We start from the raw sequence: 57,369 nt of genomic DNA on the forward strand, positions 1-57,369 counted from the left end.
TTGCTTCCACTTGTGTGTCGTGCCGAATGGTTTTAGGTTGATGAAATGGATATGTTCACTATGAGATTGCATGGCTTGGGAAATTGTTTTCAGGTTGACATTGACTGTTCTCAAAATGAATTGGAATTTCAGGTCGATTTTTGAGCAAAAGGTCTCATGCTAAGATTTTGTCTAAGTAAAATGACCAGTGAGCTTCATGGTGCTGCTCGACTTTCAGGTACAAAAAAGAGAATGGCAGAATATTCTGTTCTTGATTAGAAGAGTTCTTCCTGCTGTTAAAACTGTAAAAGTAATTTTTTTGAACTAATAGATCAAAAGATCATACAGTTGAATTCAAACATTGCTAAAAAAAAAATAAGGCTGCATTCATGCAAGATATATTTGCTCAAAATAATGCATTCGAGAATCTAGATACATTCCAGAAAACAAAAACAAAAACAAAAACTCTCCAAACCGAAATTTCAGACTTCGGTTACATCCATAAATTGCAATAGACTGCTACCGATCTAAGTAGAGAAGCACAATTAACCTGCACAAAAGACAGAGTCAATTGTCACAAAGTTTGCATATTTGAGTGTCCTTGACTTGCTGAAAGGTTTCACATAACGCCGAATTTGCCAAACCATCAAAAACTTATTGTGCAAGGGAACATACATCGAAATGGATGCTGGACACAGAAATTTGGTTTTTGTAAGGTAGGTAGACCCCAGAAGGGCCTGGACCTTCAGATTCCATTGATAATGCAAGAGTTTAGTACATTAAGTCCCAACTCTTACAATTGAACCCCCAGAAAGATACGAAGTACATCAAGGTTCTTCTAACAATTAAATTGCCATGGCAGAGCACTTGATGGAGAGGGGGACTCAACTCGCAGCGGCAACCTTATTATTCATATTGAGGACTTTGGATCTTCAGATAGCGACTCTAGCTCCGGTGATCAACAGCAGAAGGTAGAGAGGGGAGCTCAGCTCGCAAAAAGGCAACCTACGCCTTCCACATTGCGTACTTCAGATCTTGAGGTGGCGAAGTGGATTTGAACCTCATTGTCTCCACACTGAATAAGAACAAGTCCTGTTGGTTGTTGGGCATTTGAACGCTACTAATATCTATTATTTGACCATAAGAGAATACAATACAGTCTGGTCATTACACACAAGCTAATTGTTGGACATGATCTCGGCTCTAGCATATCTTAACTAAACTCCAAGAGAGAAGGGGAGCTCGTTCCCACGTACGTGTTTTAATCGGGAGCACAACCAACTCATACAGTCTCATCTTGTGTAGCGCCATATATAAATAGAGAGGGGGGAGTTAGATGCCTGTGAGATTCTATTCATGCCCGGCCTAATCTCCTTCCACACCTCCTAACCCTAATCAACCCTAAGAGGGCGCTGACACTATCTCAGAATGGGTTATTTCATATAGGTTTTAAACTATATCATAGACAGGTACATGTTCCGTATCTACAAAAGTGTATGTGATATCGATCTTGTTTCAAACGGTTTCAGAACCGTCTTCCATAGAGTTACGTTGATGGATTTTCCATAAAATTGTATGTGCGTAATAGGAATCACATACAAGTTTCAACAAAACTCGTATGTACGTAGTTAGAGTTACAAACGGGTTTTATTTTAAACCCGTTTCTGTTAATTGTCACAGATAAATTTTCTTAAAACCGTCTATGTGACCCTCCCCCTAAGGGTCACATAGGTACACACTTCACAATTCACAAATTAAACAACACTTTGACACATTGGTTATAACATTGATCACATATTGTTTAGAACACCAATAGCACATGCATTTACATAAGATAAAGGTTAAGAACATCAAATAGATGCACATCACACAATGTTCAGAACACATAAACTTAGCTAGCTAAGCACAATCACTAGCTATACATCATTGGTCGATGGACGTCGTCTTCCAAAAAGATGAAATTATTGACATCATTGCGACACCATCTTCCAGAAAGATGAAAAATAATCGATAAATTGGGTCGATCAACACCGTCTTTCAGAAAGATAAGATGATATACATCATCTCAGTCTCGTGCATTTTGGCACAAGGTCAACCTAAGTATCATCTTCAATGAGCAGCTCACAATCATTCGCAATCATCCAGATCTGGCTGCACCTTGACTATCTCACGCATGAACTAGAACTAGACTGCATTGCTGCCAAACCGTCAATTATGGTTCAGCAAGAAATGCACATTCAAGCATGTCTTGCAGTTAATGAAAATATCTCCATTATGACGAACTTCAATAGAGAAAATTCCATTCGAAAGAACAAAATGGAGAACATGGTTAGCATCATACACATGGTTGACGAAGGGGGCCTTCACAGCAACGAAAAAGACGAAGTCCACCTATCCTAAGTCGACGCCAAGCATACGCACCATCAAAACCGCCATAGGGACAACCCCATACTACCCCCTCCTGATTGTCGTGAACTGTGCCACTATAGATCTATAATGGATATAAGGCTCTACCATCAGTTACACAGATCGAAGCAAGGAAACCCCAACAAACCCAAACTAAACCGCGATGGGAACCACATAATACCCACCTCGGTGCAATGAAAGGGATTTGGCCCTCGCAAGATGTTGCTTCTCTGACGCTGATGGCGAGTGAGGATGACGCTTCTCAGTGCAGTGGAACATTAGGATATGGCAAGTAACACTCATCATCGCTTTATATTGAGGGAAGATGAGGGATTGTATGTGTGGGAAGCCAAAAGAGCCTAAGGAGACGAGTAGATTGTAAGAGTCAGGGGAAAGGAGCGATCAAATTTGAAATAGTTCAGGGGAAAGGAGCGATCAAATTTGAAATAGTTTCTAAATTTTTAAATACAGACGGTTTTCATAAAATCTATTTGTGTCTATCATACTGATATAGACAAATCTTATAAAAAACAATCTGTGACAATATCACAAATGATTTTTTAAATATCACATGTGTTTGTATGATATAAACAGACAAATTTATAAAAAATCGTATGTGAGTTCAGTCACACATAGATGCCTATCTTGTTACATATGCATTTGTCTTATTAACCGTTCGAGAATATTTTGTCAGTGACGGGACTAAAAAACCATATGTGACACATCATCTATTGTCAATGATTCTACGGGTAGTGTGACAACCAGGCGAAGGCCGCCACTGCCGCCACATCGCCAGCGTGTCTTCACCGGCATCACGTCGACCACGTCTACGCCAAGCAGTACATCATCAGCGATCACGCATGCATCGAACACATCAACAAATTGCCGACGATCACCATTGACAACAACCCGACGCCCGTGACCTCTTCGTCAACATTCTACTCCAACTCAACGACAAGCTACATGGCATCATCCGGTTCGGATTGGTGTACGCTTCTGCTCTTATGTGTGTTCAATGTGCGAATTTAGATCTAATGGAATTAGGATCAGTTAAGTCTAACACTATAAGCTTAGCAGCGTCCTAGTTAAATTTTGTGCCACTAGATTAGCACTGCCACTGTAAAAAATAATATTAACAAAGTAAACAAGCTAGGATGGTAAGCATACAATTATACCAAAAATCCTCGAACGGGTATGCTGGCGGCGGCATCCTTGGGCTCGTAATTTCTTGAGTCATTGAGATTCCCTGGTCCTCCATGTTGTATGACATGATCTTTCCAGGAATGCTGAAAATTAGCACACCATGCTGCCCAGTCTCCCTGGCTCCTCGAATGACACATATTGGTGAAAGAGCCAGGTAGTCAATTATCTTGTGCTGATGCCCCCGAGTACGCCATGTCGGTCTTTCAGTGCCCCGGGGTACAGTTCTTTCATTCAACTGAGGTCAACACGACACAGAACCAACCACTCGGACAGATCTTCCCGCGTCTCAAGGATATCGAAGCAACCAGTGAGCTTATCCTTCAACATCTTTTTCTATATAAAGGCTATTATCCGTGAATTTTACTTATTCAGCCTATTAATACTCTCTCCGTTTCTTAATATTTATCCATGATCTTGAGAATATATATCTCAAATTGTTTGTTTATTACAGTAACCAATGATACTTTATGATCTATTTTACTGTTATGCTCTTGAGTGTATGTATGTATTTACTCCAACACTGGTGAGTTATTTGTTCTCATCTTTGCATTGATTACGAGTAGTATAGTCATCTCACTGTATTTTTCACTCGGTTTTAATATTTCTTAGTTTGTATGTAATAGTAGGCGTGAACAAATATTGCGAAACGGATATAGTAATTTTTAGATATCCGAGTAGACGACTACACGTGAACAGAATGGTGGTTCCTAATTCCAATGCATGTCATTACTATTTATGCTTTTCGCTTACTTGGAATTAGGTATACATTTATTCGTAGCTAACACTTGCAGATTAGTTTTGTTTTCGAATTACTGAAATCGAGAGGACTCAAGCTTGCAATTCCTTGGTGTACTCACCTATGAGATAATTAGCAAGTACTATATTTGGGGCTGGGCAGTAGGCTATTTTACTTTTATCATATGGGCTGTAATGTGCGTCCCAGTTTGTGGTTAGTATCAGTGTGACTACAGGTGTTTTGCTCAAACATTGCTTGTTTAGGAGAATGTCCTCCGAACATGACCTATTTGGCTGTTTATATGCACTGTATCTATTTCTCTTTTCAAGTCCGAAACAAAACATTACCACTGTCTGCAGTTCCTTTTTATTTTCCCGAGGGAAAACATAACTGCCGTTTTGTCCTACAATTTAACTATTGTTGCATTGGCACTCTTTGCTTTGTTTTCCATTACACTGCCTCAGCTATACAAGATCTGACCTGTTACAAATACAAGCTATTCCAAAGCAAATGGTTTCATTTTTTTAATCTTCTTATAATGCCTGTGTTTAATGCGAGGTCTTAGATGAGGAAGAACTCACGTAGTACCATGAAGCCTCATTATGCAAGTTGATTAGCTTCAGTGCTATTGCTTGAAAGTGTTAGAAAATGCCCTATGTAACTAATAAAGAAAAATAATTTTTATACGAAAAGATCTTAGTGTCATGGTTGCTAGACTTAAAGAATGAGAATCATGGAATTAAAATACCCTCTCCTCTCTCTTCAAAAGAACTAACAGCATGTTGTGTTCTAAATATGTGAGTGAATGTTTCTTGAAGAAAATTTTATGCATTAAGCATTTGTAATGAGAATTGATCGCATGCACATAGTTACTAGTGGTCGGTTAATGAATTGATTTTTCGTTTCATAAATTAAGGCTGCTCAAGTCCATCGAGTGCTCTCATGAATTGCATGGTTGTTTCATAAATTAATGCGGGGCATAAAGTTGCATGGTTGTTTCATAAACTCATGCATTAAGCTCAAGTTCATTGGGTGCTCTCTGTGCTGCTACATATATTGCCCACCGTGAGAACTTTTGTAGCAAGCTAGAGAGAAAGGAAAGCAAGAACGCAGATGAGATTAGTTCTCTAATCAACAAGAGAACAAGAAAAGTAGAAGGAAGAGAGGAGACAAATATATTCAATATGCAAGGAGCTAATATGCAAGCGAGTAAGTTTGTGCAGTATAGCACATGAATGGTTGAGTTATGTGATGAACATATAAAGATTGTTTTATTTTATTCAGCTAAATCAAATTTTGCTAATACAATCTTGTATAGCTTTTGTGAATTTTGCTTACATTTGGTACCAAAAGCCAGGTTTTAGCACATTTCATTTAACATGATAATTATTCTCGAATATGTTGGCCGCCTCTTTCTTATTCCAATAAAAGATGCATGCAAAATAAAAGTTATTCCGTCGTATAATATTGCATGATTACAAGAGCAACTAGTAAATAAATGGATTATATCCATCCGCATGGTATTGAATGGAAATCAATGGACAAACGCTCATGAATTGTTCTTATGAGCATAATTGTTAATAACATGTCAACTAAATATTTTATTATTAAAGTATGTTAGTCACCAAAGTGACCTTGCATAAAAAAATGAATCATAAATATTTTAGTTGTGCATTTTAATTGTTCATATAAAATTGATGCTAATTATTATAAAATATAATGAATAATTGAGTTCACTAATTGTATGCTAGGAGGTCATTCAAAGATGTACCATTGCTTACAATTGGTACCTAAAAGGGATACATCAACATGCTTTATATATTTGTTAGTCTATCCAAAGATAGCATTCTTAATATTTGAGTGCGGTTGATTATCCAATAAAGACATTTATTTTGGCATCATTTTTTGTTCCAGCATGTATCTAAATTTCATCCAAAGATGTTTTTAGACACACACTTAAGGTTTTCTTGAATCCATTTTATTTACTCAAAGTATTAATATATGAGCTTTAAAAATATTTGCAGCATCAATTAATTTGATGAGTCAAAGTTATGGGCTTATCAAGTTCAATAGGCTAAACTATAATGATTGTGCCGAACAAATTCGGTTTAATTTAGATGCTATGGATTTGGATGTAGCACTAGTTCTTGAAAAGCCAGCAACCATTACTGAAGAAAGTAGTGAGGATGACCACGCCTTTTTTGGAATTGGGAACGGTCTAACAGGCTATGTTTGAACTTGATAAGGCTGGCAATTGCTGAAAATGTCAAGCCATTGATGCCCATGACTAAGAGTGCAAAAGAATTCATGAAGAAGGTGAAGGAATACTCTCACTCAGACATTACCGACAAGTCCGTTGTGGGGAGTCTCATGAGTGAGTTGATGACCAAGAAGTTTGATTGGCCGCTTCCCATTCATGATCATGTGACAAGTATGGTGAACATTGCCTTGAATCCATGAGCATGGATGTGAACGGATCTTTTTTGGTCCAGTTTATTATGAACTCACTTCATCCTGAGTTTGGCCCATTCTAGGTGAATTACAACACCATTAAAGAGAAGTGGAATATTCAAGAAGTCAAGGCCATGTTGATTCAGGAGGAAGGAAGGATAAAGAAAAACAGGGATCAGTCTATCCATCTCACGATGCATAACGGTGCTAGCAGCGGCAAAGGAAAACTAGGGAAGAGGGGGAAAAATGTGGTGAAAGATTCACTTCATGTTAACGAGGGGTAAATCCCTAAGAAATTGAGATGCCATTTCTGCAAGAAAATTGGTCATTTCAAGAAGGATTGTGAGAAGAGGAAGAAATGGTTTGAAAAGAAACGTATACATTATATTTTTGTATGCTTAGAATCAGATCTCATTGAAGTTTCTAACAATACCTGGTAGTTAGATTCTGATGCTACTACTCATATTTCACATGTTATGCAGGTATTCCTTTCAATCCATCTCATAAACGAACCTAAAAAGTTCTTATACATGGGGAATAGAATGAAGGCACGTATTGAAGGGATCGGGACTTACAGAATAATCCTCGAGACCGATCTGCACTTAGACTTGAAAGAGTCTCTTTATGTTCCTGAATGTACTAGAAACCTAGTATATATAAGCAAGTTGGATGTAATAGATTTTAAGTTTATGGTTGGAGACGGTATGTTCTCATTATATAAGAATAAATACTATTATGGTTCTGATATTTTAATTGATGGTTTATACCGCTTTAAACTTGATGATGATTTTTCTAAATCCCTATTTCATATCGAGCATGTTCTTGGAAATAAAAATAGTGCAAATAATGAGTGATCTACTTACCTGTGGCATCAAAGATTAGATCACATACCCAAAGAAAGAGTTTTGAGGCTAGTGAAATGTGAAATCTTAACTCAATTAGATTTTGTTGATTGGGATGTGTGCGTGGATTGTATTAAGGGTAAAGAACCTCACACATATCAAAGCATCCCACCACAAGGAGTAGTGAACTATTACAGTTGATATACTAACATTTGTGGTCCATTTGATGTTCCTTCTTGGTGTGGCGAAAAGTATTTCATTCTCTTTATCGATGACTTCTCACGTTTTTGTTATCTATACTTGCTGCATGAAAAATCTCAAGCTGCAAAGCATTCTTGAGGTGTTTGTCAATGAGGTGGAAAGGAAACTTGATAAAAAAAAGTGAAGGTGGTGATGTCTGATAGAGGAGGTGAGAACTTTGAAAAGTTTGATGAAAGTGGGCAATGTCCAGGCCCCTTTGCAAAGTTTCTTAAAAGTTGAGGCATCTGTGCACAATATAAAATGCCTAGAACACCTCAGCAAAATGGGGTGGCTGAAAGGTGGAATCAAACTCTCATGGAAATGGTTAGGAGCATGCTAAGTATTTGTGATGTACCCTTATCTTTGTGGATGCACGCATTAAGGACTGTTGTGTACTTGCTTAATAGGGTTCCTAGTAAGGCAGTTAATATGAACAAGGGTTCCCGATCTTCCGAAAGGTTCTGGTAACTCTCGATTTGGTGGAAACGAGACACAAGTCGATCCGGCTTCCGAACAACACGATCCGAAACCCCGCAATCGCAGCACCACGTCTCCTCTGGTTATCAACCGGCGTTGCACGGTTGACCTCGCCAAGAAGGCTAAAATCCTTGCCTGCGAATCGAAGAACACAAGCAAGAACAAGGAAGAATGCAACCAAATTGCAGATGAATGATTAATCTCACGAGTTGGGGTCTCACAAACCGACGAAACGGCGAAACTGTTCTTGACAGAATAATCTAAGCAAAACCCGCCCTAACGAGAGCGGCGGCGGCTGATAATAAGGGTCTAGGGTCGTCACACCCCCTGGTCACGCCCCCCTAATGGGCTCAACGACGATACACGGCCCAACGGACCAAAAACGGTGACGCAGCACCGGGACAGATTCTGAATGCTGATTTGTTTCGACGTTTCCCGTTGACTCAGAAGGAATTTGGACCTCAAACCAACGTCATTGGTTTCCTTATGAAATTATCTTTCCAACCATATGTGAATCGTCGAAAACGGAGTCCGGATGCGTCCTGGGCGTCCGTTTTACTGCTCGCTGGTCCTGGAGGTCGAGACTGATTCGGACTCGAGTTGGACTAGACCTCCTGCTGTTGTTGGACGTCCTAGCTGCTCCTCCACGCCTCCAAGCCTTCCTCTATGTGTCTTCTTGTCCTCTTTATGATTCCTAAGTAACACATAATCATTAGGTAGTAATCTATTCTCAAAATTATATAAAGAGTTGCTTAGGAACGAGCTCACCTCTAAATTTAATTGTCGTGCGCGAGCTCTTGTGATTGGACCTTGAAAGTTCAATGGAGGATCATTGTATGTATCCGAGGGAGTGATGTCCTCATCAGCAGTTCCTAAGACTCCTTATGAAATGTGGACAGGGAGGAAATCTAGTTTAAGGCACCTACATGTTTGGGGTTGCTCAGCAGAAGTGAGATTATATAATCCACATAAAAAAAAGCTCGATGCAAGGACTATTGGTGGTTACTTCATCGGCTATCCTGAAAGGTCAAAGGGGTACAGATTTTATTGTCCTAACCATAGTACGGGAATAGTTGAGACTGGAAATGCTCGATATTGAAAATGGTGAGATTAGTGGGAGTGGAAATCTACGAAAAGTGGATATCAACAAAATTCGATCTGATACTACTCCTAGCAGTGTTCTATCATAGTCTAATGACATTGTTGAAAGGACAATCTCTGAACTAGCTAATAATGTGCAAACAACAAGTGTAAGTGAGATGCCAAATGACAACATAGTGTGGTGTTCTATAAGACAGAAAAGATTGACAATTTCAGATGACTATGTGGTTTACTCACTTGAGCAAGAATGTGACTGAGTATCGAAAATGATCTAGTCTCATTTAATCAAGCCATGAAATGTGATAATTCTGAAAAGTGGTTCAATGCCATGAAAGAAGAGTTGAAATCAATGGATGACAATAAAGTCTAGGAATTGGTTGAATTGCCTAAGGGTTCAAACGAGTCGGGTGTAAATGGGTCTTTAAGACCAAACGTGACTCAAAAGGCAGTATTGAAAGATACAAAACCAGACTTGTCGCCAAATGTTTTACACAAAAGGAATGTGTTGACTATACAGAGACCTTCTCTCCAGTTTCAAAGGACTCCTTTGAGAATTATTTTGTCTTTGGTGGAGCATTATGACTTAGAGCTCCACCAGATGGACGTAAACACCGCCTTCTTGAATGGTGACTTGGACGAAGAAGTTTACATGAAGTAATCGGAAGGATTTTCTTCTTCAGGAAAACAAAATTTGGTGTGTAAATTAAAGAAATCAAAATATGGGCTGAAACAAGCATCTAGACAGTGGTATACTAAGTTCAATAATACCATCACGACGTATGGTTTCTTAGAAAATTCTGTTGATCGGTGTATCTACATGAAGGCCAGTGAGAGCAAGTTCATTATCTTAGTCTTATATGTCGATGACATTCTGATTGCTACTAATGATAAGTCTTTGTTGCATGATGTAAAGACGTTTCTCTCCAATAATTTTGAAATGAAAGATATAGGAGAGGCATCCTATGTTATTTTAATAGAAATATTCCGTGATAAAAAAAAACAAGGATTGTTGGGATTGTCTCAGAAAGGTTACATTAACAAATTATTGGAGAGGTTTAGAATGAAAAATTGCTCTGCGGGATTGGTTCCAATTTAGAAAGGGGATAAATTTAGCCAAATGCAATGTCCAAAAAATTATTTGGAATGTAAATAAATGGAGTCGATTCCACATGCATCACTTGTTCGGAGCTTAATGTATGCTTCAATATGTACTCGACCAGATATCAACTTTGTTGTTGGGATGTTCGGTCATTATCAAAGTAATCCTAGAAAGTTCATTGGATAGCTAGGAAGAAGACTCTTCGCTATTTACAAAGAACCAAGGATTATATACTCACGTATCGGAAGTCAAGCCATTTGGAGGTAGTAGGCTATACGGATTCAGACTATTCCGGATGTGTGGACTCAAGAAAATCCACATTTGGCTATATGTTCCTATTTGTAACACCCTGAATTTTAGCATATAAAAATATAGCAAAAATTGCTCCAAATTAAAACTTTTTCTAATTATTAAACTAGTATAAAATCAAGGAAATATATATTTGAATATGTATATATACTCGTATGTATATATTCTAATATATTATTTTGGGCTAAGTATTCCAGAAAGCATCAAGTTAATTTCTAAATAAATCATTGCAATGAATTGATCATATGCATTTTGGTTTATTGGTTCTTATGGTTCATTGTGTGGCGATTCGATATTGAGGTTCTCTCAAATTCGAATCCATTTTAGTTTTCTCGGCAATTCCCTAATCCAATTTCAGATCCGAATTCAAATACTCCTATTTGAATTTAATCCCAAATATCTCCGAGCCAAATTCATATTTAAATCCTCATTCTGAAATCATGTCAACTGAATCTCATTTTGATTTACTCCAATCCATATTCATCTAAATCCTAATCGAATTGCATGTGAATGCAATTCGAAACATTCGAGTTATAGTCCAATTAAATTTCTCAATTCATTGATTTACCCAAATCCGGATGCTTCCCGTTCAAATATTATTCCTAATTCAAATACCCTTATTTGAATTATGCCAAACTCCATTTCAAATCCAAATTCGATTACTCTTTTTGAATCAATCTCAAATCTGGATTCATCAATCATTATCGATTTCGTACCCGCATGCAATTCAAATAATTCGCATTATATTAAATTCATGCCAAGTTCAATCATTCGCAATTTCAACTCAATTCTATTCGATTGCATTCAAACTGAATCATTCAATTTCGATTCGAATCTTTCCAAATCCAATTACCAATTCACATTGTTCTACAAGTCCATCTCAATTCAATTTCATCTACAAATTCAAATACATCCATTTGAATTACACAATCCACTTCAAATTCAATATATTTATTTGAATAAACATATATTCATACAAATATCTCTCACACTATCTCTGTTCTTCTCATGCCCATCCCCTTCCCCATGTTTCTCTCTGTGCGATCACCGACCAAGGCAGGCCCATGCTCCTCTCTCTCTCCCTCTGATCTTTCCACCGTGAGCTCCACCTCCCTCCCTGCTCTCTCTCATCTGCACTAACCACCGTCAGTCAACCCATGCCTCACTGATCTTCTCACTGAAGATGGCAAAACCAAATTCTCTTCATCCCTCCTCCTCCTCTCAAGCCTTCTCATGCAAGCTTCCCCCATCCACACCTGCATGGCTGCATACATACACAAAGCACAGCAGTAGCACCTTCCTTGCTCCTCTCTCACACGAGCATTCATACACACAAACATGCATACATACACACGGGCATACACAGAGCACAAGCCGGCATCTGCTGCTCCTTCGCGCCGCCGCCAAAGTCGCTCGGCCGCTCGCCACTCCGCGCCACCGGACCAAGCACCACCAGCCGTGTTGCGCTCAGTTGTGCTTCGCCGCCCGCGCGTCGGTCCACTTCAAGCCGCCTCATCGCTGTGAGCCTCGACCGTCTCCGGTGAGTCTCTCCCTCCGGCCTTCTCTCGCGCGCCGCCTCGCCCTGGCCCGCGCCTCCACCTCGCCTGACCAAACCGCACCGCTCGGCCGCCGTCCGTGCGTTGTGCTGCCGCACCGTCGCGCCACACCCGTCCCGCGCGCGCTCCAGCTGCCGACTCACGCCATGCCACCGGTCTTCACCCCTCCCTGAGCTCCATCTCCGGCTCCACATCTCCATCTCTGGCCGCTCCCGCGTGCGCCGTCTCCCTCCCGGTGTGCCGTGCCGCCTCGGTCGCGCCTCCTGACGCCCCTCTTCCTCTCAGCGTCGCCGCCTCCTGCCCTCCGGCGCCGCCTCCCTCTCCCTCTGGTCTCACTCTCTCTCCTGTGAGTCGCTCGGGCAAAAAGGCCATTCGGCCTTATCCGTAGCCCCCCCCCCCCTCACTGCCTTGTGGGCCTGCAAGCCGGTCCAGGGTGGACCGTCCACCGAGCCACCCCTCCAGTCCACTGCCCATGAGCCGAGTCCATACAAATCCGGTCTACGGTGGACTCCCCTCACAAATACCACGGTTCACAAATTCCATAGACCGAGTCCGTGAAACAGTGGCATTTCTAAATTCCAGGATTTTTTATTCCGGCAATCTTCCGTCTGCTATAACTCCTCCGTTTCAACTCCGATTTCAGCGATTCTTTCACCGATATTCCTCTAAAATCATAATCTATCTCCATGACAAATATTGTAAATTTTAGAGTTCGTTCGTTTTCTCGTTCAATAATTATTTCTTGTCACGGTATTTGATCTAGATTTAGATTTTCTCCTTTAATAAATAAAATCGAGTTAGATAATTCGATAATTATGTTTAGGTTATGATCATAATATTGTCGTATGTGATAACCTAGCTTAAATAGGTTAATTTCTTTTCTTAATAAGAATAACTAAATGTTGTTTCAATTAAGTGTTTAAGAATAAATTGTTATTTCATGTGATGAGTTACAAATTAATCTTAGTTCAATTAAGGTAATCAATTCAACCGTGTAAATGATAAATAAATAAATATTAGTCATTAGAATATTATAGAATAATTTAAATGTTAATAGTTAATTAATTGAATAACCTTTTATGATTAATTAATTATATTCAAATGATAGATTAATCTAATTAATTAATTGCTTGTATGCTTTTATGATAGCAATTAAATATATATTAATTAGTGTGGCAATTAAGCAACCTTAGGTAATTAAATTAATTACTAAATAACCATGTTTTAGTGCTATAGATTAGAATATTAATCTCCACACTTAAGCACAGATAATCGTTTAGAGTTATACTTACGTATATATGTATACATGCTCACATACATATTTCATGCCTGTGTAACCTACACGTAGAATCTCTAACTGTCGTCTTCCGACAGTTAATCTAATAAGAGTTCACCTAGTTAATCGTGATTTATTCAGGTTTTCTCTTAAGTTGATAAAACAACTAGGTTAATAGCTTAGCCTAGCTTCACTAGATTATCCCGTTATTCTCTGTGTATTAGTTTCGTATTGGTTAGAGTTGCCGATCGTCTCCCGCTAGGTTTAGCTTTCATCGTTTTCTCCGTTGTTCTTCTTCCGCTTTGGTATTTCATTGGTTTTGTTCTGGTGTTCATTTGCTTAGTCGTTGTGCGCTTTTTGTCGTTAATATGCGTAGACTTGAAGTCATGGTTCTAAGCAAGAATGCGAGAAAGGAACTGAAGGCAAGATCTAACGATGAAGAAGAACCCCGGTAAACTCAAACGACAAGACCAATCGTGAATTGACCCTTCAAGAAAGCAAGTCCTATTTCCTTGATCATATTGAACCTATGTTTTCAAATAATCTACATGATCAACTAAAACCGAACTTATTATCGTATGTGCTATATATTGTGTTTTCTTTCAAACTACTTGTAGTAGCTAATCCTATCAACACTGTCATGCCTTACATATCATCATCTAGAATACATATCACCTTAGGAATACTTGTTGTTAAATATATTAACAATAGGCGACGCCTTGATATCTAGCATGCTTAGGATTGAATACATCTCCTCGGAGATATCCCTTTTAAAATACGTCTCCTCAGAGATATCTCTTTTAAAATACTTCTCTTCGGAGATAAGATTTACTGTTATCAAAGATAACTCGTATACCATGATTCCTTGATGGTTGTGAATTCCGTGATGGTCGGGAAATCCTTGATGTCATGTGGGACATGGAAGATGATGTGTAAAAATGGGTGAAAACTGTTTTGGCGCGGGCAGGTAGAGTAGTCCTCTGGGGAGGATGCTCATGGGGGCTTGAGTTATATGATGGTATTCATTGACCATGAAGATGCCTAGCCCGGCCGCTTAAGGACCGAGTCTTGCGCCGTCATGCTTAGCCACCCCGTGCAACCATACGTCCTGTATGGGCATGACTTGATTTTTTCTTCACTGGACTGAGTTGGGCATCATACTAGGAGGCTGAGAGCAACGAGCAGCTAAAGGTCTATCTGTCCCGCTGTTTGGAGGTTTCAGGGACCGGCTTAGGCTTAAAAAGGGAGGCTGGCCTTCGGAACATGCAGCTCTGGAACTTGGCGTGTCTCGTGGAAAAGCCCAGCAGGAAAAGTGTTTGGAGAGTCTCAGTATGATTCGCTCCTCCGCTTGCAACGGTTGGAGGCTGAGCATATCGTATAGGTAAAGCTGTACAACCTCTGCAGAGTGTAAACCTATTCGAATAGATGTGTCCACGGTCATGGACGTGCGAAGGCATGGTCACGCTTGAATAGACTTCGGGTGTGTGCGTCTTGATGAGTGAGTGTGTGGACTAGATGTCCGTGTGATGTGGTTTCTGGCTCGATCCGCCAAAAGCTGTGTGGTACTAGAGGTACACCAGATGTGATAAAAGGGACTGCGGAGTAAGGTATAGCCCCTCCCAGGACTGAAACCCCCAGATATAACTTGTTACCCTGGTTTTGGTTTTAAAACTATTCCGACAGCTTTGCTATCTGGTCACCTTCTCATACGTTGGGGATTTGAGGTGATACTCAGTACCAACAGAAGATGCCTGAACCGTTTTACTTTTAAAACTGTTTTGACAGCTTTGCTACCAGGTCACCTTCTAATGCGTTGGGGACTTAAGGTGATACTCGGTACCAACAGAAGATGCCTGCAGTTGTTTTCAAAAGCTTTGTTACATTTATTTCAAAAGGTTAACGTGGAGAATATAACTGGATACCTACATAAAATCTGCCTTATGCTTAAAACTATGCCGTAAAGCCTCATCCTTGAAATATCCATTATGCATCTATCAACCCCCTTGAAGTAGTATAGGACTTGTTGAGTACCTTCCGTACTCAGTCTTGTTGCTTTCAGATTGTTGAGTTGGAGATCAACCTCAATCTAGATGAAGTCAAAGAGAAGAAGTCTAAGGTCGCGTCCGCACCGAGTTGCCTGTGGCATTGGGTTGCATCGTCGTTTTGCTCTGCTGCGCTATAAGCTCTTCTGCCTGGCTGGTCTGCTGTGGATTCTTCTCCACCAGACCATCTTTTCTCTTTTTAGGTATTTATTTTACTTATTTGTATTCGAAGTATGTATTTAATATCATTCTGTTGAATTCGGTGCGTATCAGCTACTTGATCCAAGGACTGATACATGAGGCACAGGGGAACCCGGGTTCGGGGTCCTGACACTATTGGCTGGAGGAAAGGTTTCATGGAAGAGTGTGAAGCAATTTGTAATTGCTACTTTCACTATGGAGGTAGAATTTGTGCCGTGCCTTGAGGCCACTATTCAATCACCGTGGCTGCGGAATTTTATGTATGGTCTTCATATTCTTGACAATATTGAGAGACTATTAAAGATATATTGTGATAATTCTGCTGTGGTCTTCTTTTCTAAAAATGACAAGTACTTGAAGGGTGCAAAAATATATCTTTAATAGTCTCTTAATTCTGCTGTGGTCTTCTTTTCTAAAAATGACAAGTACTTGAAGGGTGCAAAAATATGGATTTGAAGTACTCGTCAATCAAAGAATAAGTACAGAAGAGAAATGTATTAATTGAGCATATTGATACAGATCTGATGATTGCGGATCCACTGACAAAGGGATTGCCGCCCAAGACTTTCATTGGCCATGTAGAAAGGATGGGCATTATAGATAAAACCTTATTAGTATGATGTTTACACATGAATATTGTTACTAGTACTGTTACTTGAATTCAATAAAAGTTTTTTGCATGTTATCCACATAAATATGTATACATTTATGGTTGAGGTGTGATAACAATATCTGTTTCCCTATAAAAGTTGGTTTGAATCGGATCGATTTGTAATACATGAAGGAATCTTGTTGATGGTTGTGACCGTCATGATTTAATCGTCCATTTTCAACTGAATGCTGACTTGATAAATTCGATGAAAAGTGTGCACTTAAGGTTTATCGAATTATTCAAGTCATCACATGGTCCAAGTGGGAGAATGTTAAAAAAAATCCCATGTAACTAATGAAGAAAAATGGTTCTTATATGAAAAGATCTTAGTGTGATGGTTGCTAGACTTAAAGATTTAGAATCATGGGGTTAAAATACCCTCTCCTCTCTTCAAAAGAACTAACAGTATATTGTGTTCTAAATATGTGAGTGCATGTTTCTTGAAGAAAATTGAATGCATTAAGCATTTGTAATGAGAATTGACCGCATGCACAATGTTACTAGTGGCCGGTTAATGAATTGATTTTTAGTCTTATGCACGCTTGCTTGTTGTAAAGTTGCATGGTTGTTTTATAAATTAAGGTTGCTCAAGTCCATCAGGTGCTCTCATGAATTATATGGTTGTTTCATAAATTAATGCTAGGCATAAAGTTGCATGGCTGTTTCATGAACTCGTGCGTGAAGCTCAAGTCCATAAGGTGCTCTCACTGCTGCTACATATATGACCCACCGTGAGAACTTTTTGTAGCAAGCTAGAGAGAAAAGGAAAGCAAGAACACATATAAGAGTAGTTCTTTAATCATCGAGAGAATAAGAAAGGTAGAAGGAAGAGAGAAGACAAATATATATTCAATATGTAAGGAGCTAATATGCAAACGGGTAAGTTTGTGTAGTATAGCATATAAATGGTTAAGTTGTGCGATGCACACATAAAAGATGTTTATTTTATTTGGCTAAATCAATTTGTGATAATACGATTTTGTATAGCTTCCGCGATTTTTGCTTACATGAAGAAGAAAAGATCATTTCATGTATTTGCAGGTAGTAATGATTCTTTTGCTACCGACCAACATAGAAAGTTATAGAACATAGATCCGGATTGAAATCGCCTTAGTACTTTTCAGACTATCCATTGATTTCAGTTCATACTATTCATCAAGCATCTGGTGTGGGAAAAAAACATTTCAAGGTTCAAAGAGGCAAATAGCCAAACAGGTTGCATGTCAGATATAAGTGAGATTCATGTTGGAGAGAAATACCAGTACAGAACAGATTAGTGGTTACCACTTACCACCAAGGCTGCAACAAAGGTAGCGTAGCTTTATTTGAAGCTTCAAAGAGCCGAGAGCAATAGAAGAGGGTGATGGATTTTCTCGATAGTATTCTGGATGACAGGCATTGAGAATTATGATGACATGGAGGCGGCGATTATCGGCCCTTTGCCAGCACATTTTTCAGAGTCATACCAACCCCCTGGGAACAAAGTCCTTGACACTAGACTGAGTTATTCCAAAGGAGCTCCACCTAAGCCAACGTGGAAACGATTCCCTGAGAAAGAGAAAGAAATCTTGATGCAGCAGTTATGGATAATCCGATGATGACCGACACCTGGCTAATTAGCACGGGCGCCCGTTGGCTGCTCGCGCACCTTTCCGACCTGGCCTCTCCTTTTCTTTTTGAAAAATATTTTTCCTACCGTGACTTTCTATTTTTGAAAACTTATGTAAAAAAAACTCTGTCAAAACTTTTGAGAAAAAGGTTTAGCTCAAACTTTTGAAAAAAACTTTTTAACTCAAAACTTTTGAGAAAAATTAAACACAACTCAGCTATCGTGGGCCGTTACGTGCGCTCGTGTGAGCCGGCTCGCTCGTGGGCCATCACGGGGACAGAAGTACGTGGGCCCTCACATTGTGCATGAGCGAGAGTGCTCACGCGCGCATAGAATAGTATTTTTGCATAATTGTCCTCACTCTCAGGTACTTATACGTGGTTTCCTGTTTTCCCTTCTTACTTGTCACTGTATCCCTATACTGCGTCTAATTTTTTAATTACTTCTTGATTTTTTTAGGGCATCACATGCTGGGAGCCAGGGAATTGAAATAGTGGATGGGTCTATCAGCCGACAGTGATTTGGTCCGTTGTTCTTTTTCAAGATTTTTGTTTCTAAATTGTCAGTGCATTATGGATAAAGTAGCAACAGCACTTTAATTTTCAAGTTTGAGTAATGTTTATGTTCAAATATTAGCACCGTGATGTCAAGTTTTCAGAACTATCCTTTTCAGTTTGTGAAGGCTTTTGCGCTTAATTGTCAGAACTATTCTGCCAGTGTGAAGGACAGTTGCAGACATTGTATTCCTGAATGCAAATTGTGTTTCTGATTGACGATGGTTCTTGATTGCAGTCGCATATGAATGAATTTCTAGTCCTGAAGGAATTTGTTGTAATGTACTTGCATTGTCCATTGTGGAATAATAATCAATGAAATTCCTTGCCCCAGTTCATCTGTAATTTTGGTTTCATGAATATTTGCAAATTTTTGGTGTACCGGCTGAATATAGTTTTATGCTGTAATTTAGTCGAATGCAAAATTGTCGGTGCTAAAGTGAAGTGCTTCTGATCGGTCAGTGTTTGTGATGAAGTTGTCAGTGAAATGGTTTATGCCCAAGTTCATGGCAAGGTTAGGCAGTAGCTGAAAATTGTACTCACCTTATGTATAGGTTTGTAGCTGTAAATTATATCCCATAATATTAAGTCAAAATGTATATCATTCAATACTGTATCATTAAAATATAAACCTGGAAGCAGTTTTTTTTAGATCAATATTGCCGTCGTAGGATTGTACATGATAAGGTTCAATAATTTTCATTTGACGTGCAGGTTGTCCTGATATTCCTACTTAATATTGACCGGAAACTATTAATGCCAATGACTGTAACTTAGCTGCTGCCTGGAACATAGTTGTTGAATGCCATGTGAATTGGCTGGTGCTTCTAGAGAATAGAATGACAGCAGATACTGTTATGCCAAGATCAAGTTCCTGATTCTGTTAGCACCACAAAAGTGAAGTCCTTATGCTTACCTTTTATATTCAACACCAAATTTGTCAAATGATGTTACGTTATCTTATGCTTACTTTTTATATTCAACTTTATAATTATTTGGAATTAATTAAGATTGGGATGATGTGTTTATATTATTTGACAGTAATTTCCTAAAACTTTTCAACAAAATACCTCAAAATCAAACGTGCCATAAGTCCTTATAAATAGGTAGAATAAGAAAATAACTCGCTATGTTTAGTTGCTATATGAGGATAATGGTAGGTAGAATCAAGCCCCTCATTGCCTTCACTGATATATGGCGTGTTTGTTTTAGGTAGGGATTATGAAAAATAGCTTATAGATTGTATATTGTTAGAAAATCCATAGATTGTGAGGTGGCAAGTATGGTGGATGTGACAAGCGTGGTGTCACAACTTATGAAGGATGGTCGTAGATATGAGGTCCAACAAAGTATTTGAGTGTAAAATATATCAATAATGAAAAATAACATAATTTATATAAGTAATGAGCTGATACTAGTTACATACCTACATAAATTAGTGTAAAGAGGCACGAAGTAGACTAGATTGAGCGGTACTAGTTGCATTGGGAACCAAAGAGACGAAAGCTACCACGCCAAAAAAAACAACATTTCAACTAGTTATGCCGGTAACTATAACTCTGTTATAACTACTATGCCTAGAAAATAGCACTTTATTAGAACGGTGCCTAACCGTGAACCAAAACGCTAGGGTTTAGTTCCGCGGCAGGAGGAGGCTGCAACAACAGCTCCTTGACCTTGCGTGACCATGGACGATCACGAACTGCCTCAAGAACAAGCTGAGCCGTTGATTGGAACCGACCCCTCTGTCCTGTCCACAGGCATCGCACCCAAACCAAAAGCGAGGAGAGGGACACGAGTGAGCCGTAGCGGTCGTCTTCTCGTCTTCTCGCCCCTCCAGTTGTAAACAGCTCGCCGCCCCCCCCCCACCCCCACCTCCCACTGCTGCTATTGGAAACTACTGTAATTGCCTGCTCAGGCGAGGCCACCCTTCCTCCTCCTCCCTCCTCTCGGCTCCAAAATTGAAAGGCCCAGATCGATGGATGCTTCCTCCCCTCGCCTTCCCCCTCGCGATTGAGCGCCGGCCGGACCCCAAGCGGTCGCTTCCCAAGGAGTCCCCAATCCCGATTCCCCCAACGCCCCCTCACCTCATCCTGTTCCTGCGCCATAGCGATCCGCCCGGGCTGATGCTTGATTCTCCTTCCGCGCTCCTCGGTAAGCGTCCCCCCCCCCCCCCCCCCGGATTCTTTGCGGTGGAGAGTCCTGCGTGGTTCGAGTGCCCCGCCCTGTTCTTGCGGGGTCCTTTTGCGGCATCTTCGTGTGGATTTCGTCGTGCTGGGTGGGTCTCGTGCGGATTCCTTTGCTGCTGTTCAAGTGTTTCTCGCCCGCCCGTTCTCTAGGGTTCTCTTGCGGGCGTTTGGGGGGAGAATTCCGGGGAGGGGGTTTCTTGCGGATTCCTTTGGTCTTACTGAGTTGGTGATGGAATCCCCCCCAGGGGGTTATACAGGGTTCTCTTGCATTTCCGTGAGTTTTCTGTGACAGGATTGAGTTCTTCTTGCGGATGCTTGGAGCATTTCCGTGCGTTCGTTGTTTAGTTTCGTGATTCCTGCGAATTTTTCTTCTGTTGCTCAAGTGATCCGTCCGTTCCGTCCACAGGGTTCTTTTAGGGGAACTTTGGGGGAATTCCGGTGAGGTTCCTGTGGCCGCGCGGGGCTCTAGCCATGGCGCCCGCCCCGGCTCCGGCCATGGATGTTGAGGACGGAGGTGGCGGTGGTGCCAAGAACCAGAACAACGTGTTGGTGGTCAAATCCGAGAACGTCTCCACGGGGGGCTTCAAGGATGGTGGTGCTCTTGTCGTCCCTGGCTCCAAGCCTGCTGGTGGCCATCCGGTGGTGTCCCCTGAGTCTCTTAAAGACGAGGGAGGGGATACCACAGAATGCTCGAGTTCGTTTGGGGACACTTGCTCTGGGTTTGACGATGAGGCGGACGGTGGTGAACCAGAAGTGAATTCTCACATTTCGGCCCCTGCTGATGGTGGTCCGGCCTCGAGGCTACCTAGGTGAGTCTTTCTATCAGTTCCTAGTGTGCCCTGAATGTTACCTGTCTGATGATTCTGCAGTCATTGTTCATGATTGTATGTGCTTCTATCAGTTCCCAGTGTGCCCCGAATGTTACCTATCTGATGATTCTGCAGTCATTGTTCAGGATTGTATTTGTTTGTGTAAGACTGAACAGGTGTAAGACTAGGCTAGGTAGTTAGGCAGTGATGTGCTTAGTCTTGGGGGTTTTCCCGCTCCCGCACTCTCATGGGATAAAAAGGAAGGTTGTATTATGGATTCATCCGGTATATTATGCTGTAATTATTGCACCTTCCCATCAACATAGGTGATAACAAGAAAAGCTATCTAATTATTGCGCCCAGCCTGTCTGGGTTCGATCCCTGTGGTCGCAACCTATGCGTTTCATTTTCCGCGGAAGGGGTCTCCCTTTCCGTATACCCCCTAAAAAGAAAAAAAAAACATAGGTGATAACAAATGTAGGATCAGTGTCCCTAAAACAGACAGAAATAATTCAGTAATGTATGCGGTGTCTTGTATGCATAGTAATTAGTAACCCATGGTTGACATATTCCTTTTCCGGGAAAGCGTGGTTGTTCGACACATTTTGTCTATTATTTATGTAGGAAATAAGATACTTCAGGATCTAGGTCTTTTACTAGTTAGTGCTGGTAAAGGTCCCAGACGACTGATCAAACTTAGAGGTTGGTGATAGCACCTGATAGATTAAGACTGAAAATTCCTAAATTTTATATGCCCTCCGTCATGCTTGATCTCACTAAAAGTTGGATTTAATTTTCTTTTAGTTTAATGCCCATGCCCACTTTATCTAAGGATAATAGGAGCAGGTGGCTTGTTGGCAACAGCCAGAAAGATATGTATTACATCCTAAGAAATGCTATGTCACTAATGCCACGTATGTGTACCGTGATCAGAAATAACAATTACCAAATACTCATGGTTGTCATTTGTCAGGTAACTGTTAGAAAAGATAATTAAGTAAGTGGTAGCTGCTTCAAAAGCATTACAATAGTGCTTACTCCACCAGAACTTTGATACCAGCCACCAGGTCGACCAATTCCATGATAATCAGCACGGGGAACCACATATCTGTCAGTTGGACCAAACACCAAAGATGACACATAGAACACCAATATCCTTCTGGTTAGAGTTAGAGAGAAGGTATATTGGGTCAGAGTTGCCATTTTGTTTTGTTTTGGAAATTTCACATAGTGTTCTACTAAAATGGTATATGTTACGCATAGCAGTCCAAATTTTCAAAAGAAGTGCCTAGCCTGGGATTCCAACCCACGAAAAGCTATTACTTAGGGTGTGTTTGGTTGGTTGTACGAAGTTGAATGGGATGAGATCGTCCTAGATGGATAGGATGGTCCTAGATGAGGTGGTACAAGTAGGTTGTTTGGTTAGATGTATGGGATGGTACGAGAATGTGCTTGGTTGGATGTATTGGATATACGAGAACATGTTTAGTTGCTTAAAAGCCATGTATTAATCCATGCATAACTTAATTATTTTATAGAAATAATAATTTTTACATTTGTTATTATCAACAAACTATACTAATTAGTACTAATCATTACTAATTCCAGTTAATCATAACTTATGTTGTCAATAATCATCACTAAATACCCACAATAATAATTAGTTATGGTTAATAACATCTAATTGTAACTAATATTTAACTAAAAATCCTTAATAACCACTGATAGTCACTAATCATCACTAACCGCAAGTGATTAGCAGAGTTGACAAAATCTGTATGTGGTCGTTTAGCCGGTTTTGCCGCACAGCTCGGTACAATATCTTTTTGGTATATTCTAAGAATCTGAACTATCTCATTCTGGACGGAATGATGCGATTCAATGAACCAAACACCAATACTTGCTAAGATCCTGCACCAACTCATACATGTATCAGTTCATTCAGTCAACTGAACACACCCTTACTGATCGGAACCAGCATTTACGATATTGTAAATCATGTTTCCTGCTCATTACCTTCTTTGAGAGTATGCTTCTGATTTGTGCATGTTTATTTATGACATTCATGCTTTAAAACTGCAACACGTAGGTATGAACAAAGAAACCGATAATTGACCTACTGTTATGAGTGCTTCAAAGTGTTAGCTTACCTGTCATTTTATGGGTATAACTAGAATATAATTGGATTAAGCAGCTAAATGTTGCATATTGTTATAATTTTGTGACATGGAAATTTCTGTTATTCTGATACACTTAATTTTATGTAAATTTTGTAACATGTAATTTATCCTTTAGAAGGAAAAAGGTGACAGCTGAGTGGAGGAATGCTGTTCGTCCAATTCTGTGGAGATGCCAGTGGTTAGAGTTGCGCATGAAGGATCTTTCATCTCAAGTATCAAAGTATGATAGGGAGCTTGCTCTAGTCAAGAAGGAAAAAGAACTGCAACAGGCAGTAAGCAAAAGAAATGGTTCTATGCCAGAACCGATGCAGATTTGCAAAGGCCATGGAAACAGTAGCATGAAGAGGAGAAAGAGGAAGAGACATGAAGACACTTCAGACACCTCATTGTACATCAACAAGCACCAGATATTGTCATACTATTATGGTGCGACGTCCATTTATGTTCTCTTTGTTGGGATAGGACATCAATTTATTCATGGTCATATAGATTTTGCACTAGGTTTAGTTGTTAACGATAAGTGTTCTTTCAATCTTTTGCAGACAAACAAAATAAGGAAGCTGAAGCTGATGACCTCTTAACTGATGATGATTGTAGCAGTCCAGGTATGGATGTGCCCATCTGGTAGAACTCTAAAGTGGAGCTGAAACAAAAAGCATACTACTAAGCAAAGTTACAACATTAAACCGAGTTAGTGTTTGATGTAGTTGTGTGAAAATGCTTGCTTTTATTAGGCCACTTATGTTGATGTTTGTCAAATGCCAACGATAATTAATAATTAAGTCTTTAGGAAGCTAAAAAATTTATATGTCTGTCACTGTATCTTCGAGGAGTAACTTTTATCATATATCCTTTGTATTGGCTCCCTTACTAAAAGAACACATATTTCACATACGTTATTCACACTTTTGACCTTTTCCGGTTATCATTTTGCTGTCTTTCTAGATCTATTAAATTGATTTAATTGAATGCCATCTTTTGAAGAAACACGAAATACTTAATGGCAACTTGTTGTCGTAGGGTTCTTAATACAGACTCTCTTTGTTCTTTTTTACTTGTCATTTTGGACATTGACAGCCTCCAATACCTTTTTACTGTTCATAAATATGTAATTAAAAAGATTAAAAATATAACGATGTCACGACCTGTTCCCAGTCGTAGCGTGTAGTCGTGGAAGACGAGAGTCTTAGGCCTAAGGCCTCTGCCAGGAGCTGTGAGGAAGATAGCTGTGGCGCAAGAGGGGGGGGGGGGATAGACTGGGGTAGGAGAAGATAGACAGAGAAGGAGGAGATTGGGTAATGTCTGCTTGCTTAACTCCAAATTGTGCCCGGTATAAATAGGGCATTGCAAACTTGGCATGGAGAGTCCATGCCGCAATCCAAACCAACTCCTAATCCTTTCCTAAAAGACTAACCGAATATTACCTTCTTTAAATAACTCTATCTCTTGCCTAAACGACTTCTATCTCTTACTAAAAGCTCCCTTAACTTGAAACCTTCCTTTTATGGTGCCGGCGCCTAGCTCTCCAGCAGTATTGCAAGTCCCACATGACATCCCCCCTTGGAGATCAGCTCATCCTTGAGCTGAAATGTCGGATATTGGCACTTGAAATCGTCAATGGGAACCCACGAAGTCTTAGTGTTTGGCAGACCGTGCCATTGCACGAGGAGCTCCTTGACGCCACGCGCCAACCTTGCATGCACGACCACCAGGGGAGATGGACAAACACGCCCATGTTGCATGTCCGTCAATGGCGGAGAGTTGCTGGGTGTTGCACCGAAGAATGGTTTGAGGAGGCTGATGTGAAAAACATCATGAATTCGTGTGCGCGACGGCAATTGCAAACGATAAGCGACATCTCCAATCTAGGCCAAAACTTTGTAAGGTCCGTAGAAGTGCGGAGCAAGCTTTTGGTGAGCCTTGAGGGCTATGGAAGACGCTTGATAGTGTTGTAGGTGGAACTAGACCCATTGGCCCTCGTGAAAAACCATCGGCTGGTGGTGAAGGTCATATTGCCGCTTGTAGTACTGTTGAGCCTGCAGGAGATGTTCGCGCACGTCATGGAGTAGCAAGTCGCGATCAACGAACAATTGGTCAACTGCTGTAACCCGATAAGTGCCATCGTGCTGCCGCATAGAGTGGGTCACGGCCATAGACGACTTTGAAGGGTACCTCCTTTAATGATGACTCGAATGAAATGTTGTAACAATACTCAGCCCAGGACAACCAGCGCAGAAATTGGCGTGGCCGGTCACTGGCGAGGCAGCGTAGATACATGGCGGTGATCTTGTTCACAGCTTCCGTCTGCCAATCGGATTGGGGATGAAACGCCGAACTAAAGTTGAGCTTGACACCGGCGAGGCGGAAGAGTTCTTGCCAAAAGTTTCTCGTAAAGACCGGGTTGCGATCACTGACGATGGAGCTTGGAAACATGTGGAGCCGCACCGCCTCGTCAAAGAACTCTTGGCCAGTAGTGTATGGATGCGGCAACGACACAAAGTGGGCATATTTGGAGAAACGATCGACGATGGTGAGGATGACCGATTTCTGGTTGACTCGGGGTAGTCCTTTAATGAAATCCATCGAGATGTCCTCCTAGATACACGAAGGAACCTCCAGGGGCTGCAAGAGGCCTACCGACTGAAGCTACTCCACTTTGTTTCGCTTTCAAACTTGATAGTTGCAGATGAAGTCCTGGACGGTCCGCTTCATGTGCGGAGTATAGAAGTCCTGTTTAAGCTGAGCTAAGGTCTTCTGTATCCCCTCATGGCTGGTCGAGTGGCAGCCTCCACAACGGTTGAGAGGAGAGGCGAGGATGGATGGATGTAGACCTTCCAGTCATATAGGACTAGCCCCTCCTGTATGCTCCATGGTGCAGCCAGCTGACCGCCCAAAATCTGAGCCTTGATGGCGGCTAAATCAGTGCCCTCCTCGACCTCCTGCCGAAGCCCGTCGAAGAGGGCAAAGCTCAGAGTAGACAAGGCCATGAGTGTGGCCGAGTCGGCGTTGCGGCAGGAGAGGGCATCGGCAACCACATTATGCTTGCCTGGCTTATATGCCATGCGAAAATTGGAGCCAAGGAGTTTGCTCACCCAATGGTGTTTTGGGGTCGTCGAGAGGTGCTGATCGAGCAGAAATTTGAGGCTGTAGTGGTCAGTGCGGACGGCAAAAGGCTGACCCCAAACATACGGCCTCCAGTGTCGAATGGCTTGGACCAAGCCGATGAGCTCCCGCTCGTACGCCGCTAAGCGAGGTGCAATGACACGGTTGAAGAAGGCCACCAGACCACCGCCATGATGCAACACCCCACCAATGCCCATCCCGGAAGCGTCACACTCGATGATGATCTCCTTGTTGAAATCGGGAAATTGGAGGACTGGTGCTGAAGACAAGGCGATCTGGAGCGTGGTGAAGGCTGTAGTCGCCTCCTCGGTCCAATGAAACGCTTCCTTCTTGAGTAGCTTCGTGAGAGGCTCTGCGATCGTGCCGTAACCACAAATGAACTTGCGGTAGTAGCCCGCGAGCCCCAAGAATCCCTGTATGGTGTGCACGGTATGGAGAATAGGCCAATCCACTATGGCCTTGATCTTCTGGGTGTCCATCGCGACGTCATGCTTGGAGATGACATGATCGAGGTAGTTGATGGAGGTCTCGTCGAATAGGCACTTGGACCGCTTGAGGAACAGCTCATGTTGGAGTAGGAGGTGTAACACTGCACGCACGTGCTGTAGATGTTTGGACCAGGAGTCATTGTGGATCAAAATGTCGTCAAAAAACACAAGGACAAAGCGACGTAAGAACGGGCGAAGCACATCGTTCATAAGAGTCTGGAAAGTAGTTGGTGCATTTGGCAACCTGAATGGCATGACCATGAACTCAGAGGCCCTCGTGCGTTCGGAATGTTGTCTTTGCAATATTAGGCGGATGCATGAGCACCTGGTAGTACCCAGAACGGAGATCAAGCTTGCAGAAGAACTTGGCGCCGCAGTTCGTCCACCACTGGAATGAGGAACTTATCCTTGACCGTCTTATCGTTGAGGGTGCGGTAGTCGATGCAAAAGCACCAGGTGCCGTCCTGTTTCTTAACCAGCAGTATGGGCAAGGAGAATGGAGTGTGGCTGGGCCGGATGAGGCCCTGCCGGGCCATCTCGTCGCACTGTCGTTTGAGCTCGTCCTTGAGAAGTTGCAGGTAGCGATACGACCGAACTGCCACTGGCACCATCCTCAGTAGCAAATGTATGTGGTGGCTGTGGTGATGTTGTGGTGGCAGCCCTGTTGGCGTGACGAAGATCGGTGTGAATTCGTCCAACTGTTCATCAAGTTGAGGGAGCAGGGGAGCGCCCTGGGTACTGGAGCAGGCACACTTAGGCCCTCCCAAGTCACCTTGCAAGCGCCGTAGTGGAAGGAGACCGTCCTATTGGTGAAGTCCCAAAGTATGGGGCCCAGCGTCCCAAGCCACTGGGTGTCGAGCACCAAATAAAACTCCTCCAAGGGGATGACGTAGCAGTCGATGGCAAATTCCTCGTCACCCACCTGCAAAGGCAAGTCGCGACCAACCCCTGAGCTCGGAACGCACTCGCCATTGGCAACTATTACCTGGGGTCCTTGGCATTGTTGCAGTGTGATGCCGATGCGCTGCGCTATGGCCGTGTTGATGAAGTTATGTGTCGATCCCGTGTCGAGCAGGGCCGTAAGCGGCACGATGGCCAGACGGACCTGGATCTGCACCATGCAGCATGACCGAGGTTGGATGCCGGTCAATGCATAAAGGGATATGCTTGGTTCGTCGATGTCGTCGTCATCATTGCTGCTAGGCACGAGGAGGACGAACAGGCACCGACACTCGTGGCTGGGTGTGTAACGCTCGTCACAGTTGAAGCAAAGGCACGTCTCCCTGTGGGTTGCCATCTCTTCTGGGGTCAGGTGACGGCGGCGCATCGGCGGTCGTGGAGCGTGTGGTGCCCTCACTGATCCAGATGGTGTCCCTGCCGCTAGCGTCCCTAATGAAGTTGGTGAAGAGGCCGGGGGTGCCGCGGAGGCTGTCTTGTGGGGCGCCGCGCGGTGAGGTAGTAATTGAGTGTCGTGGAGAACCTCCTATGCCGCCAAGGCCTTGCATTCGTATGCCCGGGCCAACGCCATCACCATCTACAGACTAGCCGAGTTCTGAAGCTCGACGTCTGTGCGAATTAGCTCGACTACCCCTGGTGTGAAGAGCTACACCTGCTGGTGGGGTTGGAGGTGTTCGGCGCGGCAAAGGATCGGTAGGAAGTCGCGCTAGTAATCATCCACGGTCCCTGTTTACTGCAGCTCCTTGAGCTCACCCAATGGGCTGTGCCTGATGGATGGCCCAAAGCGTAGGTTGACGAACTCCTTGAAGTTGCGCCAGTTTGGTTCACCCTCGTCCCGCTCCAATTGGAAGTACCGTTGTTGAGTGACATCGGTGAGGTGGTACAAGGCGAGCCAAACCTTCTCGGACTCCACCATCTTTTGGCCCCGAAAAAATTGCTTGCAGCGCTGCAACCAGTCCAGGGGATCTTCCTTGTTGTCATACTTGGGGACCCGAGACGGTGGTAGCGGGGGGAGGGGTGGGTGGGTGGGTTGTGTGCTGTCGGTGCGCGGTGCGGTCGTATGACCCGCGTTGTGGTTGCCGCCTAGCAGCGGTAACAGGCCATCAGAGGGACGCTACTCCAGGGTCACAACACGACCGTACATGCTGGTGAGTTATTCTTGAAAGGACGTGATGGCACGGTTCGTGTTGGTGGAGTTCGCCGTGAGCTAGGCGAGTTGCTCTGTGATGGTACCGAGCTGGTCAGCAATGTGCGCGTCCTTCTCAGTACCCAAGACCGAAGTCTGTGATACCAAGTTGCCACGACCCGTTCCCGATCGCAGCATGTAGTCGTGGAAGACACGGCCTAAGGCCTCTGTTGGGAGCCGTGACGAAGATAGTTGTGGTGCAAGGGGGGGGGGGCATCTAATAGACTAGGGTAGGAGAAGATAGACGGAGGAGGAGGAGATTGGGTAATTTCTGCTTGCTTAACTCCAAATTGTGCCCGGTATAAATAGGGCATTACAAACTCGGCATGGAGAGTCCATGCCGCAATCCAAGCCAACTCCTAATCCTTTCCTAAAAGACTAACCAAATATTACCTTCTTTAAATAACTCTTGCCTAAACAACTTCTATCTCTTACTAAAAGCTCCCTTAACCTGAAACCTTCCTTCTATGCTGCCAGCGCCCTAGCTCTCCAGCAGTATTGCAGGCACCACATGACAAATGATTTGAAAGTATTTTCATGACAAATCTACTAATATCTTTTGATGTGACAAATATTTATACTTTTAGTGGTTAAGGTTTTAAATGTTTGATTGCATGCATTTTAAAATGAAATGCATTTGAGAACGAAGGGAATACTTGGTAGAAATGGTCTACCCTTGTATTTGTGAAGTAGCCAAGTAAATAGTTATTAGGATGTTTGTAAAATACATCTCCTGATTGTAAAGTACCCCCATGTTTGTAAAGTACCTGCATTTTTTATCTTAAAATATCTCTCCTGATTGTTTGTGAAGTAGCCAAGTAAATAGTTAATACATCCACGTGTTGAACTGTTGATTAGTGTCCAACATCTTACTCATTCTCTGTGGCAGATCAGATCATATGGTATCTGCAAATTTAGTACTAGTTTTGACATTCCTATTTTGGATGAATCAACGAAGGACACACTCTAGGAACTCAGAGTTTAGTTAATGCGCTAAATAATGCAATTAATCTCTGTTGTCTACCTAAGTAGTTTTCTCATCGCAAGTGCTAACTTTCTATTTTGTTCATTCCTTATACAGTTGATGGTGGTATCAGAGGTGGACTTGACACTGTTACATTGCTTGATGCCGAGGAATATGATATGATTTTCGAGCAACTTACTTTAAGGGACATTCTCTTGACAATCGATGGGGTCCAGTCTCAAGTTCATTTGCTGCAAGATCGTGTCAGCAAGGCTCATTCTGAAGAAGAAAAGTTGGCATTTCCTGAGAACAATACTCATGTCAGGTTGGCTCGGAAGAGGCAGAATACTCAAAAGCGCTCATTCTCTTACACAAAGTGTCGATATAGTAAACCACAGAAAAAGAAGAATCTAAACATTTTGCTGAAGGATGATGATGGACCAGCTTTTGCAGCGAGACCTGCTTTGTCTGACAAGGAAACTGATGGTCTTTTAAAAGATGCAAGTGGGAATGCTGAAGAAAAAAGTGGTGAGTGGAATCACTCACTGGATAAAGCCATCACTGTGGACCTACTCTTGGGTGTTGACAGTTCCCTACCAAATGGTCATTTGGGGGATTTGTGCAAAGAAGTAAAGTCTTTGGTCCTTTGCTTGTTCTTGTTCCGCTTTTAATTTGTTAAAGCTTGTTTGGATTTGGGTTGATCCTCTCAGAGTTACTGCTTACAAGTTGGAATCCAAATCCGCCTATATCTTGTATGCACAGAGTAGGCTTGGATTTATAAAGCCCCTGTTTACTATCTATAGAAAATAAAGCAAACATTATATTGCACCTGATAAAATATTGTGGGTATGACTTGTCTAGTTTTGAATAAAAAAAGTGTAATCTCCATGTAAACAACTTTTCCCCTAGGAACCCAGAATTTGTAATTATATCTTGGACATGGGATATGGGCCCCTTGCCAGATGTTCAGCTTGTTATGCATATAGTGCCAGTACTAATCTAAAATTTATAAGGATGTTTGTAAATGAGATCCAACCAGAATTCAATGTCTACGGTATCAGGACAGGTACAAGGCATCCCCAGTGACAATTGCAGGTCATAAAATTGAAGTGATTAATTTATAACTTCAGTTACAAAGATGCAGTACTAGTAATTTAGTATGTTATGTTTCTATGGCAGTTTTGAAATTTTTCTTAGATAGTTGTGGAGCTGTGGTTATGTCATATTCAGTATTTCATTATCTAAAAGCTATTTCACTGATTAAGAACCATTTCTGGAAAATATGGTGAATGTCTTAGCTTCTTGGGCAATATGTTTGCTTTGACATTTAGTTGATACTATTACCGTTTCTTTTTCACAGAACACTGATGATATCCTCATAGACAATCAAGCAGCCAATGAAGGCTGTCAGCAGTTTGAGAAGGTCAAGCGTCTGCTTTCTGAAACTTCATCCAAAGGCCAGAACACTTCTGCACCAGTGGAAACGAAGAGCACTTCTGCTCCAGTGAAAGTTGATGGTACTTCTCCACCACTCAATGTAGAGAGTACTTCTGCTCCAGTGGTGAAACAAGAAACATTCCTAGAAAAATCAACCATGATGAAGCCTGCCTGCCCTGGTAAGAAACAGGGGCAGAAATCCAAGAACAAGAAGAAAGGCGGGGGTTCTGCATGGTCGATCAAGAAGCAGAGTAAAGAGGCCACCAAAATACCTGTTGCAAAACAGAAAACTGAGAGCATGTCCTCTGCCGCAGAGGAGATGGAATTCATGACCCCTCTTTCTGCTTGGAAGAAGTGTAAAACTGGGAAGTCGTCCTTGGCATCAAAGAAACAGAAAACTGGAAAGTCATCCTCAGCAGCAAATAAGTGGAAAACTGAAAACTCATCCTCAGCTGCAAAGAAGCAGGAGGCTGAGAGCACCCCTTCCAAGCTGAAGATTGAAAAGGCTGTGCTGGTGGCTGTAAATAGCAGGAGGAGCCAAAGGGTCCGGAAGCCTAAAGTGTTTACTGAATGAAGCGGAGCGGCCTCTCCAGGTCGTGATGATGTGTATGTATCATCAGCATAGGGATTGTTGATTTATGTCTCTTCCCTTCTGTCTCGCCGCTCAAGTTTGTTGCCATATAGGAATAAGTGATTGATCGTCATGTAAGTTAGTGTACATATCAGCCTGCCTAGGTAAAGAAAGTCTGGAATGGTTGGTTAGCCTTACCCTTTCCTTCTGGGGTACCAAACTAACAATGTCATGTCGTGTTACCTGTGTATCAGAAAAGGAAAAAAAAGGAGAGAAATTTATGTACTTGTGTTCATAGTTCCTGTTGTGCTGCAAAGATGATTGCAACTTTGTTTGCTGCATCTCTGTGTCTGCACCGCGCAATTTGTCCGGACTCTGGTCTTTTCAAATGTATTCGCAAAAAAAAAAGGAAAAATCTATTTAAATGTGGTTCGGCTTTGCAGCTAACTAAACCTGTGTGATTTCAGTCTTGAAAGCAAGATTGGGTACTCTGGTCATTTAGGAAACAGCGAGGCTGGTATGGTAGCTGATACCGTGGCCAGGCTGAGCTTACAGTTTCTGCACCGGTGGGTGGTGACTCTTGAGACGCAACACAACAAATAATGCAAGGACTGTGATGCACCTAACCAGTTCCGTGCTCTGGAATCGGGAAGAGATCGGTCGTATGGGGTGCTGCAATTGCAGCTTCCCGATCCAGCTACTTGAGCAGTGCTAACAGTACTCGGCTGCTAGCACAGATGAAGAAAGGACCTTGGAGGTGGTTGATGCCAAGCCCAACGGCCATGGGCCATGAATGCAGTTAAGCTGCCTGTGATGGTTCATGAAATTGTACTCTTGCAGTAGTATGGGAATGAGCATTGGCCATACAATGATTCAAGTGACCGACCGTCACTTGATCGCCCATGTCGGCGACGCCAAGAGCTTTCTTTACACGAAACTAACCATCCGTTCGAAATTCGTGAAACGCGAGCCATGGCCGAGAAGAACGCTTTATCCATATCCATGGTTGCATCTTGCATCCTGAATTATGACTTGTGAGACGAAAGGTAGGAGAGGAGACTGTACATACAGCTTATAGCTTCCTTCCTGCCTGCCTGACAGGCGCGAACTCTGGTAAGTGATAAATCTACGAGCACTTCACCATGAAATACGTCGCAATCCATGGTAAAGCCGCAAAGCTCGTGTAACCAACGTACAGAGAGAAACAGCTCTTGTCGTACTCGACCTTCAATGTGGTAGCCAAAACAGGGCAGGCAGGAGCAGCTCCGCTGAAAGGAAAGGGCCACCTACTCACCTGCTTGCCTGACTTGCGCCGCTCCTCTTGTTGGAATCTGTACGTGAAACTCGACCACTGTTGCACCGATCACTACCAAGTACTGACCATGTGAAATCTCAGAGTCGAGGGAAAACACTTAAATCTCCTAAATTCAGTTCTTCTTCTTCTTCAAAAAAAAAAGATACAATAAGCCTAATACACAGCGTGGCAAAGATCTTCTCCAAGGTATTAGCTAACCGCCTAGCACAATTTGCCCAAAGTCAGAGTGCCTTTGTGAAGAAAAGATGCATTCATGGCAACTTTCTGTACGTGCAGAATTTGGTGAAGGATCTACATTGCAAAGGAATACCACCATTCTTCCTTAAGCTAGACATATCAAAGGCTTTTGATTATGTGAGTTGGCCCTGCCTCCCGAAGTACTAGCGCATCTGGGCTTTGGAGCAAGGCGGAGAGATTGGATTAGTCTCATTCTCTCAACTTCTTCGTCGAGGGTAGTGCTAAATGGATGCCTAGGCAGACCAGTCATGCATTCCAGGGGACTCAGGCAATGCGACCCTCTCTCGCCAATGTTGTTCATCCTTGCCATAGATCCCCTACAACACATCTTACATCTTGCAACAGAAAGAAAAAAATTCTGAAGCCTATGCTAACAAGGTCGGCTAAAATAAGGATATTACTATATACGGATGATATGGCAATTTTTGCTAATCCGGATAGGAATGAACTAAAAGTGATCACAGAGATTCTTAAAGTGTTTGGAGAGGCATCTGACCTTCAAACAAACCTCGGCAAGACTGATATTCTCCCGACACGATGCGGGAACATAGATTTGCCGGATATACGGCAGAATTGCTCGACAAAACTGAAGGAATTCCCATGCAAATATCTGGGACTCCCATTACACACTCGGAAGTTCAGAAATGTGGAATTTCAGCCTCTAATTGACAAAGTAGGAGCACGCCTAGTCGCATACCGGGTGGAAAAGAAAGCATTTGAACTGAGCAGGCAGGATGGCCCTCACCAAATCGGTGCTCTCATCGATAGTGACATACCACTTCACAATTTTTGAGCTTCCAAAATGGGTCATAAAGAGGATCGACAAAATTAGGCGGAATTTCATTTGGAAGGGAGATGACTCGGAAAATGTGAGTGGAGGGTACTGCCAAGTAAATTGGCAAACAGTCTATTGGAGGGCTCGGGCGTAGCCGATCTCAATCGTTTCGGTATAACACTATGGTTCAGATGGCTTTTGTACCATGAGCAGCGACTGTGGAATGGAATGCAGCTGTCGTGAAAAGAATTAGAGAGAAGCCTATTTGCTGCATCAACCATAATACACCTGGGGAATGGTTGCAAGGCCTCCTTTCGGAAGGATAGGTGGCTGCAACCTGCAAGTCAATGCACCAAAGAGACGTAGTGCCCAACCTATTTGCAATTGCAAGGTTCAAAAATAGAAAAGTAAACAAGAAGCTGCAGAAACAACAATTGGGTAAGATCAGTAAGAACAATACAAAGTGCGCAACAACTCAAGGAATTCGTCGTCCTCTAGAACAAGATCTAATCCGTAACAATTCAACCAAATCAAGAAGATTCAATTATGTGGAGATGGACGACTCATGGTACATAGCAAAATCAGCATACATTGTGTAGTACACAGGTGGCATAACGAAATTCAATTCAAAAGGCTTATGGAAAGCTAAGACCGAATTGAAAGCAATAATTTTTGTTTGGATCCTACTACTCTTAACATTACAATTTGGCAACTCAAGGATGGCCTCATAATCCCATATGCCCACTGTGTAACCATGAACCGGAGACATAGCACTTGCTTAAAGATTGTGAGTTCACACAAGAAGTTTGGAGCAAAACTGAACTATGAAATAATTGGACCAATCAACCAGCCACCACGCTGCAGAGTACCATGGCCGAATGGTGGAAACCACGCCTTAAAAATGCTCCCAAAATAGAAAGGAGGGAGGTAGTAGGAGGCATTGTATATATGTGGTGGAATACATAGAAAGAAAGAAATATACGATTTTTCAAGGGAACCGAAATGCAGGCCGAGCGGGTTGCTTACATAGTGCAAGAGGACATTGGAGCAAGAAGGATGGCCTACCAAACCGACAACGAGACACAACTGCAAGGAGATCAACCAAATGCATAGAAAATGTTTTTTATTGTTTCGGTGTTCTTTACCAGTTCTATTGTCCATCTTGTAATAATAACCTATGATTGATGTATTGCAAAGCCCATTGTTTAAGTATGTAACTATGTAAATTTCTTTCTTTCTTCTAATTAAAATGCAACGCTCCTGCAATTTTTCTAAAAAAAAATTCAATGGTCCTAGCATAGGGTTAGTATGTTTTGGTGATTAATGTCAATATAGCCAATAAGACTAACATGATATGCTAGTATATAAGGTTTAGTCTAATTGATGCTATGCCATAAACTTGGGGAATCAAACACCTCAAAGAGTAACAATTCAAGATTAGATAAGTGATCATGGTGTTAAAAGCATCATAATGTAGACTAGCAACTGCACACGTGTTTCACACATGTTGAATCAATCCAGTATATAGCAATCTGAATAAGTAGAAAAAATAGCATAACAAAATAGAGATTTGCATACACGAAATTCGCAACATGATTATGTAGTTTTAGGAGGGAGGAAAATAACGAGTACCTAGACAGGAGGGTGGAGGGGACCGTATCATTTAGAGTTGGCCGTCCGTAGCAATACTGTGAGGAGGATCAAGATGGTGACTAATTTGTGAGGGGATGAAAACAATTCTCGTGTAGTACCTTGGTGTAAAGATAACGCTACGGAGACGACCTTCGTGGTAGATGGTGGGCATCGGCACCCTCTCTAGAATGTTAGCGCTGTAGGCGAAGTGCAGGAGTTGTCGCACCCTCTGGAGAAACCCGATAGTGAATGTATGGAAGGTAAATATTAGACGTCTAGGTATAGAAGATAAATAATAGGAGATTGAATGCATTTTTGGAATGTATATTGGACGTCTAGGTATGGAAAGCAAATAATTAGAGATTAAATGTATTTTTGGAAAGAGAAACATAGTTCAATTTTGCACGGTGACCGCTTGTGAGGAACGATAATGTCATAAGAGGAGTGGTGAATTATGACATTTAGAAACTATTCGAGTCTAAAAACTTCACAAGATAAATCTATCTTAATTTCTATCTAAATGTGTCTAGGTTTATCTAGTGTGTCTACTCTATCGCTTAAGAGAATTGCAACATACTCTGGCAAGGTAAATTGCAAGTATATAAATGTGAAAACGTAAATAAGGTAGAGAGACAAACTCGACATAAGAGATTTTTATCCTGCGGTATCGATGGCATGAATGTCACCTCTAATCCATATTGGAGCTCCACAAAGGATATACTCCTGGTCAGCACGACTCTCCCAATCACTGCTCTCAAGCACGATGAGCCACCAAGCCACCAAGACAAGGTCTCAAGCATGATGAGCCACCAAGGCAAGGTCTCATCACTAGCATCTCTTTCGGTCACCTGCCACCGTGATCACTTCAGAGCTTGAGCCACCAAGGCAAGGGTCTCCACGTCCCCATACACGTGTCTTGTCGTCGCTCCACATCAAGTGGGAGGGTCAACAAGCTTGAGCCACCAAGACCTAAGATGTTGGTGAGTCACCAAGACTCCAAGGAGCTGACGTGCCAATCGATACAAGCTAGGATCACTCCTGGATCCCTTCTTCAAGTTGCAGCACCTAGTTACAACTCACTCTAGACCTATAAGCACTAAACACTCTCTAATCTTGTGCTTAATCATCTTAGATGATCACTTTAAGCACTTTGGTGGCTTGGATGTCTTCTCAAGTGTATATGAGCTGCCTCTAGACTCCAACATCATGCCACACCTTCAAATGATTGAGTGAAGGGGTATTTATAGCCTCAAACGGCCAACTAGCCGTTTTTTCAACGGCTCTGAAAAGCTGTTAACACCGGATGATCTGGTGAGAATAGTAGTACTTACACCAGATCATTCGGTGAATACAAACTCAGAAACTACATGTTGTAACTCTACTCAAAGCCTCTGTGGACACCGGACATTCCGATGTGCCTCCAAATCCATCACTGGACCTTTCGGTGAGTTATCTTGAGCTAGACTGCGCCACTTCTTCTCTGTGTAAAATTCTCCGGTGCATTCATCTCTGTGATCACCGGACTATCCGGTGAGTTGATCTTCATTCTTCAGCACTTTCAGTCACTTCTGCAAGAAATGCTACGATGCTATACTCCGATGTGCACAAACCAAGCACTGAACCTTCCGGTGGGTTGATCTTAGTTCTTTGCACTTGCATTCTTCTCTGTAAGAAAATGTTCTGGTGCTATCCAGTGCAGATCACCAGACTATCCTGTGAGATCCTCAGCCTTCTCCCCTTTGTCAGAAATACTCTGGTGAGTTCAACACACAGAGCACCGGACTATCCGGTGAGACTATCATTCTCTATGCACAATGCTCCAGTGAGTGTAAACTCTACTACATTAGACTATCTAGTGAGGTCAATTTTCCTAGGACTTCTCCAATTCAATTAAACTTTGTTTCGGCTGTGATTGCTTCTTGATGTATTGCATCCATGATACCTACTAATACTTATTTTTGACAAACAAGTTAGTCACAATAACTATGTTGTCATTAATAACCAAAATCACAATTATGGCATAATAGGATCATTTTCGCTACAATCTTCCATTTTTGGTGATTGATGACAACAGAACCAAAACAAGTGGCAAATAATAAATGATACTAATCGTAATGAGCACAAAACCTTACCAAATTGCTTAGATGCATCTTCTTACCATTTAGTCCCTCTTTGTTGTGGATCCCAATTTCTTCATTGCCACTATCTCCCTTGATCGACCCATGCAAGAGCTTCTCCCTCTTTGTCGACCTAGATGCCTCATGTTGCTTCTTGTATCATATTTTTCTCTTATTTGTCAACTTCGGTATTCCTAGACATCTTGTATCTTGCTTCTTGATTTGATCTTAAAACTTCTTTCTCTTTGTCAATAATCTCAAAAAGGGTTACAAACATATGTCGAACTCGAGTAAGAGTGTTAGAGCAAATGGAAGAGAACTTCATAAATCATGATCCAATGAAATGATACCAATTAAAAAGATATAACAATTGTAAGGATATAATTTATGATACCAATTGTGAGGATAGGAGGCATTGATATAAAAAAAGAACGAATAAGGATCATAATTCATGAAACTCACATGATATAATCTAAACTCCCTATTTATACGTACATATATATAATGAAACCCATTTGTGAATACCACTTGTAGGAATGTAGTAATATATGCACATATAGATAATAAGTAGAGCTAGAAAGTTTAGGACATATCATGAATGGAGGTAGCTTAAATGTAGAAATAAATTGACAATGATACCAATTGAAACATTTAAGTATTGCATACTTCCGGGGACGTCTTGATTTCTCTATGATACTGCAAAAGATACATCTAGCAACACATGTTAGTCTCAAAATCACAATCCATAGAATATACTCCCCCTAAATGTGTGCATACAAGTTTTGAATACTTGCGAGATATATGCACTTGTTATTAATAACAATGGGGAAAGATACCCTATAGATTGAATCATAGCATATAAAAGATCCAATTATGAAACTAATACCATGAAAAAAATCTACAACTAATAAACTATATAGGTTGCTAATACGAAAGAGAGAAACACATGCAACCTACCATATAAAAACCTACACTAGGCATTGCAATAAATTGAAATAAGCACAACCCTAGACAAGGCAAATGAGCTATAACAATTGAAAGATTTTGCATCTAGCTTCATTACATTTTTACCTTTAGATAGGGATTTAGGTATATGATGATCAAGATCTTCATTAAAACACCCAATCTTATATACTTAGCTTCTTTGCTTAAATCTTCACTTCATTTTGTGAGTCAAGTCTCCAAATCCCATAGCCACTTCAGGCTTCAAGTCTTCGTTGGAACCCAAACCGATTAGGGTCCTTCATGTTGGTGATGACTTCCTTGGCACCCAAATATGTTGGTTCTATTCTTTGTCCCAACTATATATACAACCACCTTGCCATTGTTCTTCTTTTTGAGCTTGTAGTAGTTGCTCTTGGTCTTGGTTTTATAGTTAGGTTTGGTGTAGATGTTTGAGGTCTTATTGGACAGGTTTATTGCTTTCTTCTTCTCCTTTGTCTCCTTCTTGACTAGCTTGCATTAGAAGGACTTGTGGCATTCTTGGTGACATTTGAAATATGTCACGGTGGACCCCTCCGCAAGCTTATTCACTATGGTTGCACAGTTATCTTGAGAAGGTTGGATATGGTTCTTGCCCTTTAATCTTGTTAAGTCTTTCTTGAACTTTTTCACTTCTTGCTTGAGCTCATCATTTTCTTATGCAATGAGTTTATCAGATAGCTCTAAAAGAATATTCTCAACACATATCTCATTGTAAATGGGTGAGCATGATATATCAATTAAATCATCACAAGAAGTGCAAGCATCTACCTTAGGATTAAAATTAAATAGAGAGATATGCTCCAAAGGGACTTAGATTGAGATTCAATGTACTCAAATTTTTTCTTAAGCTCATCATGCTCCTTATTTAGCAAATTGAATTTGTTCAATAATTTTTTATAATTAGAAACAAATATAGCATAAATGTCATTAAGTGTATTGAATTTCTTAAGCTCTTTTGATTGTTTTTTAAGGACCCTTTGTTGCATTGATCAAATAAAGGAGTTCCTTATAGGAGGGAGAATCCTCATCGGATTCATCATCACTTACATTGCTTTCCATACCTTTGGCCATAAAGCACTTGTGTGATGATGGCTTGCATGATGATGACCTTAAGGAAGAGCTTCTCTTGGAGGTGACGAAGCTCTCATCTCTTAAGCTTGAATCTTCATCTTCACTCACTCATCTTATCATGCTTACAAATATTTTGGCTTTTACTCTTGTCTCCCTCTTACTTTTGGTCTTCTTCTCCTTCTTGATGTAATCAATTGTTTTAATCAAGTCTTTCATGAAGATTCGATGATCAATCTTGGCATTGATCTTCTTGATGTTCTTCTCCACTTGAGAGATAAGTTTGGCGACTTCAGGATCCATTTCTTCATCACTTGATGGGTTTTGCTCATCATCTTCATTGCTCTGATAATCTTCATCTTCATCTTCATCTTAATCTCTATCATCTTCGCTTGAGCTTTACTCTTGCTCTTACCTCCTCATCTTTGCTTTTATGTGTGAACATGAAGCTTGCTTGCTTGTGAGAGTAAGGGTCTTGGTGTCGGATGAAGAAGAGGTTTCCACCCCCATGTTCATGGTCATCTTATGGGCGGTGATCTTGCCGAGCACTTGATTTGGAGTCATATTCTTGATGTTGTTGTTATTATAGATGATGGAGACTATCAACTTGTACTTTGAAAGAATAGTTTGAAGTATTTTTCTCACCACTTGATTATCGTCAATTGGCGTCAAACCTAGCTAATTTATCCCATTGACAATAATATTAAAATGTGATTACATGTCATTAGCACTTTTATGGACAAATTGTTTGATGCTATTGAGCTTAGTAACAAGCACATGATATTTCTCATTGTGCACATCCTTTGTGCCTTCATGTATTTCAATGAGACTATTCTAAATATCATGCACATTGATGAGAGAATAAATATGATTAAATGCATCAATATTTAAAGATGATAAAATGATACTTTTCGTCAATGCATCTAATTGTCTCCCCTTGTTAGTGATACGAGGTCTCATCCCTTCCTCGGTGACTCTCCAAATATCTAAACCTTTAGCTTGCAAATAACAAGACATTCCAACGGGGGAAATTTATGCCATTAAAAAGTGGAGCACTATAGGTATCCATTCCAACCCCGAACGTCACAACTCTAGGATATTAAATCTATCAAGAGCATGAGGCTCTAATACCAATTGTGAGGAACAATAACGTCTTAAGAGGGAAGTGAATTAGGACACTTAGAAACTATTCGGCTCCAAAAACTTCACAAGATAAACATATCTCAATTTTCATCTAAATATTCTCTAGGTTTATATAGTGTGTCTACTCTACCACTTAAGAGGATTGCAATCTACTCTAGCAACGTAAATTGCAAGTATATAAATACGAAAACATAAATAAGATAGAGAGACAAACTCGGTATAAGAATTTTTTATCTCATGGTATCGATGACATGAATGAAACCCCTAATCTACGTTAGAGCTCCACAAAGGATATACTCCCAGTCGGTATGACTCTTCCAGCCATGGCTCTTAAGCTACCAAGTCACCAAGACAAGGTCTCAAGCATGATGAGCCACTAAACCACTAAGACAAGGTCTCACCATTAGCTTCTCTTCCAGTCACTTGCTGTTGTGATCACTTCAGAGCTTGAGCCACCAAGCTAAGGATCTCTGCGTCCCCGTACACGTGTCTTTTTGTCACTCCACACCAAGTCAGAGGGTCAACAAGCTTGAGCCACCAAGGCCCAAGATGTCGGAGAGTCACCAAGACTCCAAGACACCAACGTACCACTCGGTAAAAGCTAAGATCAACCTTTGATCCTTTCTTCAATTTACAGTAACTAGCTACAACTCACTCTAAGCCTATAGGCACTAAACACTCTCTAATATTGTGCTTAATCACCTTGGATGATCACTTTAAGATTGGTAGCTTGAATATCATCTCAAGTGTATATGAGCTTCCTCTAGACTCTAGCAGTATGCCACATCTTCAAATGCCTGAGTGGAGGGGTGCTTATAACCTCAAACCCGTCAACTAGTAATTTTCCCAACGGCTCAGAAAAGCTGTTAACACTAGATGATCTGATGAGAATAGTAGTACTAACATCGGATCATCCAGTGAGTACAAACTTATAAACTAGATGTTATGTCAAGCGGGAATCGAACCCGCCACGTCCCCTCGTGCGCGCGTGGTACCACCTCAGCTATCGTGTGTTTGTGATGGACATCGGATATTTTATCCTTTTACCTTCTTTGCCGAAGGTCATAAGTGATGGGTTATAACCGTGACCCGTCACTTATGAAGGTTATAGGTGACGGGTCGTAATCTTGAGTCGTCATTAATGACAGATTTTTTATTTTACATATAAATTTGTATTAATATTTACATATAAAATATGTATTAATATTCACATATAAAATTTAATAGGTGACTGGTTATAATTTACCTACAAAATTGTATTAATATTTTATGAATTTCTGAATATCTGATGCAAACGATCGCAATTTGATAGGTGCCCTGGATTGCATCCGGTAAAACGGGCATAACTTTTGCATATGAACTCGGATTTCGAATTTTTTGACTATACGGACATCTACAGAAAAAGTTACATCTATTTCTCCTTAACTTTGTCGGGTTCGGTGAATTTTTCGAGGCCAAAGATGACTTGGAAGATTGAGTTCTCGCCCCTCAAAGTTTCTGCACCTTTTTGGGAACGCGCGTTTGTGTCCATAGTTGCCACCCCTTACATCAAACTTGAGCAGAAATAATATATATTTCCTATTCTAATGCTACTTAGGTGATAAAAAAATAAGAAAGAATAAAGAAAAATAAAAAAATATTAGTGAACTAAGTATCTATGACTATTATCATTAGTGATAGGTTACAACATGACCCGTCACTAATATCAGGTCATAAGTGACAGATCACAACTTAACCCATCACTTATGACAAGTAATAAGTGACTGGTCACCTTAGGCCAGCCATAAGTGACGGGTCAACTTGCACCACTCATAAGTGATGGGTCAAGTTGTGACCCGTTACTTATGACCTGACACAAGTGACGGGTCATGTTACGATCCGACTCTATTATCATAAGTGATGGATCATGTTACGACTCATCACTAATTTCATGTCTCCTTTATCTGTTTTTCACGTAGTGTATTGTATCCATGAGATCTACTAACATATATTCTTGACAAACAAGTAAGTCCCAATGACTATATTGTCATTAATCACCAAAATCATAATTATGGCCTAATAGGACTATTTTTGCTACACCATTTAATCAACTCAGGTGGATGGCAGAGATCGGTCAGATCTACCACAACTTGTGTATTTTATAGGGGTATATATAAGTTTGTTTTCTTTGGCCGTTCTACAAAGAGAGGCTCAGATTTAGTAGCTTAATCTAGTATTCTTAGGATTATTATGTAGTGGTGATGCACACTAGGCTTAGTTAATCCTAATAGATCAGAGAAAGACCCAAGACGTCAAGAAAGAGAAGTCATCGAAGCCGAGACAAAGTTTGTGTTGAATTGGACAAAGTTGCATTCACCAGATAATCCAGTGTACTCATTAGAGTATATATCAAGGCATTAATGCCAAGAGAATTTTCAAAGAAGACCCTGAAAGTTCTACTCACTGGATAATCCAGTGGCTTCATCGAAAGATTCATCGGAGTGAGTTTATAGAAGGGGTTCGAAGGGAAGATGTCCAGGTGCTATGCACATCAGATGATACAGTGTTCATCGAAGTGACACATCAAAGGATTCATCGGGTGTTCCAATGATCAACGGATTATCACATCGGAGCATTTATACAGAGAGGGTGTTCATCTTGAAGGTGACGAGTTAAACTCATAGATGTTTTGGTGAAGAAGTTTGAAGCCCATCGGATGACCCGATGATGTGGCTTGGAGGATCAATAGTTAGTTTCTGTTCCACTCATCGAATGTTCCGATGCTAAGGAAAATATGCTCAGTAGATCATCCGATGTGCACAATTTTATGGGTCCATGAGGCAACGACTAATTTTGGGGGTTGACTCTATAAATAGACCCCCACCTGGCAATTTGAGGGTGTTAGAGTTCAAGAGTATACACACACGCACGCACACACACTAGACAGAAGTTCTTGTAACCAAAGTTGAGCTCATTGAAGATCAAAGCATCAGTACAAGATTAACGACATGATTAGTACTACTTTAGATCTACTATGAATTTAGCTAGGTGATTAGCTTAGAGTTGGAATAAGTGAGTGATCCACACTTGTTACTCTTGATGCTTGCTAACACCTAGACGGCTTGGCGGCAGTGTTGTCTTGCAAGACACTCTGAGTAGGTTGTGGAGTGGCAGTAAGTTTTGTGAGAGGTTAGAGTACACCATGCCAAAATGGTAGTTACATGGTGATGAGCTTCCAGGAGAGACTTAGTAGTATACCCATCGACATGTTGGGAGCTCTAACATCTATCCATGCAGTTAGCCAACCAGAGATATTGGCCCTTGCGAGCGGCTCCAACTTACACTAGGGGTGAGCAGCAACTCAAAGATGTCACGGGAAAAAGTTATCATGCCTAGTTTGCATTCTCTTTACCCTTTATATTTCACATTTACTATTCCATATTTACCTTTTCTAGAATTGTTATATGTAGTTTGTAGAATTAGTTCCTATGATACAAAACTTTATTACGATAGAGTAGAAATACTATATAAATTTAGAGCATAATTAAATAGAAATTGATTTAGATTTATCTTATTTATATTGAGCCTTAGTTTCTATTGACTCTTAGAGCATTACGGGTCCCTACACCCTTATACAGCTTTTGGGCTGGGCAGCTGAAACAAGATTGATAAACATATATTTTAGCGTTTTACAGAGCACACGCTGCCATCGAGAGTATATCAAGCTTTGTTTGGATTGGTCGTCTGAAAAACAAATTTATCAGTTTCAGACAAATACTGATGCAGAAAATGCAATGAATTGCCACCACAATTCTGATCTGGGTCCAGGGGAGAACAAGGGGAATAGATCATTTCTCTACTGTGTACATCAACCTCCGTTGCTGTGCCCTATGTGACCATTAGTTTTCAGCCAGAGGTTGCGAGCATTTCTTGCATTAAATTGTGAAACCAGCAAATATAAACCTCGGTGACCAATCAATATACTAAACAAGTGTTATTTCAGAATGATTTGGATCAGGTATGTCAGTCTATCAACGAAGTCAATATAAAAAATAGATTGTCCTACAAGTATTTGAAACATACTAGGGTGTGTGCGATCGCATTGCTGGGCGACTTCCCATCTAAACATTTTTCTAGAATGCACAGAAGAACTATATATCTTTGAATTTAGAAGAATATGTTTGGTACATAAACGATCGGAATGTGATACATATCGTAGCGAACACCAGCATAGCAGAAGTATTACTAAGCTAGGTTATGCAGAGACTACACGTTTTGCAGGACATCCAGAAAATGCTGAAATAATACTGATGTGGCAAATTCTGAAGAAATTCGTGGGTTAGCGCGGGAAATAATGGAATCCAACCTACTGGGTCGCATATATAGTGCAAAGATGCAAACGTTTATTTTTTGCGGCAAGTCAGCAATTTAACTCTTGAAGTGTCAACTCTTCAGCGAAACAATAAAACTTATCCTTTAAATTCCTATCAAATTGTATCGGTTGTGCAAATCTTAGATGAAATCTGATACGAGGCTCATCGCAATGTTCCTTCGTATCGTTCTCACAAAACCCATGCATTTTTTCAGGGCATTTGATTTTTTACCATCGATAGAGTAGCAAATAGGATCTATTTATCGTTCTCGATGATGAATTGTCATTTTGATAGAGTGAAAAAAATTAAATATTCCACTTTTTCATGTGAAGCATTGAAACAGTTCACTATGACAATCCTTACGTTCTAGAAATTCTCATGGTTTTGATTGAGTTCACGAGCTTTTTCCTTTCTCATATTTCTGCCGTTCCAAATTCATACTTCCTCCGTTCAAGAATGTAAAACATATTTGTTTTGAAAAGGTAATTAAAACTTTGATTTTTAATTTCTCTTATAATATATTATAATTACTGTAAAATCAACATCATATTAAAAATATTAAAAATACAATTCTATAAAAATAAAGTTTGTATATTAAATATATATATAATTTAACTAATTATCGGTGAAAACTTATAAAATTTGATTTTTTTTAAACAAAATATTTTTGAAATGGAGGGAGTACCTCCTATATAACTAATAGGGGCCGACTAATTTTCAGTCGACTGAGAACGTCATTTCATTCATTCAGTCGACGTTCATAGCTGTCTGATCAGGATCAAACAATCCAGCGATTCTCTTCTTCCTTAGTAAACAGGTAGATATCTTCTCTCTTACGCGCGCAGTCGGCACTCGCTCCCTCGCCTCCCGCCTGCCTTCTCACATCCCCGCCGCTGGGTCCACCGCCTCCACCCCACCGCACTAAACGGACTTCGCCGGTGCCGTCGACAAGGCTACCTCACCCTATTTTCACCCACCAACGGTCCATTGCCTCACCCGTAGCTAATAACGTCCTCGTCACTTCTAGTCCGATCTACTTCCCATAACCCTCCCTCTAAACCTGAGAGATGAGGTTTACCAGACGACCCCAACAACCCACAACCCCTAACTCCTACAGGCCTCCGCCGTTAACCACTGTATTCACACTATCACTGAAGAGTCGTACAATTTCAGTTATTTGAGGAGGAGAAAATACGTTAACTAAATGGTGCATGGGCCCAATATATATAACTAAGTAGCGCCCAACCATCCCTCCTCCCCTTCCACAAGCCAAGCTAGCGAGGCAGCAGCGAGAGACAAGAAGATGGTGCACCCTATTGCGGAGGCCGACGAGCGGAGCCCCTTCGGCCGCCTCAGCCCCGACGAGTTCTACGCCCGACACGGCGTCGCCCACTCCACCTCCTCCTTCGTCAACCCGCGAGGCCTCCGCGTCTTCACCCAGCGCTGGATCCCTCGTGAATCCCCCGTCCTCGGCGCCGTCGCCGTCGTGCACGGCTTCACGGGCGAGTCCAGCTGGATGGTGCAGCTCACTGCCGTCCACCTCGCTAGCCACGGGTTCGCCGTCGCCGCGCTCGACCACCAGGGCCACGGCTTCTCCGAGGGCCTCCAGGGCCACCTCCCCGACATCGGGACGGTCCTCGACGACTGCGACACCGCCTTCGCGCCCTTCCGCGCCGACTACCCGCCCCCGCTCCCCTGCTTCCTCTACGGGGAGTCCCTCGGCGGCGCCATCGCGCTGCTCCTCCACCTCCGGAGCAAGGACCTGTGGCGCGACGGCGCCGTGCTCAACGGCGCCATGTGCGGGGTCAGCCCGCGGTTCAAGCCGCCGTGGCCACTCGAGCACCTGCTGTGGGCCGCCGCAGCGGTCGCGCCCACCTGGCGCGTGGCCTTCACCAGGGGCAACATCCCCGATCGGTCGTTCAAGGTGGAGTGGAAGCGGAAGCTCGCGCTGGCCAGCCCGCGCCGCACCACGGCGCCTCCGCGCGCCGCCACAGCGCTGGAGCTCCTGCGCGTGTGCCGGGAGCTGCAGGAGCGGTTCGAGGAGGTGGAGCTGCCGCTCCTGGTGGTGCACGGTGGCGACGACACCGTCTGCGACCCCGCCTGCGTCGAGGAGTTGCACCGCCGCGCGGGGGGCGCGGACAAGACGCTCCGTGTCTACTCCGGGATGTGGCACCAGATCATCGGTGAGCCCGAGGAGAACGTCGAGAAGGTGTTCGACGAAATCATCGCCTGGCTCAAGGCCCGCGCCGCCGCGCGCCACGGCGACCAGCAGCAGCAGCAGCGGGAGTAGTTTGGGCACGCGGCTCGCGTGCGTGCGTGCCATGACCGTGGGCGTGGAGCCTGGTCATGGCGGATTCCAGACTTGTTATGTTATCTGGTATGAGCCCAGCAATAAATCTGTGGTGATTCAATTCGGTGAGATCTGATCCGGTGGTCCCGGTGCATCATCTGCAACTGCTTGAGATGCCCCTAACCATGGCTACGGATGCATGTACCTTGCTTGATTCTTCAATCAATGGATGAACAAATTTCAATTTCTGCCGTGTTGTTTTCTTGCACTGCTGAGGTAGCTGTGAGGTGTTGGTTGGGGAGTGAATTCAGTAATAGAGTCGCATCGCATTTGTTGTTTTCTTCTACACACTTTCTAAATTTCAAATACCTGTGGTTGGAAAGTGGGATCATAAGACGGATTCTAGTGGCCGGTGGTAGGGTTAGAGTTAGAGTTAGAGGTTTCGAGATTTTAGTTGACTTAGAGGTGGTTAGTGAAAGTAAATTGGTCCGATGGAGGAGGTGAGCATGGGGCGAGATGACGAGGCGGCGGGTCTCGTCGCCGGCCACGAGCGGTTGAGGATAACTGATGGACGAGGATGAGATCAAGGCAGATACGAGAGATTAGCGAAGGAGAAAGCGACGACGGCTGCGAATCCATCGGCAAAAAAAGCATCCCCTTTCTTCTACTAGTGCCATGTGGATATGATAGCAGCAGTAGCAACACTTTTTGTTTTTGTTTTTGTTTTGCGGGGCAAGTAGCATCACGTTCCGCTAGGTGGATCGGGAGTCTTCAGATAAAAAATAAACGGGTGGGATGGACAATTTGGTGTGAGATTTTGTGGCTAATGTTATGCTGATATAGAATGCTACTTTTTTGTCAAAAATACACGATATTTTAGATATAATTTGGTCTTTAATACGTACTTTTGACCATTATGTTTTTTTCAGAATATATGTATAGAATTTAAGAAATTTATGAGATTATAATAATATTTTTTAGATAAATTTACATGTATGATTTTTATATTTCTAAACTAATATTGATGATCAAAGTTTTAAAAGTTATAATTGAATATTCTTTCATAACAAAAGTTTGATCGAATATTTTCTAAGATATCACGTATTTATGATTAGAGAAATAAAATGGTTGAAGCAAGATTCTTTTCTTAACCTTGGATTGGTTGAGAGCTTAGTGGGAGGGCGCGTCGCTGGGAAAAGAAGATACAACGAGATTCCACAGGAGAGGTGACACTTCCTCCAGATACATGCTGCAAAACCGTGGACGGAGGAACGGAATTGATAAAAGAAAAAAAACTCGACGTTTCTGCTCCCTGCCTAACTCGATTTTCTGCCCGTTCGATCCATTGTGAGATGCGTGTTGTGTTGTATGGGCTGCAGTATGGTGCCATGGCGGAAGCCTGTTGGGCCAATACTTGAGGCCCATTCAGGATTTAAGAGGTGGAGCCTGTGATGGGCTGCTAAGACGGGCTGCAAATCTCTCTGTAAGGCCTTTTTACACTGTTTTATGTCATTTTACATTGATTTAAAGTGTCATTTTTCTAGTAATTTCACTGTAATCTGGATTACTATTCTGAATATAATCACCTAATCTAGTTTTGCTTTTCATGGCTAATTGTGTTTACAATATAATTACAGTAGTTTATATCGGAGTTAAAGTTAACTTATATGGCAATTACAATCATTTTTTGGTGTAATTAAAAGATCAGGTGTTGGAGTCCTTGGCAACACCTGGATTTGACTCAATTAAACCTTTGCTAAGCTAATATGAGTCATTTATCAAATCCAAAGTTAAAAAATCAAATCCTAGCACCTCCTAAAACACCGAGGTGCCCAATAGATAGATCCAAAAAGGAAATCTGAGGTGGTGGAAGACCACTACGGTATCCACACGTACAGGGCAGGAACACCGAGCACTGATGTGCTAGCACCATACACGCGACTAGGATTTCGGAGAAGCTTAACCTCAGCACGCCCTACCCACGCCTCTATATAGAGCTCACCAATGGACTCCCACGTTGGAAGCCCTTTAGGACTCTAACTTCTCATGAATCACAATCCAATCAAAACCCATATGCGAATCCAATTCGCATGTTTTGTTCCAACCCATTAAGTGTGTGACCCGTTAGGTTCATGTACAAATGGCTACGACTCGAAAACCCTTTCCAAACCGAAATTAATAGCGGTCCCTAGCAAAACATGTTGACTCCCGAGCATACATAAAAGATCATATCAGTTGAACCTTGATATACATATGCACCGATCCCTTCGCCTCATGATACCAGTCAAGCTCAAAACGAGATACGTGCCACCCTTGTGATAGCTCAACCAATCATTCGATCAAGTAGTGGATTCATCATGATTAAATCTTTAATCATATTGGCATGGTCATGCACTTTCTCAATCCAACTACCTTGAAGGGTCCAGATATATTTCTCCCATTATCAAGGATGGGCAAACTTCATCTTAATCGTTCATACCCCACGACATGTTTCATAACAAACATTAAAACTACCTTTATGACTACCCAGTTATGGAATAGCGTTTGGTAGTCTCAAAATATGCCACTACACATTCTGAAAATCAATGACGATCTTAGGTCTAAGGATCCTGCAGGTACACCATTTGAGATAACAACTGATAGCACATCATAAATAACAATCCCAGCAGTATCTCAAGATGGGCCTATCCAACTTCATGTTCTCTAACATAATTGTCCACATTATTGATATGAAATATTTATACCTATGATCCATAAAACGTGATCATCAATCAATACATGTGCTAGTCTTATGTATCATCACAATGATATGCGACCAGAGATCGACTAAGAATAACATCATGATATAAATAAATAGTTTCATGAACAAGTCATATACTTACCAATTAATGTAAACGATAATCATTCTTGGAATAACACATTATTCGGTAGTACATGAATATAGACGTGTGATACAATTATATCTATAATTGCCTCTAGGGCATATCGCCTTCAGTTCTAATGACGGAAGATCTACTAGAGGATTTCTTGTGTTTCTAGGAGCAAAACTTATATCATGGAGTACACGAAAATAAGTAACAATGTCGAGATCAAGTACAGAAGAAGAATATAAGGCACTAGTTAATGCAATGGTAAATGTTATGTGGGTATAAACATTGCTCGATGAATTAGGCATATTTTATCATCGTGCTGCAAGATTGTAGTGTGATAATATTGGTGCAACTTACCTTTCAGTCAATCCTGTTTTTCATACAAGGACAAATCATATTAAAGTAGAATCATTTTGTCAGTGAACAAGTTGCCCAAAAATTGTTGGGCATCAAGTTTGTGCCAACAGAAGATCAAGTAGCAGATGGGTTTACAAAGCTCTTATCAGTATGAAACTTAGAAGAGTTTAAGCGTAATATTAACTTAGATAAGTTATGATTGAGGGAGAATGTTAGAGATAAATTTATAGATCGAATAGAGATCAACTTGTATTAGAGATAAATATGTTTGGGCCTTCGGTCTTGTAGATAGAACTGAACTCAAACCTTCACGTGATCTATCTGGGCTTGCATGTAACAGATTAGTGATTGCCGAATGGGCCTGGTGGGTTGGCCTGGCATGGGAACGAGTAGCACGGCCCATTAGGACGACCCACCAGGTACAATACTGTTGGCGGGCGTGCCATGCTGATCCACGGGTTTGAGTCACAGTCTATGGCACGACCCACCCACCCTTGTGTTGTACTAGGCTGGCCCATGGCGTGAAAGGCCTATTGGGCACGGCCAGCCCATAAGGCACGAAAATGGCTGTAAAATTCAAAAAAGTGCATCGTAGCTTGGAAATTCAAAATTGAAAAAAATCATAAACACATAAACTGAAATCAAATATTGAGGCCTATTTCTAAGTGAAATTGTGATTTATTTATTTTTTTCGTATTTTTTATAGCTCAAATGGTAAAAAAAAGGGTTATATTTTCAAAATAGACAGGCTAATAGTGTCACCTGTTAGTCATGATAACTATTCGAGCAGTGCCGAGATGGCAGCCCAAGCCAGGCCCGATGCTTTGTGCCGAGCCGGCCCAACACGATTATAGTCGGATCAGACCGTGCCTTATCTTGTCTACAGTAACGAAGCTCGGATCAGTCTAAGATCAGTCTAATAGGCATGACCTATTTGGCAACGTGTATTCTTGGTGTATTCTCTACCACGCGTATTGTCGAATAATAAATAGATGTATGCGACCTCGTGAGCGGTTACACGCTTCAACAGGCTAGCTAGTTTTAAAACACCAAACCCGTAAGATCTTGTTCATCTTGCCCGTCTAGGCAGTTCTCCGCCTCACAATACTTATCGCGCTAGCTGATAATGTTTTTCCTTTTATTACAGGTACTAGTTGAGGGCCCGTGCGTTGCAACGGAAGATAAATTGCACAAGGTAACATCAAGTATTACGGTAGATGTTTACGGTAACCTATTACAATTATAGATAACCAAAGTTATGAGCAAAAACTTAGTTAAAGAGAAAAATTAAACGGTACAATAGTCATAAGCAAAAATAATAGCACACTAATCTTTCATTCCGAAACGATGCACTATCTGATGCGTTTAACTAATTCTTGTACAACTTCAGGGATGTTGTCTTTTGATTCATTCCCATTGTATTTCAGCAGGTCAACCAAGAACTTCTTTCTAAGTTCGCGCACATCCTGTAATCGAATTATATTTCATTGTAATTGTCAAAAAAGTGCATAACCAGATGTCCAATTGCTTAATGTAAACAACAATTCTGTTGAGAACACTCACAGTGCAAATCGGTGGTTGTAGTTGTTTACCGTTCCACGCGCGCATGAAGTTAATAACAAAAAACCCCGAGTCGAACCTGCAGAAGAAAAAAAATGTTACATATACGTTGATAGTCTAATTGATATAACCGATGTTGTAAGAAATTTACCAATCCTTTGTCTTTGGAACACAATTTGGTAGTATACGACGCCAATCACATATGTCATCATTCCACGGGGGGTTTGCTACTTCTAAAGCTAGATTCAATTTATTGGAAATTTTGAGAGTTCTCAATAGATAGAAGCATATGAGTTCATGTCCTTTAAAAAAATCCGGTATAGGCAGTGGGTCCAATACCGATACACTTCTAGCCTCCATGTCGAATGCAAATAGTATGAAATGCCCATGTTGACATATCGGTAATAGAATCTATAAACAACAGTCACTATTGTTAGGAGAAACTAAACCACGACACAAATAAACAACGAAACAAAACATACCAACTTGCACATACCAACTTGCACTGTGAAATATTGTACACCATCCCAGGCCACGTATCAAATGTTTTTGCCAACAATTGGACATCAAGCTTCCTTTTATATTTTGGATGTCGTCCGAAGTCACACAACAACTATGATAAATAAGAAAGTTCGTAAGATTATGTGCAAACATGATAATTACATGAATATATTATATCGTACCCAGAACTGAAGGTCCATGTAGTGATATTGGGTGTCCATTAACAAGTTGATCTCGTCGCAAGCGAACATCCTCACACCCATGTTGAAACAATCCTTGTCCATAGGCTTTTGCACATCGATTATTTCCTGTATCTTTTTTAGGCTTAAACTAATCGGTTGAGGCTCATAGCTCCAAATCCATTCTTTCCTACAAAACAATGTATTGCATTAGATGCAATAACAAATAAAAATAATGTATATAAACAATACATATTATATGGAATTAGATAGACGTACTCCAAAGTTTCAGCATGGTCTATAGACATGATAAATTTGCAAAGCTCGCCTACTAACTCAGATGCATTTGTCGGCATGGTGACAATAGGAAGAGCACATAGTAACGATTGATCTTCCGTCTGATGTGATGTCTTCAAAAATTTGCCACACTTGGCAGGACTCTCTACCATCACAGCATCATCTGAACTTTTTTCTTCTTCGCTGTCATGTTTGAAATATGAATGTTCTTTCCTCGTGTTTAGTTTGGAGTCCAACAAAATTGCTCCTAGTTTTAGTCTGAAATTCGTCATATCACGCTACAAAATTGTAATTGAAATTAATCGGATATCTAAATATAATATAAATATTTAAACATGTCGCAAACCTTTATGATCTAGCTTAAAATACCTGAGTCACACTATCAGATAGTTTATCTCCTGTCCAATATTCCATGAAGTTTAGCATGAATAGACCACAAGAGACGCTACAGTATTGCAGAAACTTCATTTAGTTATTAATTTAATTTAATCAATCAATGAAAGGTAATTATTTCAACAAGCAATGATGTTTTAGTATACCTGTCAGTTTGTATTGCCTCTGAGAATTTCTCTATAACAGGCCATGTTCCAACCCTGAGGTCTTGCCACTTGTGGTCTTTAAACTCTTTCAACTGTGATACAATATTTATTTGTTTCTCCAATCCTCTTATCTGTTAAATAGAAATAGTAGAATCAAAGGTAAGATAATAACCAAAAAAAGACTAATATTATATTAATAACAAAAAAAGTCTTATTATATTATAATGAAAGAACAGAAAAGAAAACAAAGTATAATGAAAGAAGAGAAAAGAAAACAAAAAAAAACAAAAGAAGAGGCTCTGCTATGTAGTCTTCTGTTAATATTGGAAATCGAGAATTTGTTAATGTTGTGCTTGGAATTGGAATTGGGTAGTAAGAGGTAAGAGCCATGTAGCAACTGTTCGGGTACAAGTTTTTATGTGAAGAGAAGATGTCCATTTTTCAGGCTTGGGAGATCAGTTGGATCAATTTGGCCACAGCTATCCTGGAAAAAGAAACTGTTCTTCCTACACGTAAAAAAATGGACCGTTCTCGTCAAAGAAATGGTATAATTTCTCCAATTTTTCAAGATACTTGAATGAATCCCATCAGTACTTAGTATTCAAGAACCGTGCCTTTTCTTGTGTACATTGCTCTATTTCCTTGAACATCACACATGGAGAAGTTATATAAATACTCACAGTAAGAGTGAGGTCGTTGCGGTCCATTGTAGGCCCTAGCGAGTCGAGAACATGTATCTCGTATTTTTGGGCGTTCACAACTGCTAAGTACCAATGGCATCGTGTGATATTAATTGGAATAAATACCTAAAGCACATATTTGTCGTAAGCATTAGTCACAGATATATTAACATAAAATTAACATAAAATTGATAGATATGGTGTCGATCATTACCATATCATGCTCCAGATAATTGTCCACCCTTTTTTCGATGGTGTCATGCCTAGGATCTATTTTGTCCACCGTAAGCTCGCCATCACGCTTTAGAATGCTAGAAATGTAAGTATTCTCTAGGAAGACTTTTGCACCAGCCCTATAATGTAGATGCTCTTCAGCCCTTATACAATGAATATATGCGCTTATGACCTATAGTTACAAGTTAAAAATTATGATTAAATTATAGGACCGTGTTATATAACTGATTTATGCATGTGTACTTACTTCATCATTTAAGAATTCGTTAGGCTGTAGAAGGCATTCGAAATGGAACTTGTCTACAAATGCATCGTCGATGTCCACAAGCATTCTATTTTCAGGTAATGATTTGATGGATTCGACAATAGCAATATCTTCTTCAGTACAAATATAATCTGTAACAAAACAGATGAATAAGAGACTAATATAGCTAAAGAGAAAGAATAACAAACGTAGTGAAAATATGTACCTTGCGGTGCAACTCTAGTTATATGCGCCTTCTTTGGTTTGTTATACCGTGATATAACTTTTGATAGTGTACAGCTTAATGTGTTCTGGCTCCCTTCCAACATCTGAATGTCGGGACTTATACCAGTTGATTCTTTCTGATTCTCAAAATAATCCATCTATGACACACATGCATGTAGAAGGCAATCAATCTCTACCACCTGACATGCAAATATGTAAAAATTCGTTGCATGATTTTTTTTATAGAATGAATAAGTTAGGCACACATGTTATCATGGGAGCACTGATGCATGCTTAAACAACAAACAAAAACCACAAGACAAGAGCAAGACTACTCTTATTGGGATGAGCAGTACAAGAATCATAAAAAGAATTCCAAAACAGTCAGCAAAGCTAGAAAAAATATTGTACGAAATTCTAGAAACCCCTCGCTTTTTGCAAACCAAAACCAAACATCCAAAACGTTTCTTACTTTGGCTCAGAGTATTTTATTCGATTCTATGCACCACAGACTTTCACATGCATATGGCATACGAACAATTTCGTACCAAAAATTGCCGTACTAATGGCGAACGCTTTGTTGTAGAAAGCTCGATAATTCGGGTTTACAACCAAATAAGCCATTAGTACCACTAATACCCAATGTATTATTTGATTTATGCACACTGTATGTATGGTACGTAATAATAATTAAAGAAAACAACCAATGAATGGCATAGTAATTCAAGCAAACATCTAATGAATGGTTTAGCAGTTCATCTGATAAAAAATCTATCATTTAATTTACACAAGTAACCATCAAGCCCACATATACATGCTCAACATCTGATTTCAAAATTCCAGACCTTATATTCAGCATACAAATAGGTGACCATATGCATATTTAGAATAGATCGAAAGTTTCAAAAAGATGTTAAAGTACGTAGCACGACTTATGCATGGACGAAGATGCAGTTTGACACCGTGATCTAATAAAAACACTAACTAATATATTCTATTTATTCCTTGATTAACAAACACTCAAACAGCCGAACTAATGTTGAAACTCACCAAAACGTCGTCGAAGATCTGCTTCGTGCTCGCAGGACGTCAGCGTCGGATCCCCGACGAACTTTGGCGATGGAGGAAAATAG

At 41.2% G+C, this 57,369-nt stretch overlaps 3 protein-coding genes across 3 annotated transcripts; 2 read left to right on the forward strand and 1 right to left on the reverse strand.

Moving 5' to 3' along the window:
- The first annotated feature begins 20,583 nt into the window (after positions 1-20,583).
- Positions 20,584-32,922, forward strand: LOC133900567 (uncharacterized). The gene is made up of 6 exons (XM_062341750.1): positions 20,584-20,887; positions 21,329-21,731; positions 24,027-24,337; positions 24,454-24,516; positions 30,747-31,258; positions 31,990-32,922. Exons 2-6 carry the CDS (start codon positions 21,394-21,396, stop codon positions 32,638-32,640), a joined length of 1,875 nt encoding a protein of 624 aa, XP_062197734.1. The 5' UTR covers positions 20,584-20,887; positions 21,329-21,393; the 3' UTR covers positions 32,641-32,922.
- Positions 32,923-47,432: 14,510 nt separating this feature from the next.
- Positions 47,433-48,810, forward strand: LOC133900574 (caffeoylshikimate esterase-like). Its single transcript, XM_062341763.1, has one exon. It carries the CDS (start codon positions 47,564-47,566, stop codon positions 48,548-48,550), a length of 987 nt encoding a protein of 328 aa, XP_062197747.1. The 5' UTR covers positions 47,433-47,563; the 3' UTR covers positions 48,551-48,810.
- Positions 48,811-52,980: 4,170 nt separating this feature from the next.
- On the reverse strand, positions 52,981-56,104 carry LOC133900624 (uncharacterized). The gene is made up of 11 exons (XM_062341825.1): positions 56,015-56,104; positions 55,748-55,886; positions 55,534-55,659; positions 54,854-54,984; positions 54,684-54,759; positions 54,297-54,592; positions 54,021-54,207; positions 53,834-53,950; positions 53,489-53,748; positions 53,341-53,416; positions 52,981-53,243 (listed from the first exon to the last, which is right to left on the reverse strand). The coding sequence occupies exons 1-11, from the start codon at positions 56,020-56,022 to the stop codon at positions 53,130-53,132; spliced, it is 1,530 nt and encodes a 509-aa protein (XP_062197809.1). The 5' UTR covers positions 56,023-56,104; the 3' UTR covers positions 52,981-53,129.
- Between the last annotated feature and the right edge of the window lie 1,265 nt (positions 56,105-57,369).

The sequence above is a fragment of the Phragmites australis genome, chromosome 2 (genome assembly GCF_958298935.1).
Source record: "Phragmites australis chromosome 2, lpPhrAust1.1, whole genome shotgun sequence".
In the NCBI taxonomy this organism is placed as follows: Eukaryota; Viridiplantae; Streptophyta; class Magnoliopsida; order Poales; family Poaceae; genus Phragmites; species Phragmites australis.

Coding starts and splice junctions, on each gene's coding strand:
- LOC133900567 (XM_062341750.1), top strand. CDS start 21,394: ATGGCGCCCGCCCCGGCTCCGGCCATGGATGTTGAGGACGGAGGTGGC. Junction 24,517..30,746: donor TGATGATTGTAGCAGTCCAG/GTATGGATGTGC, acceptor TTCCTTATACAG/TTGATGGTGGTATCAGAGGT. Junction 31,259..31,989: donor TGGGGGATTTGTGCAAAGAA/GTAAAGTCTTTG, acceptor TCTTTTTCACAG/AACACTGATGATATCCTCAT.
- LOC133900624 (XM_062341825.1), bottom strand. Junction 54,208..54,296: donor GACCATGCTGAAACTTTGGA/GTACGTCTATCT, acceptor ATTGTTTTGTAG/GAAAGAATGGATTTGGAGCT. Junction 53,417..53,488: donor GTTCCAAAGACAAAGGATTG/GTAAATTTCTTA, acceptor TTTCTTCTGCAG/GTTCGACTCGGGGTTTTTTG.
- LOC133900574 (XM_062341763.1), top strand. CDS start 47,564: ATGGTGCACCCTATTGCGGAGGCCGACGAGCGGAGCCCCTTCGGCCGC.